The sequence below is a fragment of the Octopus sinensis genome, unplaced genomic scaffold, assembly GCF_006345805.1.
Source record: "Octopus sinensis unplaced genomic scaffold, ASM634580v1 Contig14830, whole genome shotgun sequence".
NCBI classification, from domain to species: Eukaryota; Metazoa; Mollusca; class Cephalopoda; order Octopoda; family Octopodidae; genus Octopus; species Octopus sinensis.
In genome coordinates, this window is record NW_021833417.1 from 42441 (window position 1) to 114529 (window position 72089).

Sequence of the window (72089 nt, forward strand, 5' to 3'; positions counted from 1 at the left end):
ATTAGCGACTACATCGACTTGGGGACGATGGGTCTTGACTTTGAGTGCATTGACGGGGGCAGTAATCTTAGGTCTTCACGTTGCTAATATAATGCAGTGGTGGATCAAAACAACTGATCGCCCTTGCCAGAGCGCTGCTGAGAAAACCCAGAGTTCTCCTTTTAGATGAGGCCACTGCATCAATCGACGTGCAGACTGATAAAATAATACAACGCACAATTCGCCAGTACTTCAAGGAATGCACGATAATCACAATCGCACATCGAATCAACACTATTCTCGACTATGATAGGTCATTTGGTCTGCTAATTTGTAGGGTCATGGTATTTGACAAGGGAAAGTTGGTAGAATTCGGTGACATTAAAGATCTGTTGGCCAAGCCTAGTTCTCTGTTCTACGGATTTGCTAACCAATGATAATTAGGTCAAAAAACTTTTTAATTAAGGGTTTTTAAATAAGAATTGCTTACTTAAAAATAATTTTCGATTTTCGGTTGTTCAATCAACTCAAACTCGCTAACCTGCTCAGCGGAATAAGCGACTGAGCTTACTTGGATAATTTTATACTTTCCTAAAATGTAGCAAACTAATTATAGGATTTTGTAATCGGTAGTATTTTGTTACGTCAACCACATCCTCTCCGACCCCACGTTAAGTGCACGGATGGGCAGATCCATGTTCAGGGGCTACTCCTTCAACAATAACCCATGCCTTTTCTCAGCTCACATCCTCTCTAAAGTCTTTCGCAACACGAGTGTCTGGATATACTTCACCCTGTCCTCCACTCCGAGGGCCTTCAGATGGTTCTTGAAAAATTAATTATTTTTTTTGTATTAAAAAAAATCTTGTATCCGATTCCAAGATGAAAAGTAACATTTAGATTTATTAAATTGTCACAATCATCAAGAAATATCGAGTATAATGCAAAATACGAGAAAAGGAACCAGACATTTGGCAATCCGCTTTTCAATAGCAATTTAAGAAATTATCACAATCTATTTCCATTAATTGACGTTTGATTTTTTCTAAAATCCCTTCGAGCAAGTATGTTACAAGCAATAAGAGAAACTACACTAGGTGCAAAAAAAAACCGTTTTTTCGAAATATCAAAAATTTACTATGCAACTATATTGTTTTTATTAAAGAATTGAATAATTTATCATTTTTTAACACTAGTTTTATTTTTATATTTGAACTTGTAATCATTTTTACTTAACAAATTATAACTAACAAAAAATCAAACGCAATAAAAACCGTTTTATTTTTGATTATTTAAAGTTAGTATTCAATATGGTCCCCTTTTGCCTTAAAAAGCTTTGTGCTCTATTCGGCATGCTTTCGATTATTTTTTTTATAAAACTAATCGGTATTTCGTTCCAAATATTTTCGATTTTTTCTTTCAATCTGAAACATTCTTTGGATGAAAGGTGTTTAATTCCCTCTTCATATGAGCCCATATATGTTCGATCGGATTTAAATCCGGTGATTGAGGTGCCCATGGTAAAAGGTTTACTTTCTTTTCTTGAAAAAATCGCATAGTCATCTTGGAAGTATGACATGGTGCCATGTCTTGTTGGAAAATAAAGTCACTAAGCTCCATTTTTTTGCAGATTCCCATAAATGGTTACATAGTGTGTTGATATAAAGTGCGGAATTCATATTCCCGTGTATAAAAGCAAGCGAGCCCATTCCATAATAGGAAAAACAGCCCCAGACCATAACTTTCCCCCCACCAAATTTTACAGTAGGCGAAAGGTTGCTTTTTTGAAGGCCTGTATTGTTTTTCCGATAACAATATTGCAGTTTTTTAATATTAAAAACTTCGAAACTGCATTCGTCACTGAAAATTGTCCTCATCCATTCAGTGTTTGGCACAGTAATGAAATGCTTTGCCATGTCATAGCGTTTTTCACTATTTATTTTGTTCAATAATGGTTTTTTTTATACATACACGAGCATATATTTGCTCCCTTCTTAAATAATTTGCAATGAATCTTTTACCGACTGTTTTTCCGGTTATTTTACGGAGATCATTTCTTAAGCAATCAGCTTTTTTGGGTTTCCTCTTTAACCAGGTTGAGTAAAATAAGGATATCGTCCTTATTAAGAATTTTTGGTCTCCCCGAACCTTTCATTCTTTCAGTCGTACCATATTTAATGAATTTTCGGATGAAGTCAGCGATAGTTGATCGCGAGATATTAAGCTCGTCAGATATTTTTTTAGTGGTCCAATTTAACGCATTCAAGCTTAGAATCTTTCCTTTTGTTATTACATCAAGCATTCGTAATTTTATCGAGGGTTAAAATTCTAAAAAAAGTAAAAAATGTTACACTCACCAGAATAAACGGTTTTTTATTGCGCTCGTGTAATTAAAATTTTTAATTTAGACATATAACACAATACAAAAAAAATATAACAAAATTGATTTAGGGTTAATTTAATGATCCCTTTCGATATCGACAAAGAAAAATCACGGTTATCTCTGCAAAATATGCCGTATTTAAAAAAACGGTTTTTTTTTGCACCTAGTGTATATTATCTAATTTTATTTGTGCTTTTGAAGTTTTTTCGATAAACGATGACTATCCACAGCAAATTTTTGTCACAATTAACAATAATGGAACATCTAGAACAATTAATAACTTATTAGACATTATATTTTTACTTTTCCATTTTCTTTATATGTGGATTCAAATCTGTGTAGCTTCAATGACGGATTCGTCCCACAATCTTTTAAGATTCGAATCTAAACTGTTATTATTTAATTATATTTCATTCCCTATTTCAAAATCATATTTTGGCCTGTGTAGTCCCAGCTTTTTATTCATTCTTTTAAAATACGCTGAATTCATGTCTGGAGGAGTGAAATTAAAAATTTTATTATTCGTTTCTAAAAATAAATACATCGTAAATTTACCATTAAGCCTTATTATTTTCATCTAAATTATAAATAAGATTATAACCTGGTATTTCATGAATCACAGTGTTAATTCCAGGAATACCCCTAAACTTTCTCATTGATCGCCGAGTGGTGTGTCGTATTATAGGAAAAAGTTACTTTGTCTAAAAATTGGAAACAATTTTTAGTTCCTTCTTGATCCATCAGTTTTGCCATACCCCGTGTCAATGTTTGGTTAAAGCGCTCAAATACACCCTAATTTATTTCAAATTTATAAACTTGTGACTAGGATGGTTTGTTAGTATTCCCCGATGGCATTCTTGGTGAATAGTGAATGCCAGTGTCTTCATCTCAATTTCATTGTCCAAACAGATAATCAATTTGTGTTTTGGTTATTAACGTCCTTTAGATAGAGACTATGAATTAGGAATATCAAATATACCGATCATCAATTATCATAAATTGATTCGCTTTTTTAATAAGTTTGTATTTTTCGGATTTAGATTTAGTTTGTACGGGTATTTGGAGTAGTGCATTTACAATATTTTGGTATTCACTGTCATTTTTCACGTAACCTAAGGATTGAGAATTGTTGAAAATAGGGACTATTGCTTTGATAGCATTATGGCCTAATCTTTTGAGATGATTTAAATGTTGTCACGCCCAGTTGCAGAGGAGTTTACATTGCGAGACTTCCTCCCTGGTGAAAGTCGTTATATAATCTTTGACGGGAAGTCTTCTAAGAGATTTGGCTACTTTCCGGTCGTTTTGTTAGATGTTTTGTGACTTAATGAAGTGTAATATTTCATTAATGTGTTAGCCGGATTGAGTGGCGTATCTGAACGGAGACGAGAAACAGCAGACCCATGCAATTTTGGCTTTTCGAACATCAGTTCATTCATCCCTTTAAGGGTTGACCAAATTTTGGAGGAATTGGATAGAAGCAATAAATTGACTCCACTGCGAGTCAATATGTCGATTTATGGCAGCAGTGATTTGTTTGTTTAGATTCCTAAGTTCTATAAAGGACACAGCAGATTTTCCATTTTCCCGTTTCAGTTTGTTACGTGTCTTTATAAGGGTGTTTACTTCGTGCTTGTAACTATGGGAGAAATTTTGTATAATTCCTTGAGGAATGAATTTTTTGGAGGCGGAAATGATAAGTGCATAATTGACTGCTGCGTCAGTCGAACGAAAGTTGATAATGTCGAAATCATTCAATGATTTTTCTAGAGCGAGATGGTAGTCGTCCCAGGAAGCTCTTTTGTAATCCGTATAACAACGCCGTTGAATGTCAATGTTGGATTTTAGGGCATTCTCAATAATAGTCGGGTTGTAGTCAGAATTTAGGTCGTAAATGACCTTCCAAGAAGTAGCAGGGGCCAGAATTATAGTACACAGCGAGATGTCAGGAGAAGAAATTGCGTCGCCTTTTCTTGACGGTATTCTGGTGTGGGATGAGTAGAGATTCTCTTGAGTTGAGAGATTGATTTTTTAGCTCATTGCGTTCATATCACTACAAATAATGACATTGCTGAGAGACTGGAGGTTTTGAATAGAAGGGGTCCATCCATGAGGACATGATTCTCCATTTTAGAGTAAATAAATTGAATATAACTAAATTAATCAAATAATAATTGTTTCAAATAAATTAATTATAAGTCAATGCTTAGATCTGTGTTAACGCGGACTCGTTTTAATTTGTTTTTTGCAATTTATGAATTCTGGTTTACGATTCTCGTCTTTGTATCCGAGAAACAGTTTTGCGGGGTCCCCAAGATATATTACCTGACCAACTGGAATCTGGTATACATAGCAAATATAGTCCAGCTACTTCAATGTCTGACTTGCATCCTCTGCTGCCTGAGCTACAAATACCCTCGAATCAGAGATTTCTACAGCGCCCTCTACTTTGCTCTGGCCTTCCCCGTGGGAATGGTTGGTGTTGGATTTTAATGTCCGTAGGGGGTTTGTCTCGCTTATTGGGCACTGTTCTACTACGACAGATATCTCCTCAGTTCCCGACAGTGCCAGCTCCCGCTATGGAAAGATATCACAATGGTAGTCGTAGTTCAATATTCAGCATTTTATTTACATTTTTCCACTTCTAGGAAATTTGAATGCTGATTTGAGGTGTTGGACTCGGAAGACGAGATTTTGTTTTATTTGCCTTTTTTTGGCGAGTTATTCTGCAATGTATGTTTTGGGTCTTAGTGTGTAGGCTTTTTTACTTAAAGACCGTGAGAGGTTTATTTGTGTATCCTTTGGCCGGAATGATGGGCAATGGAATGTTCTGGTTTATCACTGTTTGTGTCATTTTTGTCATTTGTTTCTTTTCTGAGTGCGGAGTCCTACTCAATCGACAAATATGCAAAATTAAAGAACAATAATCTTATTTTTTCAATAAAATATGTAATTGTCTGACAAGAATAGTTGTTCAATACACGTGATCTCGCTGTTCGTGGTTCCTCAAGGCACCTGCTCGAGCAAAGAACAAATGACATGTCCCACACTCGTATTGTTTCCTTGGAAAAGTACTGACATGTCTCCTCCAGTTAGACGCCCTCGCAAACCCCTTTCCACAAAACTGACAGTTATAAGGAAACACCCCTTTCTGTCCTTTTCTGTTGGTCAGTCGGTAGAAACAGGAGGGGTACACCACGGACTGTCCTCCGTTTTCAAATTGGTCACTTTCCTGCAAATTGATTCCTTCTGTCGGGAAGTGGAGCCAGTTTTCCGAATTGGTTTTTTGGTGAGTTTTTTCATGTCGTGCTAAATTTTGGCGAACGTTGAAATTTCTCCCACAAAAACGGCAAGTCAGACTAGGCCGGATCCTCCGAAGCCCGATTCCGTGAATTGACGTTTTGTGGCGACTGAGACTCGACTTGCGTGTGAAAGTCGAATCACAAAACGGGCACTTTAAAGACTCGTCCCTCCCAGAATGGACAGTTCGGTGTTCGACCAGAGCCGATTTGGTCACAAACTTGGCAGGACAGACATCGCAGGAAAAAGGTCTTTCGCCTGTGTGGATCCTCACGTGGACAGCCAGGGAAGACGGACGACTGAAACTACGCCCACAATATCCGCAGGGGTGACGTGTAAGTTGACTGTTCAGACAATAAATCTGGTCGGTCATTGGCGGAGGATTCTGTTCTCTGATTGGTGGCTGTTTTTTACGTTTTTTTAAGGCAAATCCGAAATGTTGTTTCATGTGTTTGCGGAGACTGTTGGTGTATTTGAAGGGTCTTCCGCATATCATGCAAGAAAAGGTCTTTTGGGAGGAATGGGAGAGCATGTGGGTGTTCAGAGTGAATTTACGTGAGAATGACCTGTTGTTTCACCAGGGTGGCTTACCGTCCGCAGATCTGGCAGTTGAAAGGCCTTTCGTTTGTGTGAATTCGTTTATGACGAATTAAATCGATTTTGTTTTTGAAGAATTTGCCGCAAAACGAACAGTTTCTGTCACGAACAAAATAAGTGTAGATTGGGGCAGGCTTAATTATTTGGCATATTCCTTACTTGGTCTCCACATTCCATTATTTTTTAAAAACTCGGCAACGTCAATAAGTTGTGGCAAGTTAAATATTTATTTTTTAATTATTATTTAAATTCTATGTTAATTAAAGAATCTCTATCCAAATTAAACAATAGTGTTTGTTTTTTCCAGCCTTATATTCAATCGAATAGTCGTTGTCTAAAAATAGAGGGCTTTATTAATTCGTCAAATTTGACAACTACTGAATCTACGGTTTCCAATATCAAAAATCCTTGCTTTAACTAACTGCTCTTTAATTTTAAAACAGAAGTGATGTGAAGGGAACAAATAAATGACAAATTTTACAATGAAAGGAACCTGGAAAATAAAAATGAGACTTTCAAACAGCATCTGAATCAATCGGCCGTATATTTAAAAAAGGATATTTAAAAAGATACCTACGTGGTTTTTATTCAAAAAAATAATAAATGTATATAAGGAAGCATTCTTAATTAACAAATATTTAGAATAGTTATACTGTTAGTAAAATTATAGTCAACAAATCCTCGAATTAAGGCTACGAGGAATATAGGAACACAGCACAACAATTAAAATAACCATAATTGCAATTGAGTAGAATCCAATTAATGGTGCAAACACTTTCCCGACACTTGTATCCACTGAAATCGCAGCAGTATAAATACTATTGAACGTTAAAGGAGCCAAAGCTCTAAAATGCCAATTCTATATAAGTAAACCGGAAAATGCAGGATAAGGACAGGCATATTCCGTTTACTGTCCCGGCGTCCTCTATTTTTATGGAATTGTTGAGCAAAAGAGCCACCGTACCACTATTAAAATTTGCCAATATTCTGCTGAAAATAACCAAAATGTAAAGTAAAGCCTTCTCCTCGACATAAAGTCTACATTTTTAAAACAAAACATTAACCCTTTTTCACTGAGGACATAAGTCAACGGAATTACCAACATGATTGGAAGCAAACCCAAATGGCATAATTTAATGGACTAGAAATTATTAGGTTAATGTAAACGTTAATAATTCCGATTTTGTCCAGCATTCGAGTAAATAGAAAAGGATGAATTATAACAGTGGGAAGAGCAGAAAAAATTAAAAATAACCCAATTTCCTTACTGCTATACCCCAACCCCCCTAGAAATATCAAAGACTCCCAAACCGTGGCTTTTGCTAGTAGCCAAAAATAAAATATAAAGCTCGTCTATTCCAATTGTTACAAAAGAGTAGAGGACCGAAATTCCGAGTGAAATTGCCGTTTTCTTGGCTCTACTTTTATGAAAAGATATTGGTCACTTGACTGTCCTTATGAAGACTTTGAAACTCGATTCTACTTGGGGTGTTTCTTGATTAAGGTTCACGTGGTCTGAGCGAAACGCTTTTCTACATTCATTAAATGTTTTTAATACTTTTTAAATGACTTTTGAGTTATAAAAGTAAGAATAATATTAAAGATAATCAAGGCAACCACGCATATTGAAGTAAAAAAATAGGGAAACTTTTCTAAAAATGCACTGCCACCAAAAACAGAGGGATATAAATGGACAGGATTTTGTAAATATCCTTAAATATAACACGAGGATAAAACCCCCAATCAAAGGAGCAATCAAAATTCCCATGCTGACTCCAATCCCATAAAACATCATTCCTTTTCCCTGAGTCTGCTCATCGCATGTGTCGTGAATCAATGCTTTATCAATTATAGAAATTCCTACACTTTACGAATGTTCGAATACCAGAAACCATCCCGATCAATAAACGGAAAATTATCACAAAAGATATATTCAATGTAAAACCAAAAGTAAATACAAAAATGCCAGAAAGACCAAAACAAATAATCAGCAAAGTATATTTGCTAATTTTGTCGGCAATTCTTCCAATCACGAGACTTGGTATTTAAAGACCCAAAGAACCAACCAGCCGAAAATTCGTCCAATATAAAAACAAGACTGAACAATCCCAACATAATAGCCTTTTTGTGGTTCCTGATAACCCAAAAACTAAATTCACATAAATTAAATTTTAGGAATACGATGATCATTTCTGTAATGAATGGTTCAGCATAACCAACAATTGTATTATTGGTAATCTAAAATGAAACGGTGTACCCTAAAACCTCGTTCAGTACAAGTAATGAGAAAAAGAGTGAAAATGTAGACATAATTCAAAATGAATCGAAAATATAACGAACAATTATTTATTTATATAAACTTTTTAAAGTTAAATAATAATATATTTAAAATAATGGAAAATTCCGGAGAATGCTTTTCATTTGAGAAACAATATTTATTTTATAGGTCAAAAGTGTAAATACTTTCTCGTCGGAAACAGTATATTTTAAAGCACTCTAAGCTTAAATTCAAACCTGAGCAATGATATTGATAATCCAACTTTAGTTACAATCTTTTCAAGTCCCATATTAATATATTATTTTATTAAACACAAATGTGAATCAAATGGCTAAGATTCAACTCTTTATTTGAAAGTAAACATTTTTGCATTTGTATTATCGGAAAATCTATAAACCGCAGCCGCGACGAAAAAACAGTCTTGAATCCATATTAACTCTTTATTTGCGGTCAGGGTTTCTATGAAAATGTTAGAAACAGTTTATTCAAATGTATTCGAATACATTTTACGTCAGGATGACGTAAATTAATTCAATTTTATTTGTGTTATATGTCTATGATGTACATAACTTTATTACATTAATAAGATAGCCCCAAAGAATCCAAATGTATGATTTGGGCTGCCTGTTCAACTATTTTTTGTCTGCAATTTTTAATTCAGACACGAAATTGCTGTGATGGCGGAATTAAGACTATAAACTCTTTTTTTACTGAATACTTAATTTGGCATTTAACGTCTTAAAGTCGTTATAAAATCATCCCTGACTACTAATGAGACAAATATAGACCGATTCTTACATTGTATAGTTGTTGATTAGCCACTTTTTAATTCTAGCTTTGCAAAAATTAATGAAATATCCAGACGTTGAAGACGAATTTATCGAGATAATTCAAGATCATCTGACCACCATGTCGTTTCAGATTTCTTTACTCGTTTTCCAATTTTTTAGCATTTTGGATTTTTAGACTTTTATATTTGTAGGACGCGACAAAAACTATGTTTTTCATTTTTATTTTTTAATATTCATGAATTATAGTCTACCTGAAATTGTATTGGTCAAAACTACCAACCCAAATTTTAAATATAAATATATTGAGACGATTGAAGTTTATTCATAATTTTTTTCTTTTTATTATTCCGTTTTGTAGTTCCTTAATATTTCTGAAAATAGTTAAATAAATCCCAAAAATCTCAAGATTCCCTATACATGTTTTTATCGACCTCGAATGAAGTAGAGAGCACTGCACCCACTTTCCTGCAAGAGGAGCGCAGGCAGGGAACACAGACACAAGGCCCTCAATGAAATCGTGAAGGCCGGTCTCGAATCGGCGGGCCATTCGTGCCTTCTCGAACCGGTCGGACTCGATCGGGGAGATGGCAAAAGGCCTGACGGGATGACAATATTCCCGTACTCGTCGGGGAAGGCCCTCGTATGGGATGTTACCGTTGTGGATACCTTTTCAAAATCGAGGATCCATTCTTCCGCCGCAAACCCTTGTTCGGCTGCAAACCACGCCGAAAAGATCAAAATACAAAAATATTCTTCGCTCGCGGACCGCTACCGCGTTACGGCAATCGCCCTGGAGACCGCTGGAGCTGCGGGAAAGGAGAATGACTCGTTCCTCAACGAGGTCGGGCAGTCCATTGGGAGAAGGCTCAAGGACACAAGAGAGGGCCTCTGGTTCCGCCAGCGCATCGGCCTGGCCATTGTTCGGGGCAACGCACACTGCGTCATTGCCGCTGGGACTTAACGATTTTCGTTGTTAATAAAATAATGTTAAATTAAAAAAAAAGTAGAGAGCATATAATTAATTTTCTCCTTAGCCCAGAATTCAAGACAATGTTGACCTTGATTTTCCATCGGGAGTTGTTTTATCTCAAATATTTGGTACAAATCAACAAATATTTTGTGCTCATTAACCCATTGGCAGGTAGAATCCCGTCAATCCTCGAGTCGCCTATTTTAGATTCTACTTTTAAAAAATCCGCCAATCCGTGCTCATTAACCAACACACCAAGCAATTATTAAAAGGATGTTCATTTCTTACAATATTCAATTTCAAAAGTAGCGAATGAGGACTTTGTTGTAATTTTGTTTTCTGTACATTTTATAATCGTTTTTTAGTTGACGGCCAACTTTGACTGCCAAGACTTTAAATCGAGAAAATACGGTACGGTAATTTTTTTAATTATGACTTGCAGGAGAAAACAGGTCAGTTTAGGTTTTAACGTTATTTTTTAATAAGAATACGATCTCAATTCATGAAGTTAGTAAAGACTAAATGAATCAAATTATTCTCGGAAATAACAAATTAGCATAACAAAAATTACTGGTTTTTATTTTTGCAAAAAATTTTTCTACTTGGTTCTGAATAAAATGACCATTAAGACAAAACCGAAGTCACAAACTGTCAGCTCAAATTCTTTAGACATGTTTGGTAGATATCCACCCGTCATCCAGCAAGTCGCATCCATCACTACTGTCTCCTTCCACCTCTCAGGGGATTCAAATAATCCGAATTATTACTGCAATAGTAATCCACCAAAAAAAGAAGCATTTTCCACATGTTTTTATTTTCTCGTAACAAATATCTTTGTGGAAATTTGGTCTTCCTACAATGTAAAAATGGCATTCATTTTCTGTGTATCGACAGTTCCAGAATTCATTTTCTAACCTTGAAATGTTCTTTCTAACCGATTCAGACAATTTATAGTCAAATAATACAATCGACTTACAATTTAGTTATTCTAAGTTGACGGAATTCATAAGGAAATCATTCTTGCAGTTTCCTTCAGTGGCTCCTACGTGTCTAAATCGAAAAGGCAAAACAATTCATATCCATCAAGTTGACTTTTCTTGTTTCGTCTACCAAATTGTCATATTGTTGTTTTAATAACGAATTAGTCACAAAATTAGAGAAAGTCGTAATTATTGGTTAGTTTAAGGAATCGAGGCAACAGAAAATCTTGCAAAAGTCATGTTTCAAAGAAGCCCCGCCCACAAGGAAGCCATCCACGTCATCAAGCTGTGCCAATTCCGTACAATTCTGCACATTAACAGAACCTTTGCTCTCTCAAAAAATAACAACCTCCATAAATTATTTTAACCGATTTGCCAACGGTGTCAATCAAGGCTCTGATGAACCGATGAGCCTCCTGTACTTGCGAAGACGTGGCCACCCTGCCTGTGCCAATCGCCCAAATCGGCTCGTAGGCGATCACAATTTGATTCCAATTTTGGGCATTTTCTACAATTACATTTTTACTCAACTTTTTATATAATTTATTTGGCGAGTCAACACGTCCTCTGTCCGACCACTTTCCCGTTCTTCCAACGACTCTCCGACACAGACGATTACTTTTAGTCCGGATTTAACCGCCGTGACAAGTTTCCGAGCCACGGTCTCGTCACATTCGCGGAATAACGTCCGCCTCTCGGAGTGGCCCAGAATTGTCCAGTCACAGCCAAGGTCTTTGATCATATCTGCCCTGAACGTCATCGTGGAATGCTTACGATATTTCTCCAGTGAACGCTCCGGAGGATTGGTCGCTGATATTTTGAGCTGCAACTCGGTAGGATTGGCTTAGATTGGTTCGTACGTAGTCGAGATAGGCCGAGGGAGGGGATATGACCACTTCTGCGTGAGTGTTAGATATTTATTTATACCCACGTTTTTGGGAATTTGAGTTGAGTTTAGTGTGGTTATAATTTGTAGTGCGGAATTCTTGTTTGTGTTCATTTTCCAGTTTCCTCCGACAAAGAATCCCCGAGCTTTAGCCATTGGTTATTCTGACAACAAAAAATAGGTTTTAATATAATTTATTGGTTTTTATTGTGAACAAATTTATCAGTAAAAATAATATTCATCATAAAATACGCTAGCCCGTTATCAATTGGAACCCTAAACTTTCGAAAACCCACTCTTATGGGAAAAAAACTCTAATAACAAAAATGGAACTACTAAGATAGCAGATTACAAGATTATCATCCTCCCAACGACCTGTAGTCACTGTGGCCTGGAGTTTGTAATTAACCGCAAATTAGACAAGCATGTATCCCGAGTGTAGTCCGCCTTGGACGGGATAACGCTGCTTTAAATCAAATGGGGAACAGTAGTGAACAGTCTACATCAAACGGGCTAAACCGTCGACACTAATTCAACAAGTGTACAGTCACAAGATATAAAAAATTCACTTGGTGTGTGAGATTCTCCTACATTGTTTGGAAAATAAATAGATTATGTCTTAAAGGAAACTTAAACTAATTTTCCCCTGAGAATTGTCAAAAAGAGTTTTAAATTCTTCTTTTCTTCATTCATTTTAGAACAGGAGTAAATTTATTCGGAAGAATAACTTGAGCGCACAGAGCCGAATTTGTTCGAATTTCGTCAGAATTTTCTAAAATTGTTTCGAATAGTTCCAAGATTTCATTTTATACACTCTGAAAATAATAAAACTAAAACCACCAGTTTAGGTTTAGAAGCAACAATTAAATTAAGAAATAAGCAGAATTAAAAAATATTTTGAAATGAAATATATAATTATGTAATCAGCTCTATATTACAAAATGCTCGATTTTTAATCATTTTAAACTTTTCTATTGAAATTTGCTGACATAGACAAAATGAGTATGAACTGTACAGAGTATACCAAACTTCAATACCCGCAAGTGTGGGATTCGATGTATATTCAATTAAAGCTCTGTTTTGTATTTCGATCATATTCTGATTTACATGCTGAGTCGTTCTTGTTTTTTAATTGATTTCTTTTATTGAATTTGATTATTACTTCTGATATGAAAATATTATATTCCATAGTCCGTTCTATTCAGTTCTATAATTATATTTTAGCGAAATATACTTTAGTCAAAAAATACTTTTTTATTTGTTTAAGTAATAGTTATCCAAAATAGAAATTGAGTAACAGTTTTTTAAATTTTGTTGTACAGTTTCAAATCCGGCAACTTTCGATTCGTTTTATTTCAAAAGAAGTTTTAATGATGCACTATTCCCCCTTTTAGTTCTGTTCTTTTTCTAGATCTCACAACATTCTTTAGGAACTCGTTTGGCATAGTTCAAAAATAATTTCCATACTGTTAATGAATTGATTTTGTCATCATTTTTATTTTGCTATTTAATTTCTAACCAATTATATTTACTGTTGACTAGTTAATATGAGAATGGGTGGTTTATTATGATCTAATCAGAGACAATGAAATTAAGTAATACCCAATCAATTTAACTAAACACAAAATTTTAAAAATCAGAAAACTCTGCCAATAAACATTAAAAATGTTATTAAATAAATAAACCTGATTTTGGTATCTAAAATTACTGGCGATGGGTGAAATGGATTGAACATATCCTAAATGTACAATACCTAATTATTAAGTAATAAATATCCATATCGATTGATTACGGCGATTGCATAAGGTAATTACTATAAATTGTGCCACGCCGAATAATATCACAACATTTAAAATTGTTAGTATATTTGGGGTGCAAATACTAGAATGTCTCATAACAAGTATTTCAACCCGGAGGACAAACAGGACGAGGATGACATGCCATATCACAGAATTAAGGAATGGAATAAAGGATTGTTCATTTCGACCAAATCTATCCCCACAATTAACCTTCATGAAGTCTTCGAAACGGAAAATCAAACCAACCCTATCAAACAAGAGTTTTTACAAAGCTTCAATAACGTTGAATGCCACAAAAATTATCGCCTTGGCAATTTTCTAAAGAATAAAGATCAAAATATCTCAGAAAAAGACAACTTGTGTCGTTCATTTGTAATATATAATTTCGCGCCATTTTCAGAACAAAAATGTCGGGTTTGGCGGGAAGGAAAATGTTGAAGCTGATTTGGAAAATGTCCAAAAATTAGCTCGATTGCACAAAATTTCGGCAAGTTTGGAGTTGTAAAACATGTTTACTAGGCCAATCAAAGCCTCACATTTCTTGGACAGGAATGGTCCAGAACGAGAAAAGAAGACTAGACCTGGTCACTAGCAAATTCTCCTCCAAATTTTTCGTTGGCGGACTTCCAGCTGGACTGAATAAAGGTCCGAATTTAAGGGAAATTTACTCCCAGAAACCCTCGAGACTGCTTTCAAAGTATACGGAAACGTGACAATAAATTGGCCGAAAAGACACAAAAAGAGTCCAGAGGGTCCTTTGTCAATCTGATTTGTAGTGCCCACGGGGTACGCCTATGGGATCTTCACTCAAGAAATCTCGGTGGCTTACTTGCTCTGCCAATGCAGACAAAATTGGAATAACGACGAATTCTTTTACAAATTTGCGTACTTCCAGCACGATTTGGAGCAGGAAGCACAAGTCTATTTGTGGGCTATATTTGAAGGTTCAGATCATTCCGTGGCTGCAGGCCGATTCGTTTCACGGCGATGATTTGGAAGACGACGAAAACGGATTCCAAAAAAGTGTATTTGTAGGAGCATTGCACGGAACGCTCAAGGCAGGCGGCCTTTTTCAAATAATGATGGAGTTGTTTGGATCAGTCAAGTCAGTCGAAATAGATTGCGACCGCTATAAATATCCAATCGGTTGTTTTTTGGTGAGAGTGCCAGGTTCGGCCAAAGTCACGTTCAGAAGTAAGGCGAGTTATTTGAGGGCGATCGAGACTGCCTTTGTGGAGTTGAAATGTGAAAAGTTTACAAAAAAGGCTTTATTTTTAATTATTGGCAGATTCAAATTGATCCCTTTTTTGAGGATTCAATCTGCGACCGATGCAACATTGCTCGTGGCTCATATTTCTGCCGAAATTTGAAATGTCTGATGTATTACTGCACTCGTTGTTGGAGAATTGTCCATCAAAATACCCCAGATGTTCATTTGCCGGTAACGAGGGACTTTTATTGATTTATTTAATTCTCATTTTTTATTTTGGAATTTGTTATTTTGATATTTTGAGGCATCTGGCCAATTCGAATGCAATTTCGCCTGTTTAGTCATTCCTTCAACATGTCGTGGCTTTATTTAACATGGAGACATTTATTTAGGAGACCTAATTAGAAAACTGTGGCTTTCTACTCAATGAAGTATCTCCTATGGAAGATTCAGTCAGCTCACTAAATAGACATTCTCTTATTTAGTCATTTCTTTTACTAACAATGAGGACAATAAATAAAACGTAAATATTATCCTTAATACTACATTCTTTGTCGTTTTAGGCAAATATTTTGATTTTAAGTTTTTTACAAATTCTGATTATATATAATTCAAATTTTAATCCTAGTGTGGAATAGATAATAAATGGACGTATGCTTTTCATGTGGGGCAACAGAGAGTGCCGAATCAGTGATTGACGGTAAAGTATGTGACAAGTGCGGGACCGTGCTCGAAAACAGAGTATATGACTCGACATACTTCCAATGTGGCTACACTCATTTCAAATCCAACACAAATAATCTGTACGAACAACGCTCTTCACTAAACAGACCTCCCCGAGAGACCTGTGTGTTCCTCCTTACATTTTGTAGTCAAAGACATCACCATGGACGCCCTCGATAAACTGGGGACCACATTCGGTGTCTCTGGCCTTATTGTCGATAAAGCCCGCCATTTGGTTGATCGAATATACAAATATTGCCCGCGCTTGAAGAATTGCAAGCGTCCCATCAAGCAGGCTGTGGCCGCCTATTCCTTTTACTGTTCTTTATCCTCAGACACCCGCCTTTCATATTCACAGGTTAGTCAGGGAATTAGTCATGTTAGATTTTCCCGCCAATTGGACTGAAGGAGTGGAAACACCCTTTGTCTTCCGTCCTCAAATTGGTGAGGAATATTCCCGCTTCTACTCCTCAGTCTCTCTCCACAGCCTCCGACCTCATTTCTACTTTTTCTGACCAATTCAGGTCGGCGACCCTAATTATGCGCGCGAAAAGACTGGCGGATTTGTACGACACAGTATTTGCGGGGAACCCCAAATCTAATTCTTCGGCGACCTGTTGCGTGGCCCTGTACATGTCGTGGATGGCAGAGAGTGAAGGGAGGGAGACACTGAGGGAGTTTTGTGGGCGGAGTGGGTTGGTGTATAACCGGGGGACTGTGGCCAGGTGTGCGAGTATGAGGGGAGTCCTCAAGTCGATGGGCAGTCGACTCCCCACTGCGGAGTATTTGGATATGAGGGGGCACAGACTGTACTCCTGCATTGACGATGTCCTCTCCTCCAAATCCATTCTACTTGACACTTTTTTATAGACAAGTCAGAATTGTACATTTATTATTCTGTTTTCTAATACAGTCCCGTCCAAATGTTAGAGGCACCCTATTTTTTCCCTAAAAAAGGCACTTATTTGTCATTTTTTGAAAAAAGTTTTTTGTTAATAACAAACTATTGAATAAAAAATCTTAACCTAAAATTTTTGAGCACATTTAGTTTATAATGTGTATTTACTAAGAAACTCAAAATAATACATCGTTCATATGTTAGAAGCACATTTCAATAACGAAAGACAAAATTATCCAAAAATTTAATATTTAGTCATTCCTCCATTATTTATGACTACCGAAGATGTTCTTCTTGGAATTGGCTCAAAAAGCTTAATAACCACACCTGTATCAATGTTTTCCCAGGCCTTCTTTGTTTCATTCCATAATTCTTGAATCGTTGATGCTCCACATTTTTTAACTTCTTTTTTTAAAATTGCCCATAGATTTTCAATTATATTTAAGTCAGGAGATTGACTTGGCCATTTTTCCATGAGTTTTATGTTGTTTTCGGCCATAAACGCTCTAGTGGATTTTGATGTATGACATGTTGCTCCATCTTGTTGAAGAAAATAATTTTCTTCATAAAAATTTTCAATTCCTTCTTTTATAACGCGTTGATATTCGGCGGAGTCGACTGTTTTTCGGCAAAGGACAATTTATCTTTGCCTATTGCTTTTAATTGCTCCCCATATCGTAATTGATAAAGGGAATTTCACAGTTTCAATTGAATATTCTTTCTGTAATTTTGATCCAGAGGGTTTTCTTATGTATTGCCTAGACATCTGATTTAACTGAATCCGGCATTCATCAGAAAATATCACTAAATTCCAGTCGTCTTGATTCCACGGAATTTTACCAAGACACCATGTATATCTTTTATCAACCTGAGATGCAGTCAATTTTGGTTTTTTCACTGCAATGCGTCCGAATAAATTGTTGCGTCTCAAAATTCGTTTAATTGTCGAAAGACTCACTTTTCCGGAAAAGTTACAGCATATAAGAAAATCGTTGGCGGTCATTTTTGGGTGTAATCTTGACATTCTGATAAGATAGCGTTCATCATTTTTGGTTAAATTTTGTTCCTTCCCTTTTTTGGCATATCGTTATATAAATATCCGTGTAAAAATCGCTTTTTAATTTTTTGAATGGCACAACGAGAGATTCCCAAATCTTTGGATATTTTCACGTGAGATTCGCCACATTTTAATTTTTCGATGACGAGAAACCTGTAATAAGCTGATACACGATGCATTTGAATTTTTTATTATTATTAATAATAAATGTCGCAGTAAATAGGGATTCCAGGAAATAGCGATCCGTAGTAAATAGAGCGCATAGTATTCAAATATAAATAAATTAAGCAATTTATATGTCTATTAGTAATAATCATTTTTATTTTTGAAAATGTTTTTATTTTTTGCAAAAAAAATTAAATTTTTATTTGAGCATGGGATATCTATCGATGTGCAATTATGAAAGGGATCAGATTATTGTTATCTAGTCCAGGCATTCTCAACCTTTTTTTGTTCATCGCCCCCTTAGATATTTTATCGCCCCCCTTTGAAATTTTATCGCCCCCTTGTCCACATACAATTTAAAAATTTTGGGCATTGTCCCTTAATTGGTTGTTTTTTGTATATAACTCAAAAATCAAAATATAAAATAATAATCAAATGTAAAAAATTGAATTTTTATTAAAAATATTAGTGAGACTCTTGGTATTGATGTTTACTCGCTAAGTATTCTATGTCGGGTTAAATCCCATTAAAACAGCTTTACTATCTACAATGACGCTCTCATCAATTTGTAATGAAAACTTACTTCGCTTCAGTCTTTCAATAAGGATTTCCTTTACAGTCACCCATTCACCAATTCTTCGACGAATCACCTGAACGTGTTAGTTAATGGTTAAGACGGTGATTTTGTTTGGCTTAAATAATAATAATAATCGAATCATTGCTAAGAGGTAGACTTTTAATAATTTTAGAAGGCATTGATGCATTACATCCGATATTATTACTTTCAGTGATGGAATTATTGCATTTTCTGCAATAGTATGAGAACTGGAAGTTTTCGTAATAATTTCAGCAATTTTATAAGAAGCGATGTGCGCACCCACAACTGCATATAAATAAATGTTAAATAACCATCATGTACTGGCTTTGTGAATAACGATTTAATTTATCCAGGTGCTTGCGTTTTAGATGATCCTGTAATCGTGATGGCTTCATCGCCTCATTTGAGAAAGAACATTGACAAATAAGACAATAAGGCTGTTATGTATCTTCAGTACTTTGAATAAACCCATATTTTAAATATTCGTTTTGATAATGACGACTTTTCTTATTTGAGCGAGAAGACATTTTAGATACCAAATAAGAATGTAAAACAGCGTGCTATTTTAAAATCGCCCCCTTGTAAAAAATTATCGCCCCCCTGTACAAAATTTTCGCCCCTAGGGGGGCGATTCGCCCCCGGTTGAGAACACCTGATCTAGTCAATGCGAATTTACCGTCAACACTCAGTACCGCCAATGAAATTCGTTCCTTCAGGCTCCGGGCGAGTAAGTTTATTCACTTTCCGCCGAATCTTATGTTTAAACGTGGAGTTGATCATTTTGTCCGATTTTTTACTGTTGAAGAACAAGAACAACTTGGTCATCCACACCGACACAGATACGAATACAACAACACGCCGTCGACCATTCCACGAACATTTGGATTGTACTGAATATACTGTCGTTGGGATTTTACAGCACGACAGGGTCCAAATTAGTTCGACGAATATGTTGATCAATCATGAGGCCCCTTACGAGATCGATATTAATAGACTAGCTATCGTTGGAAAACTATAAAAATTTTGTTTCGGAATAAACTTCTTTATATCTTAAATTTTGTTCTTTTATGATTGCAATCGAAAATAGACAACTATTTGCTATTTCAAAAAAAAAGAATTTGAATTACTTTCCATATTTTCATTTTTGTTTAAATAAAATGAATCGAAACTAAAATACACTCCATAAAGATTTAAACGCGAAATTGACTAAATTGTTAACAAAAAGCGTCATTTAAACATTTAAAAAAATTAACATTCAAACAATAAACGAATCTATTCTTAAGCAAATATTTTCATTATTCCTGTACGATTTTAAAGCAGATTTTGTAGTAAGCTATTTATTAATTTATAAAATTATCAAATTAACGAAAAAATCGTCCTGCACAGTATTTGTCTTTATAGATTTCTCTATTTGGACAATATAAAATTTTATAATTATTTTACTTCGGATCGCTATTTCCTGGTATCTCTATTTACTGTAACAATAAATTATAGAATTATTGCTTTTTACATAGGTGCCTCTAACATATGAGCGACCAATTATTTTTTGTTTTAAGTTTGAGAATACTATCGGTCGAATATTTATAAAAACTTTGGAAATGTTTAATTTCCTTTAAAAACTTAATTTATTCTTTAAAATCTTTCGAAAATAATAAATAAGTGCCTTTTTAGGAAAAAATATGGTGGCTCTAACATTTGGACGGGACTGTATATGACACAAACTAATTAATCAGCAGCTGGCGGGTGACACATGTCGCATATTAGATTTGTCCTGAAGGCAGTCCTTTGGAGAGTTTTCTTTATGAAAACTATGCAACAAGTATTTTTTCACTGAAAACTTGTATCACCAAAATGATTTTTTTATTTTAAATTTAATTAAATTTATAGCAATAGATAATTTAATTTTGTGAACAATAAAATCACAAACATTATAATTTAATTGTTTAAATTATATGCCAAGTTAGCGGTTATTGGTCTAAATATTAGTTTTCTTCATATTTTTCTTTCTACGGTTTCAAAGCCAAGAGAACAGCAATGGTTTAAACTCGAATATATTATCCACAGCTGCATCTACAAATACCACCTCATCAACCACCCCAATGACTACTCCCAACTCAACCTCTTCCTCGTCGACTACTCCGAGGACGACTCCCAACTCGACTTCTTCCTCATCGACCACCCCGAGGACGACTTCCAACTCAACCTCTTCCTCATCGACTACCCCGAGGACGACAACCACCACAATCGGACCGATAACTACTCCTCCAAAACCATCAAAAATTCCAACGTGGATGTTTCGTGTGAATGGGACCATAAGAGCGTTAATAAGTGCGAATATAAATATCACTTATTCCCTTGGAAATAAAGTATTCTCCCGGAAAGTCTACTTTTAGTCAAAAACTATCATCTTTGATCAGAAGGCAATGCTGAATGGAAGTATGCACACCAAAAACTCAACTGAGCTGACTCTCTCCTATGAAAACGTGTCTTTGGTGTTCAATTCCTACTTGCTCAACTATAATTGTTACGAAATAAGCGACACTGACCTTATCATTGGTATTCGGCTGTGTTCTCCCATTCTTAGGTGGAAAAGTGTTGAAATATACCAATATTTATGCACACACTGACCTGGGGGACTACTACACGTGCAACACTCAGGTCCTCAACTTCTCCGGGAATGCTTTCGTCCATTTCTCCCCACTGATGGTTCAATTTTTCCGGAATGACACTTCTCCGAAATTTATTGGGAATGGTCATTAAAGACGGGCTATTTTAGGCATTGACTGTATTCCGCGGAAGCAGCGTCAAAGCCTCGTTCCGATCATTGTGGGGTCCGTGATGGTCGGCTTCCTTGTTTTGGCAGTTATTGGGTTTTTCTCGGTGCGGACTTATCGACGAGGGCATTATCAACAAATTTAATCTTATTTTATTTTTGGTTTTTTAATCAATTATTTGTTGGGAATGTGGTTAATTTAATTTTTCTTTTTTGGTTAAAAATTTAGAGAATTTCATTGTCTATAAGTTTTAGAAACAATTAAAATTCTTCTAAATATATTATTTCTCCCCACATCTTTTTCATGTTTTTGTAAAAATTCAAGATGTTAGATTCTAAGATGTTAGTCACATGGGGAGTATGCGGAAAGTCCGACCTTGCAAGAAAAAAGTGGACTTTAACGTGGAGTCCACCAGACTCTTGATGACGGAGTCTCACCGGATAGTATCCCATGTTGGCTGTGCATTGGTATTACTTATTCAATATCAAAAGTGCCCTGTTCAGCGTCTCCGACATATTATTGTTCGATAACCTGCATGCCCACCTTATAAAAGTTAATGACTAAGTTGTTGTCTGATAAGGTCAAAAGATTTGTTGAGGTTAATAATATTCTATCCGAGAATCAGCTCGGAACAGCCAGGAATTTTAATGCTTACGGAAACTCACTTATATTTATGTGGGTGTATGTTAAGAAGGATTTTGATTCCGTAGAACACGCGTACTTCATCTAATATAACAAACACACAATTGGTAAAATAAAAAAGGATAGTGAGATTTTACAAGGAGATGTCGCCGCTGCTTTTTGTGTTTGTCTCCCCATTGAGTAGGTTTCTCAATGGCAGACACAAACAACTGTCAATGTCTCATGGGGGACATACACGTGGGCGCAAAAAAAATCCGGTTTTCTTATTTTTCGAATTTTTCAATATAAATTTTTATATTATTTTTTTTTAATTTAGTATCATTTTGAATGTAAATCGAGTATGTTTTTAATTTTAAGTATTTTTTTTATTTTTCATAGAGATATCTTGAATTTAATTTTAAAATGCGCAACAAAAAACTCGGTTTTTTTAATTATTGAGTCTTTTATTCTCAAAAATTTGAAATTGTTGTCATTTTGTGTGTTGTTGGATGTCGTGTATTTCAGAAATTGTGAAAGGACAAATTATTCAACTTTATTTCCTTAATTGGACATATAAACAAATTTCAGAAGAAGTAGAAATTCCCAGATCAACAGTGGAGATTACATACGTAAATACAAAAAATATGGAACAACACAGAGACTGTCCGGTTCTGGAAGACCTAGGACATTAAATAATGATGATATAAATACTTTATTGACGCTTGTTTCTGACAATCCGAAAAAATCTTCCGTTGCCTGTCAAAGGATCTTCATTCTTTGACAGGAAAATCGTCTCAAAACGAACAATTGGGAATTATCTGAACAAAAGGAAATATATTCACGTGTGTGTCAAAAAAAACCGTATCTGTCAAAATTAATATCGAAAAACGATATTCCTTGTCAAAAAAATTTATCGCACTGAATATGACGTCATGGAAATCAACTATTTTTAGTGATGAATGCTGTTTCGAAATTTTTAATCACACAAAAAAAAGGAATTTTGTTATAGGAAAAACAACAACACAACGTCTAGAAAAATCGCACTTATCTCCAACTGTTAAATTTGGAGGGGGAAAATAATGGTGTGGGGATGTTTCGGGTATTATGGAGTAGGCAATCTAGTATTTATAATGGAACTATGAACTCAGCACTTATGTGAACATATTATCAAATAATCTGTGGGAGTCCGCTGCGAAAATGTGCTTGAATGAATTCATATTCCAACAAGACATGGCTCCTCCACACACATCAAAGATCACGAAAGATTTCTTTGCCGAAAGAAGCGTCAAACTATTGGATTGGGCACCGCAATCGCCAGATTTAAATCCAATAGAACATCTTTGGTCATATATTCAAAGTAAATTGTACGAAAATCCTCCAAAAAATATGCATGAGCTGAAAGATAAAATTATCGAAATTTGGGAAATATGCCGAAAGATCTAATACAGAAACTCATAAACAGCATGCCGAGAAGGGTGTACGATGTTTTTTGGCTAAAGGACGGCATATTAAATATTAATTTACATTTTTTTTAAAAACCGGGTTTTTTTTGCGCATTGTAAATTTAAATTGGAAAATCTCTTGAAAAAAATAATGAAAATAATCAAAATAAAAATAAGAGTTACTTTTCACTAAAATTTAAGATTAAAAAAAATATTATATCGCACAATATAAAAAAATAGAGAAATTAGAAAACCGGATTTTTTTTGCGCCCACTGTATGTTTAATGATGAATGATTTAGTTTATTGTAATTAACCGAGAAAGAGAAAGTGACAGGAATTAAGGACGGTGATAGGACGGGACTGATGCCAAGGCAACTGAACTCTTCTGAGCTTGCGTCCAATTCATCTGTCGTAAGCCAGAGTTAATAGTGGCTATGTTGCTGAATTGCTCCATTCTAGCAGGAGCTCTTGCAGCATATTCATGTCCACTCCAAGTTTGGTCAGGGCTCCTACATACCAGCGGAAGACTTCCAGTTGGGAATCTCTGTTGAGTAGGTCCTGATCGAGTGGGCTCCTCTTTGTGACAAAGCTTTGTCACGGTGGGTTTTTCTCCTCTTATGAGGGACAGCCGAGCGGACCACTTCTGAGTTATGGCACTCATTAGTGTTTGACTCCGCGCTTGTGAGTGTGTTGTGGGCCGGCGACGTCTGAGTAGAGACATCGACTTTGGACGGACTTGGGGGAGACCCTTTTGTCCAGACTGATTCTATCGGTTTGGCTTTTACCCAGCGTACTGGGCTTTTAGTCTGTGAGCTCTTCGCAACCCTTGAGACTGCTGTTGCTGCTTTGGCAGACGGACATCCACCGTAGCACGCCAAGTGCCCAGTGTTCTTGCAGTTAATGCAAGTTTTTGCAGCTGGGACACTCTGTTTCGGCTTGGAACTCTGGCAGTTTTGGTGCCTGTGTTCATTACCGCAGAGGAGACAACGGAGTTTTTCGGAGCATCTGTAGGACGTATGTCCAAACTGATTGCAACGGAAGCATCTCGTTGCTGAAGGCTTGTGCCATTCGCAGCGGATATGGCTGAAGCCCGCAGTTATTCCAAAGCGGATGAGGGTGTTGGCCTCTGCTCTGGAATCCAGCGTGAGTCTGCCGACAGGCATGTCGGTTCCATTGCGAGAAAATCTTTCGAACTTGAGGTCCGATTCTAGACTTTCTCTCAAGTGGAGGTTAAGATCCTCTGTCGAGATCCAATGAGGGATTCCTTTAAGGACCAAGACTGAGGCCTTCTCAGCTACTGAGGCAAGTTTATGGCTGCCTTCGCCAAACATATTCGATTGAGACAGCTCTGCTTTGAAAGCAGCAGCATCCTCGGGCGATCTGAATTTTAGAATGAAAGTGCCGGACTTCTGTAAAGTTATCCGGGCTTTGGAAGCAGTTGGAGACTTGGATGGGAGGTTAAACCTCTTGATCTTTCCAAGTGCCGGGTTTTCGATACTCAGAGAATATGTGAGGTTTGAGCTGTTAGGCTCAGTTGTCGTCTGATGGCATTGGGTCTCACTGTGTTTTTGACCCACAGTAGGGTTCGGATGTTCGGTGGGATATTCAGCCTTGATGGGTTCGCAAAAGGGCTGTGGCTTTGCCGGTGTTCGTCTTTTAGCTTTGGAGCAAGCTTTGATTGATGAGAGATTTTGATTATTCTTGACCATTTTTTCTTTCTTCTCCTTGACCATGCAACTGGATTCTCACAGCGATTTTATTTTAAACAACTTTGCAAGTTCTGAAGGGAAAAATATGTTTAACACAAACCACCTCGTGTTTATTGACGACATTGCTGCTCAGAGCAACTTCACTCTATTGGAAAGTGTGTAAAGGAATTATTGGGGCAAATAGGATTTGAACTAAATTTTTCCAAGTCGGCAACTAATTCGCAATTTTTTAACAATTTGGTCAAAGTCTTGAAAGTCCACGAAGGATATAAGTACCTCTGCATCACAGAAAGCCACAAATTGCTCATACTCCCTGAAACCAAGATCCAACTAATAGAGGGAGTACGGAAGAGAGCAGCAATGTTGTGTGCAACTCGTTTAAATGCTAGGAATTTATTCCATGCAGTAAATGGGTATGCCATTTCATTGCTTAATTATTATGTTGGTATATGGAGTTTGAGCCACATAAGTACGATGATATGGATTGTATGATTCGCTAGTCACTTTGGAACTATGAAGCCATATTTATTGGCTAAATACGGTTTCACACGTTAAAAAGTGATAGATGTGAAGGGGTTGATTAAAGTACAAAAAAGTCTTTGATAAAAAAGATTAAATTGAAAATTATTCACAAAACCCTCTTCAAAGCTTTGGACAATCCTCATGTTGACGTAAAGTTGTCAACGACTTTGCTAAAATAAGTATGACTTTTTTTGCAGAAAAACTTGGTTTGATGCACAGTTGGAAGGTCCTGGTCGTTCCTTGTTTAATGACATGAGAAGGAATATTAAAGTAACACAAGAGCTATCTTAGGCAGTTAGGAATCTATAGGTACATTCAGTCTATATGCAGTCTACTGCCTTGAAGAGAGCTCTAGAGGGTGTATCTGTTGATTTACGCAGATGGGCCGGTCGGTAATGTCTAATGTCTTATGGAAAGATTGGAAAATACTCTCACTGAGGTTTTTTAACCAGAAGCACAAGAGGCTGTTCTCCAGACTTCGCAAGCGGAAAGGTCGTCGGATTAACTTAGTTAACTTTTAATTAAAGGTTAGATAATCAAAGAGAAATTAGATTGTTTAAATGTCTGATTAGTATTAATGATCATTTAACATGTAAGCGACTACAATTCCAGAAAACTATAATATTTTAGGTAAAAATAATACTGCAATGAAACTGTAGATTACTACTCCGACAATCATATATATTTTATATTTTTCTATCAAATTTTCATATTTTGTGATACAGCCCTAAAAATATACTTCCCAAGCTACTTCAGAGTAGTAGCTTTTGCAATTTTCTGAAGCGCAGCAACTTGAAGGAGTATTTCCAGAATAGTCTGATTTCGAAAGTGCACCGCAGCATTTCAATGAACTTTGCCAAAAGTCAATATCGGCTTTATTTGTATCATAATTATTGACTCCTTCATTGAATTGTTTAGTCAATGATTTAAACATCTAAACAAATATTTAAAGTCGGGTACTTTATCTTTATTTATAGAATATTCGACAGTTACCCCCAAAACAAGTGTCATTATAAGTAAAAGACATATCGTGAACTAAGGAAATACACATATCAATATACATACAAATAGTTTACTGCAACAGCCGGGAAATGTAGAAATTAAAATCAATCCAGAAATGAATCCAAAAAAGCAAACAATTCCAATAGTTATCAAGATAAATCCAGTGATTTTAAAATTCTGGAGAGTAAATAATTTCTGATTGACATAGTCTCTAGTAATCACTCCTCCGCCATACAAAGCTAATCCAGAAATTGTCTATTAAAATTTACTATAATAATTGTTTTACTCCTAGAACAATGATGTTGATAAATATCACAAGCTTAGCAAGCATTCGAACGTTCAAAACCGCGTTCAAATTTATATTCGACATGAGAGTAATTAAATACGTTTTAAATTCCGGATTTGTTTACTTGAAATGCTATTAATTTGATTAATGATCTTAAGTGCTAAATAGATAAACCTGGTCTACTTTTCATAATAAAAAGTAATCTCCGACTTTTTGACTTTATCAAAAATTTTTTATAATAGAAAATTCTAAAAGTATTACAAATTATTGCTTTTTTGATTAGTTTTAACCTGTGATTTTTGTCATTGTAATCTAAATGTAATTAGAAGCTGAAAAAAAAGTACTAGAAAAAAGAAACACTATTTTTACTTAAATTTAATCCGGACCCTGTTTAATTTTTTTAAATTCCCCAAAAACAAAAAAACCAAATTATTCATTAATTTATTTAAAAAATACTCATTTCTTTTTAACTCTAGAGACAAATTTTTATGCAAACTACAGTATTCTATAAGTAATTGCAAAACTTTCAAATTAGAAAGTTAGTGGAATGATTGGCAAGTTTTCCATCAATTAAACAAATTGACCTCTGTCTAGGCAGAAATCCAGAAAGAGGACATATAGTATTTTTAATAACTTCAAAAAAATAATTCCATATAGACGGGACTTGGCATATCAAAAAAAAGTTTGTGAACTCAGGACTTCTAACTTTTCCGTGATTTAATAGACGGTTATTAATATCTTAAAGCTGCGGTTTTCAATCGTGGTCCCCAGAAATTTTAGAAAATTAAAAAAATAAAGCTAATTAAAAAACGGATGAACAATGTGCTTTTCTAGTTATGCTCAATAAAAATCCTTGTTTGCAGAAATATGAAAAAAAGCAAAAAATCCTTTAAAATATCAAACATTAAAATTAGAATTTGTTGTATTATCTATCCGTAGTAAAACCTTGTAAGAAAAGACCTAAAATATTCACTTTATCTCCTGAAAAACCCCGTTTTTTAAAAATTTAGAGCTGAGTGTTAAATATAGATTAAAAAGTTTAAATTTAATTTTAAAACTTTATTGAACTAACAATCGTAAAATTCGCTAAATAATAAACAATACCGGTTTTTTTCCCAATAAAATGTCAATGTTTTTAAAGGGATTCTGTGATCTCCCACGATCGGTCATAAATCTGTTAATCAGATTCCACGTGGAAGATTCTTGAACGCTAGAAAAATTCATGAAAGTCAAAAGAATAAAAGATTTGAATAAAAGTCAGCTTTTTGCATTCCAGTTTGAGAGCCTTCCCACCTGCAAAAAATTGATCTATTTATGATTTTTGGACCTTTAAATCTTGAGGTTTATTTAGCACTATATTACTCAAAATTGTAAAACAATTCTCAACGAATATTCGCAGCTTCCCTTTGATTATTTTATGTGAAAAAACTTGAGAGGAGTGAAAAGAAGTAGACACCGAGACCAACAACAGAGCAAGTCAATAATAATTTTTCCTAACACAGTAAAATTTTATTGTACTCATTTTTCTACTAAAAATATTATATATAAGCTTATTTTAGTTTTAGTCTATTTACAAAACTAAATAAAATATAAATTAATTAAATGCCGATGACCTCTTTTCTATGTTCCTTAATCTTATTATTTTTAGTTTTTTGTCTTTTCTTCTGTACATTCAGCACACAAAAAACAGACACCACCAAAAAAACAGCCACCACCAACAAAACAGCCACCACCAACAAAACAGCCACCACCAAAAAAACAGCCACCACCAAAAAAACAGCTACCACCAGTAAAAATAAGGGTCAATTTTAATGAAATTTAAACATTTAGTCACAGAAACTTCGAAACCTAAACCAAGATATCCCGGACTTTGGGCTTTAGATGATGAATTTGATCACGACCTCCACGCTTTGCTAAGTAGTTTTATCGAAGTGAAATATGTCTCCGGAAATAAAGTACAACAATATTTCTAGAGAGTTAGTTACTTTCAATTTCGTACAAAAACACTTCTCATTTTCAAGGTTACGTCTCTAGATACCAAACAGTCGCTTCTCTTAGAGAAGAACATGTCACAATCGTTTTTTTTGGACTTTCCAACGACGTAGGAGAATATTATATCAACAGAACTATACTTTTAATTGGTAACAGAATTATAAATATATTCTTAGGAAACAAACCATATTTCAACAACGAGAAATATAGTTATGCATATAAAGGAGGTTATCATATTTGTAGAAGCATATTTCTTAATTTTCCTGGAATTGCAAATGTAACAATGAAACAATTCAGGTATCTGCTTTACGGAGATGACAGAGTTATAGACTTTGTTGGAACTGGTAATCAATTCATAGCTAATATTTAGCTACCGAATGCGATCCGAATCCACATCCTCTAAATTTGGCACCCCTTATTACACTTTTTGTATGTTTTGTCATCGCTATGATCGCATTGGCTATCTTCTTAATTGTGAAATTGTACAAAAACACTTATCAACAAGCAAACTAACATTATGAATATCTTCTAACATTTAATTCAGGCTTAATAATTCTAATTATTTTAACTGTAATTAGTTCCAAAGCCTCTCAATAAGACAAGACCGTTAAAAATAAATTGTAAAACCTCATTTTAGCGAAATCACTTATTCTATTAATAAATAGGTTCTCAGCAATAATTTTTTCGAGAAATTATTTCTAAATCGAAGTGAAAATTGGAAGAATTAAATCAAAAGTATTAAAAATCGAGAGCATTCGAGATCAAATGTTTAAGTAGAAAACAAACGCAAAATGCACAACTTATAATTAGACTGCTATTAAAGAATAGTGAACGTCAAATCTTGTGTGAACACAAAAAATATTAAATTTAATATTTTTACATGTGTTTATTTGAAATTCTTAAAAATGAATAAATCACACGATCTACAGTTGTTAGCATGATGGAAAGTCGAAAACGCTCATGGTTTTTTCAAAAGAAGGAAATAATCGAATTTTATCATAAAAATAGACATTACACACACCGCGATTTATCCATTTATTTCAATGTTTCTCTGGACTGTATAAACAAAATTCTGAAAAATACTGAACGAATACCTACTTTTAAAGATGATCAAAAAATAAAAAATTACTTTCCCAAGTCTCAATCATTCGACAAAGATCTATTTGAATTGTTCGTTTAAAAACGATCATTTGGATTTACAATCAATGAATATCTTTTGAAGTCTATATCTTTAAAAATGGCGAAAGTTTGTAATATTCAAGGATTTCAAGCAGCAAATGAATGGCTTGAGAAATGTAAAAATCGATATTGAATTGCTTGCAGTGCTTTATGTGGGGAAAATCAATTTGTTGAAACCTCTGTGATTGAAAATTTTACAGAAGGCCACAATAGAAAATTAGAACAATATTTAGGGAATTTACATTCCTAATCCAAAGGATCCTGTTGGCCGTTGTGCGTGGGAACAGCTGTTCCATCCGGCTTGCTGGCCGATTAATTTCTGATTAATTTAACTTTCAATTGGAGATATTTCTTAAAAAAAATATGTAGTGTAAAATGTAGAATATTGTTCAAAAAATATTTTTAATTTGGACAAAACTGGATTGTTTTTACACTTTTGTCCAACAGAACATTAACTCTTATTCGGACAAAAATCTGTCTAATAAATCAATAAAAGAAGGAGTAACTGTTATGTTTTGGGTTAGTATGATTGGAGAAAAACTTGACCTATTTGTTATTGGAAAACCCAAAAATCCACGCTGCTTTAAAGGAAGAAGAAATTTAATTAATAATTTACAAATGGAATACACGTCAAATAAAGAGCATTGATGTCATATGGTTATTTCTCAGAATAGCTTATAGAATTGAGCAAAGAAATGATTTTGCCAAAAAATTCTAATTTTATTTGGTACACTCACATGATTTAGAGTTCAGTAACATCGAACTCTTTTTCCCCTCTAAATACAACATCGAAGTTAAAACCCCTTGATCAAGGAATAATGAAATCATTCAAAGACAGGTATAGACAACTCCTATGTGCACACTGATTGAATTTTATACTAATGATGGCAATGTAGATCACGAAAAAGTTACGGAAAAGTTAAAGAAATTCACTCTATTGAATTGCTTGATATTCATAAATGAAGCTTGGTTAGAAGTATCGGAATTGACAATTAAAAATGTTTCGTAAAGCTTATAATTAGATTGTTATTTTGATATAAAAATAAGAAAATTAAAAAATTTTCCATAATTAATATGTTTTTCCTAAACAAGTAAATCGTAACTAATCCTTCCGATCTTTTGAACGAGCGATCATTTTGCGCATTTTCATTCTTCTGTTTTGGAACCAAATTTTGATTTGTTTTTCACTGAGTCTAAGCTGCTGTGAAATATTCCACCTCCGTTCTCTTGTTAGATATCGGTTTGTTTCAAATTCTAGTTCCAGTAATGATATTTGAGGCCTTGAATATGGTTTTCTTCTAGCATGTTCTTGTCTCATGTTTTCTAAAATATGAATGTTTGTATAAACCATTAAAACTGGAAATTACTTTGGGAAGTTTCTCGTGTCTTGGAAACTCAGTTAGTTGATTCTGACAGTAGTCACTTGGTCCCTCACAATAAGCAAGTTCTGAAGGCTCGTTACATTGTGATGACATTTTATTCAGTTCAAAGTAAAGATTATCTTCATTGTAGGTTTGAATCGACGAATAATTATTGTTCTCAATATTTTGATTAAAAATCAAATTGTTATTCCAACAGTCGTAGCAGTTATGGTTTTCAGTAGTGTACAAATCATTATTTGAATGGAAGTATGTAAAATTTTCTGGGCACAACTCATTATTGTTGTTCAAATTGATGAAATATAAATAATCTGAAGGTTGGTTGTTCATTAGTCAAAATATCGGAAACGTTGCAAAACCAACCTATTTGACTATAAATAAAGATTTTCCATAGAATGGCAATAAAATACCTCTTGAAATCTGATAACAAAGTCACATGTTATTGCGTCTTTCTGAATCTTTTAAATATATATTTTCAAATGCACAGTTGTGTCTTTAGTAAAATACAAATATTAATAGACTAAAAACAATACAAGGACAGGAATTATCTTCAACCAAACCTAAAAGATGTGATATTTATCACAATAAGGAAACGGAAGTGTAAGCAATTAATAATTACGCTTTGAACTTTACTGACCAAAACATTTAAAGTAATAGATTGTCATAGAAACCACATAATATTGTGATAGTGAGGCAATTATACTATCATGTGAGAAAATCTAATTCGGAAACAGATCATCCAATTAAACATTTTATCAAATTATTCTCCTTTCTATGAAAGAAAAATCACATCCAACTTATTGTTACTTTTTCAGAAACAGAAATAATAAAGCAACGTCATCCCAACTAATAAAAACTACCAAGAGAGATATTGAATTGTACAAAAATGCAACTCAATCAACAAGATGCTTGACTACGCTCATGTCAATATTCGATGGTAAACTGCCTAACCCGACTTTAAAAAACTAAAAGGGAGATTACTATTGAGAACAATAAACAATTAATTTACTAAATGAAATCAAGAAGTAGTTTTACGCCTCTTTTTGGCCAGTCTAAAACAATCCCCAAAAGCCTTTACTTGTACATTTTCTTAACCTTCTCCTCGCCCAACGACAGCAAATATTTGACCTCCCTCGAATTCTGGTCCATCTTCTTCAATTTCCTCTACAAATGACCCCCGTCAGTACATATTTCCCCTTTATCTGCTCGAGCACACTCGAAGGCACTTGTTTCTTCACATCAGATATGGCCGCCTTCAACGCATCCTTCAACGGCTCGCACGGCACTGGATTGGCCGGTTCCATCGTCAAATTCACACGGTACAATTCACAGACACTGTCCGTGCTGATGTGTCCCCATTTGTGACATTTTATACACCGGACATTCCTCACTTCTATTCCGAATGGACGGTCCAACAATTCCGTGTTGTTTTTGGCGAATCTAACAAGGTCGGGGAGATTATTACATTTCTCGGGGAGCGTTGTACTTCCTCTGCCATTCGAATTTTACTTCCACTGCGGGTTCCTTGGGATTAGTCACGAATTACTGACTTCTTTCTCGACAAGACCTGAGGGAGGCTCGTACAGAAAACTGATTCCGTAAATTGCTTTCTTATCGCCTAACAGAGCTTTGTTTTCCAAGTAATCTTGTTCTCGCTTGTACTGTTCGATTAGATTCTCTTGCTTCTTTTTATCGAATGCAGCTTGTTGTTGCGCCATCCAGATCTGGGTTGTTTTAATATAATTTTTAATACTTTTTCAATGTTTTCTGGATTCTGAGGATGAAAGAACTTTTTACACATGTAGTTGTGATAACCTTTCCCCATTTGTACAACACGACAACAACGACCACAGGAATGATTTTATTAATAATTTATTAAAAAAATTAATATTATTAAAAATCATTAATATTAGTTAGTTATTAACAAAATATATTCCTTAAGTTGAAGACAGCAAGAAATTCTGAACATGTTGTAAAGTGCAATGTCTTCATCGGATCTAATACATAAGGAGTTAATCCTATTAGAGAAAGAGATAATTCATCTCCAGGTCACCGTCAAATAGAATTGTTGGTTCAAAGAGCATGAGAGGGGATCACCTAGAAAAGATTAATCACAGACTTATTTGGTTATCCAAATGATCTGGTTAAGAAAATGTATTTCTATCAAACAGAAAAAGCAAATTGCTTTTAGTTACTCGTTTAAGTGTGATATATTTGTGCCATATACACTGAACAAAAATAAAAACTGAGTATATGGAAAATATTAACAGAGGAATTTTTGTTCAATTATTCCTTATTTGTAAACATAAAAAGCTTCTGATATTTTCGATGCAGTTAATCGTTTTTTTAAACAGAAGGTACACTTTACTTATGATAGATCTATTGTGGCAAAATCTTAGTGCACGCACCACAAATGGAGCATCAGCTATGTTGGTTGTAACTAGTTTTTAGAGTACAATCTGTCAATCCAAATGAATGAAAGAAATTGAAAAATATATACCTTAAATTAATGAAGTAGATCTTGAGCTTTTTTCAATACTTTTTCCGTAAAAGTTTATGACTTAGCTTCAAATATTCAAGAAGAATTTATTGAATTAATAAATTCTTGCGAGTCAAAAACCTTATTTGCACAATTAATTGAATTTTGGTGTAAAAAGATATCAAAACATTATATAATCAATTTTTGCTTTTGTGTCCGACTACTTCAGGCTGAATGTTGTTCATGATATTCGGGTGTGTCTTTCGTCAAAGGATCCAGAAATCGATAGATTAGTGGTTGATAAACAACGCATCGCATTGATTAAATATTTTTTCCCCTAACTTGTTCTCTTTAAAGAGTGCTGACTAGTCAAAAAAATATATCAGCCAAAGTTGATTTTAATGTCATTATTTAGACTAAAGTGGTAATAGTGATCAATCAAAAGTGTTATAAAATGTAGAAATATGTTAATGTGTTAATTACTACATTGCCTTGAGATTCCTATTCAGATAATCCCTAATAGCAAATAAAGTAATCAAATTACCAATTGACGACCATCATCTTTTGGACAGTAGTCAATGCTTGCTGATAAACAGATTCGTCCGTACTCTTCAAAAACTCCAATATCAACGCCTTTCCCCCCAGTCTATCAACCGCCCTACCCAAATGGAGAAAATAGAGACAACGATTTCCCCAACGGATAGACGGAGATGTAATTCCCAATGTCATGTATTGCCACTGCAGTCGTCAGGGAGTCCTCATTCGCTCGGATCAAATCAATCAAATCCCCGCCTTCAAAACTCCCCAAAATAACACCTGAGAGTCCCATATTCATTCTCGTTGAATTTGGTCGCATTTTCCACCCAGAATTTATCACTGGTGTGCACAGGCGTCCACTCCAGTCGTCCTGATCGAATTTCCGTCAAGTATTCGTCGAATGAACTGGAGTGCCTGTGGAGTGCCAACCTTATTTGCTGAATGAACTCCTTCAATGTCCCAATGAGGAATTCGAGGTCCTGCATCAACTCCTCGTCGTCGAATGACTTTTCTTCCATCACCTCCAACGTCCTGATCACTCGCGGCTGGAATATCCCCAACAGAAGGTTCCTCCGTTGCCCCGACTCGACAGACTCCACGGCAATCATATTCTGTCATAGCAAAGCACAACAACTCTGAACAACGAGAGAATCACCCGCACTACTTTTTCCTTCACAGCCAATGCCAGAATTCCCCCAATCGCCGACACAAGTCCATTCTTACTGCAAATGAGGCACACCAACCAAACTTGAAGGCAATTTCCAACGCGATTTCCCTCGTGAATGACAGCAACCACAGACAGTGGATCAGTTGGTACTGAACTTGGAAACTGCACTTACACGCCAGCATTTGTCGGACTCTGCCAAATACGCACAGCAATAAACGTGGTAATAAAATTGACTTGGACCACCACATTCCGGAATTCCTCCACTTTTAAAAGATTTTGGAAGCATTCGATGAGAGGGGAAAGAAAGTGGACCTGAAATCGACTCAAATCATAAATTACGGAATTTCTGAGCCGATTGTTGAGAGATTGGAAGAAAATGTTGATATCCGGGCATTCACGCAGGTTCGGTCGTAAATTATTATTTTCTGGAGGATTTTCGCACTCTGTGATTAAAACGTGAATTTGGTTGGAATTGTGGGTTATTTGGCAATACTTGGATGTATATGAACTGGTCGTCCCTGTTCAGAAGGTCTGAAAAGAAATTCAGGATGGTTTCTGGGTTCACTCGGCAAAAGGCCGTGAAAAAGTCGCATCGTTTTGGATTTTCCTTTGATTAGTCCACTTTGGCGAACAACCTCGATTAAGTCGTCGAGAAATGTCAAAATGTACTTTAAAGTCTCCTGGATTCCAATTTTGTGTAGAATGGTGAGGAATGTCACCGCAAACTTGCCAAATTGGACACAAAATGAACCTGGTTTGCATTTTGAGTCAGGAAGCACTCCCTTTCGTTCGGATCTGTCAGTTCTTCGAGTTCGACAATGAAGCAGTAGTCCCTTTGGTCAATAGAATTGATTCTATATAGTTAGATCCCGGAGATTGCACTCGTAGTAAGACTTCCAGTCTATTTTCAAGGATCTTATTCTGTCTACATTATCCTGGTATAACATTATATCGGCCATGTCTGCGTATTACAAATATTCTTACTTTCGAATGTTTCATATCGATTATTTGTAGTCATTGTGGTACAACAAGAAAAGCCACAAAATTTTGTTAATTTATTTAATTTTAAAACTACTGATAATGTGAAATAGCAAATTTATATAATAATAAATGTATGAAATATGATATTAAATGTACTTAATTATGAAACAATGTCTATTAAGCATTCGAAACAATTAATGAACTAACAATCCTACCTTCAATGTCAGAGTCTGAAAAGTGGCTAAGAGGCACCTTCTATGTACTGATCTCGAAAAATACCAGGGCTCTATATGCTGTCTACAGGAGGACTAAAGTAAAACCGGACTGACGAATACACGGAATTATCGCCTAATACTGCTTCCCTCAGAATCTATACATTATGGACAAGGATTCGCAATACACAAGAACCACACCTCCAGACTATATCGATATTGGAAAGTCAGCGATAGGATCAGCGTCTTACAACTACGTACAATCTCAAGCAGCAAGTCGAGGAGACTCACGTCAATTGTCAATGTCTACGCGCCACACAGTGGACGTATTCAAAAAAAATCCAGAAGAACTTGATATCTTCTATGAGGATTAGGAAGGACATTAACAGACCTCGGTTCTTCGTACTTTCTGTTTGTTGCCGGGGACTGGAATGCGAAAGTTGGAACCCGTAAGGGAAACGAAAGTTTTATTGGCCATCACGGAAGAGGAATCAGAAACTATCCAGGAACTGTTCTAGCTGAATTCTGTCGGGTCTTTGACCTATTCCTATGCAACACGGTTTCCAGCATCCCGCGCGTCACAAAACGACGTGGACTGGCCAACGACCCTCACCGACCGCAGGGTCCGTCAACATTTTCAACCAAATTGACTACATCGTCTGTCGAGCCGGGGAAAAATCGCTTCTCCGAGACTCAAGGTCTTATGGAGGTGCAGCTACTTACAGTGATCATAAAATTGTCTCTGCCAAGTTGCTATGAAGACATCAATTGACCTACGACGAAGAGGGCCCAACGCTGATGTAAGGATAAGGCATAAAATCGACAACTGTGCTCATCTACGCTGGTCAGAGACAACTACCAACTGTCAATCATGAAATCTCTTGGAAACATAAATGCCGAACTTTCTCCAGGAGGTGCCTGGGCGGAGACAATGAAAGGGATCCTCTGGCAGCCGACGAGGCAATTGGCTCCGGTCGCAAGTACAATGGAAGATTCATCACAAATCCCAAAGAGCAGGCTGAATATATAGCCTCGTATTTCGAGAGTATATTAACCGCTCACGGAGAAATATCCGATTACACCAGCGGATACACCACTCATCTCAGCCTACCTATCACCACCGGTGAAGTATCAACTGCAATAGCCAAACTTAAAAATGGCGCTCCTCTGGACCGGATGGAATAATTCAGAACTGTTTAAATACGGACCGCCTGCACTAACAGACAAACTGGCGGAGCTACTCCATGGTATGTTTATGAAAAGGAATTCCCGGTCTTGATTCCGGATTATTAATACCGATCCAAAAGCCTAACAAGCAGGCTGGGCCTGTCGAAAATCTACGCCCTATAATCTTGCTAAACACCTTACGGAAAACTTTGGGATTAGTTACACTGAAACCGATAAGGAACAGTGGACAACTATCTATCCCCGAGTCAGAGTGGATTTAGGACAGGAAGACCACCGCCGATGCTGTTTGGGCCACAATGGTACTGCGCTACACAGAGATACAAAGTGCAACAACAGTAATGGGAATACAGTACCGGTCATATGTTTTTAGACATTCTGAAAAAATCCCAGTGTTTGATTTTTCTAAAGAAAAATCCAATAAAATAAAATTTTTTAGTAAGTATTATCTATATTATTATATATTTATCATTTTCATATCTTATCTTCGCTTTATCTTCGACTTCTTCATATGTTTAAGGATTTTGTCGAAATTGGCCCAGTCATATGTTTTTAGACATTTTATTTAAATTCATTATATTTCAATAAAATTTATACTTTTTTTCTATTTTTCGTATCGGAAACGTGTTTTAAATTAATTTGAAAGCAGTATGCCACGACTTTCTGTTGAACAGCGTCATAGAATTGTTTTTATGCGAGAAAATGGTCATACCGTACAGGAAATATCGATTTTACTTGGAATATCCAGATGCGCCGTAAATCACACTTACCAACGGTATTTGGATGGAAATGGGTTTTACGACAGACCAAAATCTGGAAGAAATTGTATTCTTTCGGCACGTGCTCAAAGGAATCTTGTACGTGAGTCTCGACGTTTTCCCAAAAAAACAGCGAATGAAATCAGAAAAGACCTAAATATTACGGAAACCGTCAGTGTCGAAACTGTACGAAGAATCTTACGCAAAAATGAACTTTTCGTAAGAATAGCAGCCAAAAAACCTAGACTTTCAACTAATAATATCAAGAAGAGAAAAATATTCTGCACTAGAAACATTTCATTCGATTGGAATAAGGTCATTTTTACTGACGAGTGCCGCATCGAATTAATTTCGAAAGCACGAGAATTCGTAAGGAGACCTCCTGGAAATAGATTCAATTCGAACTACACAACGAAAACTCAGAAATTCGCACCTTCAATCATGGTTTGGGGCGGTATCAGACACGATGGAAAAAGTGCCTTGATATTGTGCGAAGGAAATGTAGATTCCGTAGAATATCAACGAATCTTGGAACAAGGGCTTTCTGAGATATATGATAACTTTATTTTCCAACAAGATGGTGCATCATGTCATACTTCACGGTCTACAAAAAATTATTTGCTTGAAAAAGGAGTGAATATTTTAAACAATTGGCCTGCACAATCGCCAGATCTTAACATAATAGAAAATTGCTGGCATTATTTAAAGAGCAAAATCAGAAATAGAAACCCTCAGAACGTTAAGCAACTATGGGAGATGGCAAAAGATGAATGGAACAAGATGGGAGATGATTATATTCAAAACTTGTATTTGTCGATCCCAAATAGAATACATGATGTAATATCGAAAAAAGGAGATGTAACTAAATACTAACTTGTGTTTTAATTAATAAAAACTCGTTTTAACTTTTAAAATTCCAGATTATGGATGTGCATCGTAAATGTCTAAAACATATGACTGGGCCAGTTTCGACAAAATCTATAAAAAGATCAAGATGTCGAAAATACATTGACGATGAGATTGGGAAAAAATAAATAACTAAAAAAAATGGATAATGCTTAATGAAAAGCATTTTTTTAATAAGATTTTTCTTTAGAAAAATCAAACACTGGGATTTTTTCAGAATGTCTAAAACATATGACCGGTACTGTAGACCTTGTCTAGGGCCTTGACACGGTACGCCGTTGGTCTACTCCTCAAATTACTGGAACCAATTCATGGACCTGACTCTGTCAATTATGATAAGAGTACTACGATCGCAACACACAGCTCAAGGTGCGGTCGGACGGCGTTTTCCGTGAATTCACGTGCAACGTCGGACCCTCAGGGAGACGCCTCTCGCGTTGCTATTCGTGATCTATCTGGAGACGGCACTACGAGACCTTCGAAAATTCTATGCTGGCAATATCGTCGAAATTGTATATGCAGATGACGTCGACTTCGTGTCAGACGACAAATCGGCCTTACTTCGACTCCTTGAAGTGGCACCTGCTGAGCTGAACAGATGGTTCCTTAAAATGAACGTTGGAAAAACCGACCATCGTTGAAATCATGAGGATGGAGAGCAGCTCAAGTGAAGCCTGGCGCAAAAACGAACAAACTTGGTTCTCTACTTGGGGACGGCCATGATATTGTCAGAAGGAAGGCTCTCGCTTGGGCCACGATGAACAAGATAAAGAAAAGAGTGGATCGGCAAACGACGACTCTGTACGTCACTTCGTCTGAGGATGTATGAAGCCTTTGTCAAACCAATCCTGACATATATTCGGCGACCTGGGGAATGTCTAGTACTGAACAACGTGGACTCGATTCTTTTCACCGCAGGCAACTTAGATCCCTACTGGGATTGAACTGGCCTATAAGAATCAACCAGGAATCGCTATACAATAGATGCAGAACTGGCCCTCTGAGTGTGGAAATCGTCAATATGCGGTGGAGGTTATTTGGCCATATTCTACGAATGGACATGCTTGCCCAGCTAACATAGCAATGGAGGGCTACTTCCTGAAAGAGGGATCGAGCTTCCGTGGACGTCCACGTGTTACGCTGCCGGAAACACTTGACGGAGACCTGAAATGTGTGAAGAAAAGGCTAAGGAGTGGTGAGGATCTGGACGAGCTGAGGAAACTCGCTCACGACAGAGGAGGTTGGAGGAGGCTGGTTCAAAGGATTGCTTTTAATGCTGCACGAGTAAAATTATAACTAATATGATTCTACGTATGTTGCAAATAATAATAATACACTTTGACCGAGAGACATTTAGCAGTCTAGGAATTATATGTGACTACAGTCCGACCCCAAAATGGGGCAGCCCAGGGTGGGGCACCCTCGGATTTTGGGGCACCCGCAATTGGGGCACTTTATTCCAAAAGTACATTTTGGCAGAAAAAAAATAAAAATCGATAAAAAATTATGGAATTTTTGGGGCACCATAAAATCATTTATAAGGAATTAAAAAAAATAAAATTATAATAAATTAATTATTTTTTGTTTTATTTTCAATTTATATTTGTATTGTTGTGGTTAGGATTACGAAACTAAATGAAGATTGCTAAAGAAATTTTGAAGAAAAAATTTATCTGAGAGGCAACTAATGAAAAAGTACAACACAAGTAAAGGAACAATATCAAGAATAAACGAAATATTGTACCTTTCTTGCAACACGGCAATACTATTTCTGAGGAATATGACAAATTTAAAGCCGATAAAGATAAATTTGATGATCAAGTCTTTGAAATATTTCAAGACTACGCGTAGATAAATTCGATTTCAGGCCCTATTTTGAAAAAAATTGCCTTAGTTACAGCTTCAAAAATTGGATTATTACTTTTTAAGCCTTCCAATGGGTGGCTTGATAGATTTAAATTGCGGATGAACTTCAATTCAAGTCAATATGTGGTGAAAAAGCTTCATGTGATTTATCTTATTGAAAAAATTATTTTGAAAATATGACCAGAAAGTATTAAAATATGGACCTGAGAATATATTTAATTGTGATGAAACTGCGCTTTTTATAAAAAGAACTCCTCAAAAATCATTTGTTGAACAAGGCGAACCGTGTTTTGGTTATAAACAAGGGAAAGAAAGACTCACTGTTCTTCTATGCTGCAGTTTAATCGGGGAAAACTTAATCCATTGATTATTGGAAAATATAAAAAACCTCGGTGTCTAAAAAAATTTGATGTTCAAGATTTTGGGTTATTGTAATCATCTTCTCAAAATGCATGGATGACTGGAAAGACTTTTATGAGTTGGCTTACACTTATAAATGAATCGTTTTGCAAAAACAACAGAAAAATATTATTAATACTTGACAATGCGGGATGCCATAAAACTGCCGAATGTTCGAACATCGAATTTTTATTTTTGCCGAAAAATACAACGCCCTATTTACAACCTTTGGATATGGGCATAATCAAGATTTTAAAGATTATTATTCCTCTTTCTTAATGGAATTTTTATGTTTTCAAGATTTCGAAAACGATTTTACACATTCTATTGGTAAATTAAATTTGCGTCAGGTTATGATGCTAATTTCAAAAGGATGGGGAAAAATAGATGCTAAAAGTATTGTTAATTTTGGAAGAAAATCGACAGGAACCGTGATTCTTATGCAACAAAAACTGTCTAACAGATGAACATTTACACCCCTCGACATTAAAATCCGGACAGTTAATAAATCGTCTTTTATTAGCAATTTATTAAATTAAAAACTTAAGCATGCTAATATCATCTATATTTTTAATTTTATAATATTTATTTATAAATCTTTTTAAATATTGAGAATAAAGCAAAAACCGATTTTTTTAAGACAAAAATTCCGGACAAATTTCAAAATAAAATATCAATAAGGAATATGCTTTCCTCTTGATTTATTAACTCAAACTCCGAGTTTTCATCGAATTTATTAATTTTCGAATAAAATCAATTGGACTTTATTCCAAATTTTCTAATTTTCTCCTTTTGTTGATGTTTATTTTTTGGTCGATTTTCTGTATCATCCCTCGATAATTCATATTTAATTTTGACCAAATATGTTCAATGGGATTCATATCGGGGGATTGAGCCGGCCAATCGAGTAAATTAATTTTGTTTGCAGAAAAATACTCCTTTGTTGCTTTCGAAGAGTATGACATGGGGCATTATCTTGTGAATATGAAGCTGTTTAATCCCATTTTAATGGCTGATTTTTCCAGATTGTTAGCAAGATGTTTATATATTGTCCTGAGTTTATTTTTCATCAATGAAACATAACGAACCCATTCCAAAATATGAAAGCATCCCCAGACCATAATTTTGCCACCACCACACTTAACAGTTGGCTGATAATTTGAATTTTTGAATTCATTTCCCCTTTTTCGGTATATAATTTTTCTTTTACGTGCATAATAAACTTCAAAAGTACACTCGTCTAAAAAAAGACTGATCTCCATCCTTCATCACACATACCAACGAATATTTTCGATATTTCATATCTTTTGAGTATGTTTTTTTTACTCAACAATGGTTTTTTCTTTGCTACTCTTCAAATAAACCGTTCTTATTCAAATTGCGGTAATTGTTCGCGGGGAGGAAATTACTTTGAGTGATGGTTTTCATTTCTAGAGCGAGGTCTTTAGCAGATTTTCACTATTGGCTTCAGAAAGTTCCACTAATATTTTGATTTCGTTTGTATTGAGTAATGTTGGTCTTCCAGACCCACGTTTTCTATAATGGTTCCTGAGTTTATGTATTTTCGAATAACATCGAAAACGGTCGATTTTCGGAACTCCGAGGATATCAGAAATTCTCCTATAAGAAAAATTTTGCTGGTAATAAGAAATAATTTGTCCTTTACAAAAAGAATCCATTAATTTGTTCTAAAATATTTAAAAAATTAGCTCTTTTAACTATAATAGCAAAAGTGTCCGGAATTTACGCCACTGAAAACACGTTTTATGCTTTTAAATATCGTTTTATAAAACTTTTGTAAATATATTTTTTTAATATAAAATATAGAAAAAAATATTATGCTCAAAGGTTTTTTTTTCTAAATTTGATAATAAAATGACGATTATTAACTGTCGGATTTTAAGTCGAGGGGTGTAGATCAAGTTGTTAACGAAACAATGATGGGAATGCGAAGACATGAACAATAATTTTTATGATACATATTCAGAAACCGAAAAATGTGAAAATGTCGTAGCAAAAACAAAAGATCTGCTTAACAATTTAGAAGAAAAATTTCTAATGTTGCACCAAGTATGCTCCGAGAATTTTTTTGATTTTCGGCTGAAATTGACGAACAATATCAGACAAACTCTACAAATAAAAAGAAAATAACTGAATATTTTAGTAAAAATGTTTTTTGATGTTTATTAATGGTTTAATTTTTAAAAAAAATAAAAAACCCTGTTTTTGGGGCACCCCCGCATTTTGGGGCACTTGGTGCCCCATTTGGGGGTCGGACTGTATACTGATTTAAGAAAGTTTAAACATATGGACTAATCGGAGACCAGAATATTGAAGTTGGATTAAGTGAATGAGTGTTGTTATATGAACAGCCTTCTCCACATACTAAAAATAACAGCTGACATTTTCAGTTATCTTAGACCAGGTGTTCTCAACCGGGGCGAATCGCTTCCCTACGGCAAAAATTTTGTAGAGGGGGCGATAATATATTTAATTAAATATTCGAATTTAAATATTATACAAGTATTTATACATGTTAATTTTAATAATGTTTCAGATTTAAAACGCAAGTACCCAAATAAAATGTCAAAGCCTATTGAATACTTTCAAACTTTAAAATACAATTTTGAAAATAAGAAAACGATTAAATCGTTATTCACAAAGCCAGTACATGATGGTTATTTAAGATTTATTTATATGTAGTTGTGGGTGTGTAGATCGCTTCTTATAAAATTGCTGAAATTATTGAGAAAACTTCCAGTTCTCATACTATCTAGCAATAATTCGATTCGTCGAAGAATTGATGAAATGGGTGATAATGTAAAAGAAATTCTTATTGAAAGACTGAAGCAAAGTAAGTTTTCTTTACAAATTGATGAAAACGTATTGTGGATAGTAGAGCTGTTTTAATGGGATTTGTGAGGTTATTTTCAAATCTGTAATAAAATTTAGGTATTTTGATAATGAATTTGTATTAAATGAGGATTTATTGTTTGTCGAATTATTGGAAACCTGTACGACTGGAATGTCACTATATTCCGTAGTAAAAGTGTTTTTTGAAACAAATGGAATAATATTTGAAAATTTGGCTTCCTGTGCGACGGATGGTCCTATGTCAATGGTTTGAAAATATAAGGGATTTGTTTCTCTTCTTAAAAAAGATTATCCATGGGTCATTACGGTTCATTATATTTTGCATCGGCATCAATTGTATCAAAGATTTTATGTCATGATTTACATAAATCTTTAAACATTGTAATCAAAACAATTAACAAAATAAAAACACGAAGCAAATGTGATCGTCTTTTTAGATGCTGGTGAAGATTTTATTTGACTTTTATTACACACGGAAGTAAAATGGCTTTCAAAAGGAAATGCTTTAGAAAGATTTGTTAATTTTTTCGATGCAATAGTCGCATTTTTCTAGACTGAAGAAGACTTGGTTTTGGCTGAAGAAATCATTTCACGAAAAAATGATATATTCTATTTGAATTGAATTTTTACAAAATTTAATGAAATTACTATTTTTCTTCAAGGAAATTTTGTCAACATGATTGATTGCAAAAAAATAATGAAAACATTTGCAAGAAAATTATTGCTTTATCGACATAATTTTTCTATAAATCAGTTTAAAAACATTTCACAACTATCTGAGATAAGTAAAATACTACTAAAGTTGAGCAGAATTAACAATATCATGGGTCTAACTAATAATTTTTAATAAAAATTTAATGTTTAATTTGATTTATTGTTTTATATTTTGACTTTTGAGTTATATACAAAAAACAACCAATTAAAGGATAATGCACAAAAATTTTTAAATTGTATGTGGACAAAATATCTAAGGGGGCGATGAACAAAAAAAGGTTGCGAATGCCCGTCTTAGTGAAAAGATAATAATAGTCGTAATTTTTATCGAAAAAGTGGTCGGATGGACTTGGAGAGTTTATGTTCTTGGCTATTTTATTAAGATTAAAACGTAAATTCTTTGAATTACATTTGTCTGGTGATATGAATGCATGATTCTTTTTAGTTTTGTCGAGAAAAAAGTGAAATTTATTTATTTATAACCCCCAAGCTTGCACAACATGGCAAGCCCAGCACAAACAGTCACAACTAACTAATCAAATGAAGGAGCAAGGAACGAAGGGATTGCTTGTGCCGATCACGATCAAAAAAAAAGTGAAATAGAAACATTAAAAGTATTTTTTGTTAAAAAAAACTTTTTAGAATTAGAGCTGAATAGTTAAAAAATTGACCACAATAATTCCATTAATAATGTTTAATTGGTTCCATTAATTTATATTGTTATATTCATCGATTACTCTCAGCTTTTTGACTAAAGTAGCTAGTTATTCAAATTTTATTACGAAGGCTTAATTTTTATTGTACTCGAATTAATCTTACATATAAAGTGTTTTATTAAAACTAATCTTTGAATAACACACAATGGAGGCTGAAATATCTAAATATAAAAAACTCTGCAAAAAATATAATGCATCCGAGCTTACAATTTCCAAGAGCCAGCTTGGATCTGAAGAAGTTAACCTGAATGGATACAGTCTTACTGAAACTGATCTCAAATGTTTTTTCCTATCTTGGGATGTCGAATTTGTGATTTAACAAGTTAGAATTCTTTGATAAAACTTCAAAAACTCAATTTAAATGGGACTAAGATAGCCGACGATTTGGTTCAATTTTTGTCAAATTTCATCCAAAAGGCGACTTGCTTAACTTCACTGGTTTATAATATTTTCAAATTCTTTAGAGTCTTGAAAATTGTTTGATTGGAAATAAATTGCGTCTTGTTTTAGACTCGCTGAAAAATAAAAAACTTGAAGATTTAAATCTTTCAGGTTTATTGTCAAATCTTATTTATAGGGAATGTAATTAAGGAATCGACCATGACTAGTTTAATTGAGAATTTGCAGGTTTAAAATACACCAATCATTTCAAGCACCAGGAAACTCTTTTGAAACTTACATTGTCAAAATGTTCGATAGAAAACAGTTCTGTTCAATTATTGGCATCTTATTTACGTACTTCTAAGTGTAAATAATAAATAGTCAAGAATCGCTCGATTAAATCCGTTGACCTTAGCTGGAATAAAATTTCGAAAAATGGTTCCGTTTCAATATCAGAAATTTTTATGGTCTCTTTTATGTTTTTTTTTAATTGAAAGAAAAATCAATGTATTAAATTTTGAATGTTTCAATGAATGGGTTTGGATTGGAAGCTTGTCAGAAATTTTGCTTTTCACTGAGAAATACAAATTCATTAAACGTTTTAGATCTTTCCTATAATCATTTGGATTCCAAAAGTCTAAATTTTTTACTAAATGGTCTTAACTACAACAGTTCTGTTGAAACTTTAATTGTAAAGCCGAGTAATTTTATTTAAAGCTTACGGGGAATTCCTTTGATACCAACGGTCCGATCATGATCTTGAAAATGTTGAAATTTTCAACAATGTCAGTTTTATCCAAAGTTGAAATTGATGTATATAAATTTATTGAAATCTTTCAGAATAGTGCAGTCAATTCAGAGTTCGAAAAATTGTACTCAGAGCTCGATCTAAAAAGGAAAATCGAGATTTTCTATGTAAAAAAACTTTTTAACTCAATAATTTTGAAAAACAATAAGCAAATAATATTTTAAAAATTCCTTAATTGAACAAAGAACTGGATGTATGTTTTATTAAAATAAAATTTAATTTGAAAAAGTTCGTCTTTGTATTGTATCATTAATATCAATTTCGAGAATTTTTTTATTTAATGCATTAAAACAATTCCTGATCATTCCTTTAGATAAGACAGTATTCCGTATTGTAAAAAGATCGTATCCTCTAAATTCTATTTTTACAATTAATTATGAACAAAATTTCTCCTTTTTGTTGTAAAAATATAAAGCTTTGTTCGAACAAATATCAATATCGTAAGAAGTAGTCAATTACTGTACTAAAAGCAGCAAATCCAATTGCCCCGAAGAGACCAGGCTTAAATCCGGCTAATTTATTAATACTTGGCAAACCTCTAAAACCCAGCAATCCCCCAGTAATTCCCCCTGCGGCAGTTCCATTGATAAGTTCGCTCTTGCCACGATACTGCGAGAATAGAATGACATGTCTAACGCTCTCAATCGAACATTCAATTCCCGAAAATAGAAATCCAACCACGGAAAAATTCCTGGCATACGACCAAGAACGAGATTTCATGTCGTTCAGTACAGATCGGAAGGTCTGTGTCTGTGAAGTCGACGGGGGTTCCAATCCGACAGAAAAAACGCCAAAAAGTGACCCGAGTCCAAGACCAAAGAATCTCAGTTAATTTCATTACCAGCAAAATAGCTCAAAACAGCACGAAATGGACATGATTCAGTCAGCTGCATGATTACTTGCTGTTCGTTTGGTATTGGTGGTTTCCTTAAATACGGTTTACTTAGAACATGGTCTATGTTTTCACGTTGATTTCCAAAATAATTTTTAATGAGGTGGTTATATAATTTTGGAACATCGGCATGTGAATCCATATAACGTGCAACACTTTTCACCTCGTTATTTAAATGTGAATCATATTTATTACCATAATTATCATCAGAATATAACTTTTTTATTAACGGAAATTAAACCCTTATGCTGAGTGAATTTTCAAGCAATTCTCGCGATTGATAACTAGGCAGATACGCTAGAAAAGCCAGCTAGTCTCTCTAGGCCTGCGAGTTCCTTCAAATGCTTTTATGGGCCTTCACTTTGAAAACTTGGCTGGTTTCAACAGCAATGAGCAAAAAGATTTAACGATTTTCAGTATGCTGACTCAGAAGAACAGGCAGAGTTAATCAAATTATATTTGTCGAAAAGTTCAACCTGGATGACATCTCAGACGAGGCATTTGCCCTCAGCCAATTTAAATATTTCGAAACGTAATTTTAAATGCAGTATTCATTTTTGACATTATTCAAAAATTAAAGATTATTCTATCTTTGATGCATTTTTCAGAGTTACCGCAGGTCCATTCGACAACACGCAATCAATAAAGTCATCTCACGTACTCAGAGTCGGCGGCATCACTTACTCAGCTGGAACCCATCGACTAAGAAAACAAAGATAGAAATTTTTTCTTATCAAGTTTTGTAAGATTTTAATTTTTAAAAAGACATGTTCCATTTTATTATTGAAATGAAAATCTTATATTAAAATAAAAAATCATTAAAATTTACTTTCTGTTTAAATCATCAATGATTTATCCACTTAAGTTTTTGAAGGTTTAAATATGCTTGAAATTGATTATTTATCATTTTTGAGTTTTAATAAATTAACATTACGAACAAAATTAACAATATCAATGTATGAATCCCACTGATGAGACGGTAAATTTATTTGTAGATAGAGCTATCAAACATAATAAAGTCTAGTAAAAGTAAGAAAATTCAGATGAGCACAAATTTGAACCAAGTACGTATTTCTTTCATATTTAACAGCCTTTTAATAGTTTTTTCTTTATGACTCTTTCCCGATGTAATGACTAGTTTTCTTGTTATAATAAATAAAAATTAGTTATTGGCCATATGTTATCAACTTATATTTTGTCTCAAGTATTATGACAAATGCGACAAACATATCGTTTTTATTGAGTTAATTTATTAAAATTGCGTATTCACAAGTATAGTGACTGTTACCTCCAACAATATTTGGTAATTATCATTATTCATTGATTATAAGAATCACATTAATTAGATTATTCATGTTTATTAATATCTTTGTATTTAAATATATTTGGCCTCGCAATAGTTTAGTTTTGTGCAATACTAGTTTAGAAAATTATGTATTAGTAAAATAATTCTATAGGTGCCAATAAATATAGATTTTTTTTCACAGCTGATAAGTATTCAATTTTGATAATGGCATTAGTTGACGTTTATTTATAATTATTAATTTTTTGCTTATTTTAGAAATGAAAATAACAATTTTCCTGGTTTTCTACTCAAGCATGGGATTCAAAAATTATTTATATTTTCAAATTCCTGAAGAATCTAAACCGGCAACATTCGTTGGAGCCATTTCCAGCCAATCTAACAAACAATCAGGAAACGTCATGAAATTTTATAAACTGACAAATAATATTGAGAGCAGTTATTTTATTATAAACAAAACAACTGGAATTATTACAACAGCTTCAATCATTTTACGTGAAAGTATAATTCGGTGCCGTGGACAAAAAAAATGTGTTGTAGAATTTAAAGCAAGTTCTATTTCAAAACAGGAGTTCAGAGTCTATGTGATACAAATCAATATATGTGATGTTAATAACAATGCTCCAACTTTTTACCCAAATTACATTTCGCATGAAATTGAAGACTTAGTGAATGACGTTTTGATACAACTCCCTTCTCCTTATGACTACGACAGTCCTAAATTTGGCATTAGAACATGTTTTCTGGAAAATTCAGAAAATTGGACATCAATTTTGGTAACTAAAATGAATTCGGGACAATATAACCTTAAACTTAAGGTTTATGTTAATTTAACATACTCTAATTCGAAACTTGTAACTATTCAGTGTTTGGATTGGGGATATCCCCCTTTAAAGGGACGACTTTTTGTACATCTCATTTTTAAAAAAACAGTTATTTGCTCGAAGCCAATTTTTGAATACAAAAAATTAAGAATTTCAGTAAAAAACAAAACAGATTCTAATCCATTTATAATTACAAAACTGGCTGCAGTCAGAAATTCAAGTTTCCGTGGGAAAGAAGAATACAAATCACAGATTTTGGCTTACAAGATCATTGGAAATACGGTTTTTAAAATTGATCCAGTAAACGGAACAGTTTATGGTTATATTGATGAAATGGGACACTTTTTTAATTCTGGAAAACTTTTGATGCTTAATGCAAGTGTTTGTTGTGGAATTATGTGTGACTATTGTGAAATATATATTAAATTCGAGCGAATTACAAGGAAAACAGAAAATTCCTTTGGTTTTGAAAATTATATAAACATCTTTCTCGAAAAGGAAAAGTTTAGTGTTTCCAGAAAATCAGCAAATGGAACTATTCTTGGCTATGTAGTAATTGATAGCAATTCTCATGCTTCTGCCCGATGTAGAATTTTTTCTTCAAGTCAAATTGTTATTCAAAAATTGACAAATACCACATTCGTAATTCTCAATATCTTAGATAATGAGAATACTATATTTAATATGACCAAATGTTTTGAATTAGAGTGCAAAATTACAAACAAATTATTTCGCTCAAAAATTATTTGTGTTAATATTACAGAAAATGCAGTCTCGCCCGGGATTATAAAATTTCTAAAAAACAAGTTTTCAAGTTATGTATTTATTCTTGTTACAACATCACTTGGAATATTTTTTTCAATTTTTTTTCTTTTTATTTTCATTCGATATAGTCGTTACCATTTCAAAGTAAATTTCATGTTACCAATTTAGAATGACCGAAAACACAACTTTGTTAATTCGAATAATTCAAATAAATATCCCGACTGTATTAAACAATTAAATTTTCCTTACTGCGATAGTAGGGGATATAATTACGGGAAATAAAAATAAAGCTAACACCAATTATATATATGATGATATATACAATTTTTATGTTTGTTCCTTCGAAAATACTAAAATAGGTCAACCGAGTCACTGGGATTTTTCACATCCACATAAATCGTTGTCAGTGAATTTCGATAGGGTCTCGATCAGTATTTGTTAACCAATACCTGATTCTTAACTCTCTGACAATTCCTTCAAATTCCTAACTAGTTTTTGTAAACAGAATCGCATTCACTTACAAAAAAGTCATCAACAGATAAGACGATAATCATTCGAGCAGACTGGTTATCTAATTGAAAGATTAAATAAGCGCCCCAGTACATAACCACTCTGAAATCGAGAGAGAATCAAGATATGGGTTATTGCTTCATCAAACATATTTCAGAGCCAAAAGGAAGTATTCTAAACATGAGATAGTCTTCGGTAACTCAGATGGTCAGTAATTTGCAATTACAAGTACATATTCATGTATCATTTGCAGTCTTGGGTGGCGTGTGGGGACAATACCGAGTGAAGATAAGGTCGCTTGTGAAGTGCGTCAGGATAACGTGATTAATTTGTTTTGTTTTTACCGTGTCTTTGTTAAATAAAACTTAAAACGAGTGAGTTAATTTATTAATTTGTTTGATTAATGTATAAAAATTAATTCTAGCAAAATCAATGTGGTATTCCTCATGGGGGTTTGACGACATTGAATTATTAGAAGATAAAATAATTTTTTCGAGTCATTTTATAATTGATAAATTATTCAGAACTAAAATCTCCTTCTCGACGATTTTTTATAGAACTCAAGAACGGCAATAAAATTTGGACTGTCTCCTTCAACGAAACAAATCCGAACATTCCCCTCGTACTTGTACATGGCTATGCCGGTTCAATCGGAATTTGGGCCTCAAACTTTGACAATTTATCATTCGACCGTCCGGTGTATGCTTTTGATCTGATCGGCTTCGGATCGAGCAGTAGATGTGATTTCCCAGCTGACCCACATGAGATTGAGAGTTTTTTTATCTCCACAATTCATGAATGGACATGTGCCCTCAAATTGGAAAGATTTCATTTGCTTGGTCACAGCTTTGGTGGCTATCTTGTTTATTTCGAAAGTAATAGTCTAGGCTACTCTGTATTGGGTCAAATATCCGAATAGAGTGGCCGAACTGATCTTGGCTGATCCGTGGGGATTTGATTCCAGACCAAGCGACGACGAAATCAAGCCTCGGCCTTCTCTGGTCACCAGATTTATGTACAATTACGTCAACTCGATGTCACTTTTAAGAATTTTTGGTATTTTCGGTTGCTCATGAAAAATACTTACGAAACAATTTAGGAAATTACATATTGAATTACTCTCGGCCAAGATTAATTACAAATTTTGAGCAAGCGGGTTATCCTCGAATGGGAGAATATATATGCATGTCTAACGGGCATTCCAACCCATGGTTTCCTTCCGTGGCTTTATTTTAGTGGGGAATATGCATTTCATGGACTGACGACGCTCTATAACTATGCTCTCAATCCATTAGCGGGGAGAATCGAGGCATATAAAGATAAATTTAGTGCAGCCTTTATCTATGGGGATATGTCTGGGATTAGTCGAGTTTCAGTTAAAATTATGGCTCAATCGCCGGATTATAATATTACATTATACGTGAGTGGTTTTCTGGAATTTGCAGACATTGAATGGGGCAGATCACCATTTGTATTTACATCCGGACTTTGATGGCATTGTTAATAATATCTGCCGGGGGAAGTGCTATTCCGTTTAATTATAGTCCTGCCATTCGATTATTAATGTAATGGACTGGTGCAAGCAATTGCTTTCATATGCAGTTTTATTTCTTAATTTGTCCGATATTTTAATGGTCTGAAATCAAGAAATTAGTAAATTTTATAAAAAACTTGTTGGGAAAAAAGAGGAATGAAATAGAAAGCATGAAATGTTTTTTGGAAGATTCATACTTTTACCCACTGCAAAGATGTAAGAATTTTGGGTGGTTTTCGTCGTCCTTTGAGTAGAGGGTTTTTAGAAACCTTGAGAAATTGAATTTAGCTAAAGAGAACAGTAGAAGTAGGTGTGTTTTCTGACTGAAACAAATCTATTGCAACGTCTGAGGAATACTGTGGCAGGACAAGGCACATTTTGAAAAGTTTGGTCATGAAATTGTTGTGATGTAATTTATTTATGGGTAGGAAAAACGTCAAGACAGGAAAAATTATTTCATTTATCCCATTAAAAGTTAAACATGTCAAATATCAAGTTGAACAAAAAGAAGAGCATTTCGAAAATGATTTTTCCCTAATCTTTAAATAAAGCTTTTCTTATAAAACACAAAAATAAACAAGAAACGCCAATTTACTGAAACTCGAATAGTTTTAATTATTAAAGGATCCATAATCGTCGCCAATCAAATTTAGCGAGTCTGCAGACACAACGAAGGGTCCCTCTTGTCTGGACACACCCGGAGTGACCACAGTCAAGTAATACTACACTAAACAGTGCACACCAACCTTGGGGACATAGAGAGAACATCGTGCACTCAATGCTTTGTAGCACGTCTCGATTGCCTTCTTCACATCCTCCTCCGATCCATTCGGGAAATTGGGAACTTGGCGCAAAATGGATTCGGACATTTGGCGGGCAAAAGCAGTGTCGACCACGTCATTTTCAAAGGAGACTCCTCGTTCGTTGACCATCCCCAAAAACCTTGTCATGTCGAGGAAACATACTTTGAGCCATCAGGGGAGAACCCGGCGACAGCGAAGGCACACAAAATAGGCTTGAGTTTACTTCTGCGCATATAAAGGAATCTTTCCAGATATGAAAAGAGCATTTTCACGTCGACCGAATGCCCGTCCTTCAAAACGGAGTATTCCGAACTAATTTTATTTATTTATTACTCACATCATTCTTTCCATCAGAGAAATGACGTGCTGAGAATCGGCCAAATCTCCGGAGTACCCAACGACACTGCTGGGGTTTAGTTGGGAGAATCGAGGCACATCCGAGATTTGAATGAGTGAACCGTGGTATATATTTCCACAGTCGGCAGCCAATATTATTCCGTCTTTGAACTTGCAGCCAATCACTCCCGTTTGATAAATTCCGATACTAGTTTATGTTTTATTTGTTGCGGGTATTTTAATTACAATATTACCCACCTCATATGTATAGTGTGTTTCTCTGTCTATTTAAAAATATTTTAATGTTGATTTACTAAGTTTAAAATAACAAAATACACTAAGTTATAAATCAAGGGAACTACACAACGAGTATCGAATCATCCCCTTTCCATCAGAATCTCATCATTATGGCCAGAAGTTCGGTATTCATTAGACTTTGAATTTGATTCACAAATATTATCACGTAGAGGTTATCCGATTAAGTCGTGTCCGACTATTGGAGATCGAATAAGCCAATATTTAAAAGTCAGAATATATGACGAAATCGTCAGAACGATAAAACCACTGCCAATCCAGTGAAACTCCTTTACTCAAAGCAGGTTAAGACGCCCGCATATGTGTATACAACTCATACACAACCTCAAAGAACTCGGATAAAATTATTAGCATCAACAATGCGGAAGAATGCAGAAAAACGTGGATAGACTAGACTCCTTTTACCATAATGATCTACACGAGTATAAAAACATTCTTCTTTATACTAATTGCTGGCGAATGGAATGCAAAAGCAGGAAAAGACCACGACAAGAAATGTTTATGGGAGACATGAACGAAAAAACACACCAGGTGACAGCATACTACTACATGCGGTACGTCATAAAACCGGGACTAGAAAAAACAAAAAGTGAATACACTAACATTTATAACCAAATTGATTAATTTGCAGACAATAAGAAAAACTGGGCACTTGTACTGGAGAGCGAAAACACCAGCGACTAGGAAACAAAGGAACAAGTACAAACAGAAATTAGGAAAGTATCGACAACAATCAAGTATGTAAAAACTTATTGAACTCTCGAATGTCAGAAGATGATCTGGAAAATGGTGGACAGATGTACAGAACACACGAAAACAGCCAAACTCAACAAAATTGGAACACTACTATAGAGAAGACATCATAAGGAGAATAATGCTGTCGACTGTCGGACTACATGGCTAGGAAAGTTTTATGTGCCAAGTTATACACTGCTTTTGTTAAACCTATACTTTTGTACAACAGAAAAGGGGCATCTGAGTCTGAACTAAAATACCGCACAAGACAGTTAAGATTTTTTATCACATAAACTGGTCGAAGAAAATCAAAACTCTTCTCTATCCCCCATCAGTAGACCCTTCACCTTGGACATTACTCGTTGGGGTCTATTCAGCCTTCAGAGGACGTCCACGGACAACATACACATCTGGTAGCCAATCAATACCTTTTAATTTATTGTTGGGGATAAACTATAGAAAAAACAAATTATAGTAACGTCTAAACCACAGTTTGGTTTCACTGAGGTGGAAAGGAAGTTGGAGTATAATGTTTATTATTATTATTATTTGCAACATACGTAGAATCATATTAGTTAATTTTACTCGTGCAGCATTAAAAACAATCCTTTGAACCAGCCTCCTCCAACTCTCTGTCGTGAGCGAGTTTCCTCAGCTCGTCCAGATCCTCACCACTCCTTAGCTTTTCTTCACACATTTCAGGTCTCCGTCAAGTTTTCCGGCAGCGTAACACGTGGACTCCACGGAAGCTCGATCCCTCTTTCAGGAAGTAGCCCTCCATTGCTATGTTAGCTGGGGCAAGCATGTCCATTCGTAAATATGGCCAAATAACCTCCACCGCATATTAACGATTCCACACTCGAGGGCCATTTCTGCATCTATTGTATAGCGATCCTGGTTGATTCTTATAGGCCAGTTCAATCCCAGTAGGGATCTAAGTTGCCTGCGGTGAAAAGAATCGAGTCCACGTTGTGTTCAGTACTAGACATTCCCCAGGTCGCCGAATTATATGTTGGATTGGTTTGACAAAGGCTTCATACATCCTCAGACAAGTGACGTACAGATCGTCGTTTGCCGATCCACTCTTTCTTTATCTTGTTCATCGTGGCCCAAGCGAGAGCCTTTCTTCTGACAATATCATGGCCGTCCCAAGTAGAGAACCAAGTTTGTTCGTTTTGGCGCCAGGCTTCACTTGAGCTGCTCTCCATCCTCATGATTTTCAACGAGTATAATGTTTCTTGTCGCAAAAATTGAAATTACATACTGAAATATACTTGTTTAAATTAATTTTTATCATTTTTTGGATAAAAGTTCAAATAAAATTAAATTTTCAAAACTTGTTGTATGGAGTGCTTTGGTGTAAGAAGGATTTCTGATAGGTAAATATTGTCTAGCATATCATTTATAGTTTAATTGATAAAAATGGACAAACAAATTCGGACTGGATGATAGATAAAATTCCAATTCCTGATTCACTAAAGAAACCTTTAGAGATTGAACGCCGACTGATAATCCCCGTAGTGTTGGTGATTCCCATATTTTAAGTCTCTACGATTCCCGCTTCTGAAGAGTTCAAATCTCGCCATTTCAGTTCTCGATGGGTCAATTGATGAACTAAATATCTCCGTTCCTGAAGAAAGATTGACGTTGACGGAAGACGCCGTCGACGAGTTCTGTTCTCGGGGATTTAATTATTTCCTTCATTAATTCATTTTGATTCCTATTTTTGTCACTTGTTACATTTATTTTATAATTTAATGGTCCAGCGTGTTCTGGCATACTTTGAATACTGGCTATTTGGGAAGAACTATAAACCTGCCGATATATCACGCCCAACTACCTTAGTAGTTTTTGTTGTATTAATTATTTCATCAGACTTGCTCGATCTGTCCTCAGTCAAGTTTCTGTCTTTCAAATATGAGAATAACCTTTTTGATTAGGGATATTTATTCTTGTATTTTAGTCACGTCGATATCTGGTGGAAATTTTGTGAGACTTATCCTTTTAAGTAATGATTTCGGCAGAAGCATGATCCCTAATTGTTTTCCACCTGCTTTTTCTGTAGGAATAGCAAAATATTTCTCAACAATATTCCCCCCATCCTAAAAAAGTGGATAGCTAATTCTCACTGGGCAATCAATACGAAAAGCACGAAATCAAGCTCGAAGTATTTTCCAAATGGAGTACCTCAAAACTTGCCTTTATCACCAGCTCTTTTCAGCTTATACTTATCAGATCTCCCGTGATTAAAAGTTGAAGATTTAATTGTTTTATCATATGGGGAGGATATTGTGGTTGCCTCTCACAACCAAGAGGTCATAATAGCTGCGGAAAAGCTGCAAAACTACCTCTACAGTCTTGAAGGGTGGTTGCTAATATAGGGTTTTCCACACTTTTTCGCCACTTTTTCATTCAATTTCGTGTAAAGTAGATTATCGGCTTTTCGTTTCAAGCAATTCTGCCACTTTATCAAGCAATTTCGTGCATAAGAAGATTATCGGTTTACTGTCTTGAAGGGTGGTTGCTAATAAACCGACTGTCAATGTCAGGGAAAAATGAGGACCCTCCTTAGAGAAGCCGGGATCAGTTATTGGAGATCGGAAAACTTTTCCGTTTTGTCCCAATCTCGATAGAGACGTCTGGTGTAGTGGGATCCAAAACCGCGGAATTTCTCAAGGAAATTGGGGCGATGCTGGCTAAACGAAGGAGGGACAGTCGCGAGGGGTATTGGCTTCGCCAACGTATCGGAATTGCAGTTCTTCGTGGCAACACGCACGCGATACTGGCTGCCGGAGCAATCAATTCATGAAATAGAACTTTATTGTTGGGTTGTGGGGAGGAGCAAACCACCTCCTCAATTCGATAATGAAGTCCTGAAAATGTTTTACAGTTCCATTTTTACTTTTCTTAATAAAAAATGATTTATTAAAAAAAAAAAAAAAGATACCAACGTCTATTTTATTTAATAAATTTTACAAATAAATTCGATTTTATAACTATTAAAAAGTATTATTTTAAAATGGTAAACCTCGAAATATAATAAACATTATGAATTTTAATCAATAATCCTAGAAAAAACGGTGTGGTTGGTTTTGTTAGCTCTCCTATTTTCTCAAAAGTCACCAAATTCATCGAAAATAGGCTTAAAATGGGATTTGGAAAAAATTAATGTATGTTTTATAGGAGCAAAATTGAAATAAATGAGATTTTGAAAGTGTCCAACGAACGGCGCCGTCCAGCCTACGGCCGGTGACAAATAGTAATATCAAATTTCTAAAATAAAAATTAAAGCCAGTTGGTCGGCAATCTAAACATTTATCTTTAAGCAAGATAAGAAACGTTTTAAGGAAATGTGGTATTAACAATGAACTTGTTATATGTTAGATTAATAGCCTATTTCTGACGCTTGTAAATGACACCGAGACATGCATAGAATATATCGAGAGGTAATTGGAGGGCTCCACTCTTCAGTTCACACAATCGTGAGACCTCCTTTGAGATCAACGCGAATGATTCACTCTCGAATGTGCGGTAGAGATCGCAAAGACCGAGATCCGAATATATTTTCCTAACACATTCGTTAGAGTTAGGAGTTCCATATTTCTGAACTAATAAATTCATTTCTTGAGGGGAGGCTTTCTTCAAGGCCTGGACAATCAACCAAGAACATTTATAATCCTCAATGTCAGTCCCCACCTTCCCCAACACTTCGGGGGACGCGAAACAATCCAGGTAATCATCTTGAGCCTGAAATAATTCTCCTACCTTCATTAACACCTCTTCGAACTACAAAATGATATTAATATAGTCGACCAGGACTTTATAGTCCTCGTTGAGTGTTATGCCGTTCTGTCCCGACTCGGTGTAGTGCAGTTCAGCCACATAAATTGCCAAGTGAATGGGGAGAACGAAGGTGTAGAAGGCAGTCTTCCAGCGGACTATAGTCCTGTAGTGTTCTGGAGTGTATATTTCGCGGACATCCAGGCCATTCGCAACCGCGTTCTTCCACCTGATAGGACTCATCAAATCAAGCTGCTGACCCACCACAGTGCGGAGAATGGTCTGTCACAATAAACAACTCAGTTCTACATCATGAAATAACTGGAATAGTCTCTGATAGTTATGTTCGTGTGAAAAATACTCCTCCAGTAGAACAAACACTGCCGATTCCAAAAAGAAGGAATCATTAATCGCAATATTCCCAACCTCTGTCTACTTTAATTGAAACAAGGAAATGCCACCCGTTTGTACCAGCAAGGTTTCCCACGTCGGGTAGAGGAATTGTCCATAATGTCATCGGCCACAAGAAAGAATGACTGGAGGAGTTCAACTGCCCAACCGAGAATGACGGCCTGGTTGAGACGTGTTGGAGAGGACGGGAGATTGTTGGCCTCTCGGATGAGTTCGTAGGCAACGACGACTGTAAGTCCTCTCACTTTCTTACCGTCAAATGCGTTGTACTTGAGACTCTGCGGCTGTGATTGCAATAACTGTACATTTATGAACCACTCCACTGATGGCCTGATTTCTGGGTATGACGAGAGCTTTGTTTCAATTTTTTGGAGGACTGTTGAGAATCCTTCGTTGAATAACTCTGAATATTTTTTAAACATTTCATTGTATTTGTCGATTTTTTCTAGGAAAAAATTGTAATAAGTTACACCTGGAATTATCATATGGTGACTATTGGATTCAAATGTGATTTTTAAATTAATTTAGCTTAGCTACTTTTTATGCTTTACAAATATTTATTAAATTTTAATAGATGATTATTCACAAAATACTGTAAAAGTCATGTTTTAACGTTTTCTGATTTTGTTGAATTTTTCTTTAAAAAGACTTTAGATTCACTTCCGATTGTCATTGCAGAAAAATAAGAAAAGTAGAAAGGAATTATTTGACGAGACTCAGGACTGAAAGAATCGGAAGTATTAAAAATAATCCACTAAAGGACATTAAACTGACACAAATTCAATATCCATTAACCAATCGACATAAAGGAAATAATAAAAATAGTTTAATTCAAAAAGGAAGTATATAGATTGTCATTATTTTGAGAAATTGTGTCTAATTCTATTCCTCAACCGCAGTAGAAAGCCACAACACCTGTCTGAATCGCCGCTGCCCATCTCTTTATAAGAATTCCGGAACTTGCCATTGACGGAACTCTAAAAACAAACAAAATAAGAGGAAACCTTAACGGAAGATACGACAGGAACAACCGTTTTCTGCCTAGGCTGAACAAATGAGCAGAACAAACTGACCACAGCGGGGTGTCTGCCGATCCAATCGAAGGCCCAGTCACACTGCAAGTTCTTACGAGCCAACAGCTTGTGAAACAGTCCTCTGAGATGACTATAGTCTGGTTTATCAACAAAGCCTAATCCACGACAGTACGACAAAAATGTGCTGAACTCGACTAAAATAGGGACTAGCCAACTGACCTGGATATCCCTGACATAATTCAGACACGGGAACTGTTTTCTTAGTCTCTCCTATCTTTTTATATCGATCAGTTATATTCTCAGCCTTCAGTCCCTGCCACGGCAAACTTCCCCGGAGAAAATAGAGGAGCATGTGCCCCAATGACTCCAAATCATCCCTCCTGCTCTGTTCTAACAATATGGCAGAAGGTGACCTCTCCCCAGGTGACTGTTGATGCTCATATAACGGGCTGTCCCCGTCAGACTTTTCTGTTCGCGGTAGGGAATGTGGTGGCCACTCTCCCGAATCATGTACTCCTTGGCCAGTCCAAAGTCGACTGAATGGACGAGGTGACATCTGTTGGGAGTAGACTGATGTCCCACCAGAAAGTTCTCAGGCTTTATATCTCTGTAAACAATGCCCTGTCCGTGAATAAACTCCAGTCGATGCAACTATTATAAACTCGGGCAGACAACCAGCTGGATTGCCACCATCGAGACTGTCTTTACTGAAAACTTTCTGTTGCAACTGTCAAACAGATTCTCTAAACTAGGACCCAGTAGTTCCATGACCAGGGCGTTGTATCTCCCAGCTGGACCGAAGAAGAAGACGTGAGGGATCCCCTCTAAACACGTGTTTAAGGACAGTCAACCTCCCCCACAAAGTCGACCATAAAATTTATATTCGAGATGGAGTTGGGGACTCTTGCACTTGATTAGTTCGAGTTTGACAGCCACGTATTCGTTTGTGTATAAATTACGGCCTGGAATGCTCGTATGTGGATTTACCAAGTCTAATTTCTCCGAAGTTTCCAGATCCTATTTTACGCCCAATTCGATAGTTTGACCCGACCATGAGGATTCCTTTGTCTTGGTTGTGTCCGCTAATTGAATTTCTGGTATCTCCCATTCCTCAAATGGCAAAATACGCCACAGTAAAACAAAACTATGTTCAATTATTCATTTTTTAATTATTTCAAACAATCTTGTTTTTAGATAGTAATATAATGTAATTAATTATTTGATCTATTTATATCATTGTATTTAAATGATCTATGTATATTTGTTATTTCCATATTACTTGAATGTTTTCCAAAGACAAACATGTCTAAAGTTAATCCCAAAAATCGTCAAATTAATATATTTTTGTAAGTGCTACTTAAGTTATATTCAAATAAGGAATGTTTTAACATTATACCATTTAAATCACATCTTCTTGTATCAGGAATCTGAAAAGACTGTCTACCAAGTTTGTACTAATGCAGATTTCAAATATTTTGTATTGAGCTAATACCATTGCTCAACTTTGCAATAGTCAAATTGTACATTATGCAGTTTGCATTAGAAATAAGGAAATTAAAAACTTCAAGACCAACTCTGAAGTGGAAGTGCGTAAATTCGACCTGGTTGTTCAATGAACTGGCAATTATCCACAATGGTGGGGTGAACATGATGCGTTTGCTGTAAACTGGTGACGGAATTGTCAGAGTTTTACAAAAACCATAAAAATTGCCTAATGAGGACAATACAATCAATCCACATATTCAGAGTACTCAGATGAGGAACACTCTGGAAACTATGGGAGTTGAATATAAAAATTGGGCAATTGACAAGGATTTGACGATTGGAGGAAGACTGTTTAAAAAAGATTTAAAATAATAATGCAAGTCAGGAAGACTATCAACTCAAAGTAGACGCCAATATTGATCTTTTGACGAGGAAGAGACTGAGGGAGGGTTGGAGGGTGACTAGAAAAGAAACGAACAGATTCTGCCGAATTCGTTCTCATATTTAAAAACTGATTTGGCTAATTAATGGCTAATTAATACTATTGAAGAACCTCGGGGAGAAGATTATGGTAAAAACCAGACCTGACGTAAATGGGGAGTAATTTTTAACGGCCTGCCAATTTCTCTACTTTATGAAACATTATTTTTAATACTGGAGACATCTTAGCATCAATAATTATTATCGCCATGACAACTACTTTATATGGAGAGACCCATATTGCCAGTCATAATTGCAATCGCCCTGATCAGTTGGCTCATTCTTGTTCTTATTATTATTTTTGTGATAAAATATTTCCAGGTCAGCTTAGTTTTTGTAATGCTAGAGAAAACGAGGGTACAATTGCTCATGTAATGATGGAATGTGCTGCAATGTTGAAGAATGCTGTTTTCAAGTATCAAAGAATTGTGACTGTGACTGTGGAGTATTCAATTGTTGTCTCCCGCAATTAGTTTAGTCAGACTAAAGATATTTTAGAACCAAAGAAGAATATTTGACTGCATTGCATGCCATTGCTGTTTCGGAGACGCCTGTATTGTATGTGTTTTAGATATAAACAAACTAGTTTGGAAATACCGCTATTCGAATTACATTTTCCCCCAAACCTCCAAACGTTTCTGGCTTTTGCTGTTGTTATTGGAGTGGACTAGACGAATTAGTCGATAAAGGAAAAAATATTGAATTAGAGGGAAATCGACAATAATAAACGTTATAGACTTCCTCTTTTAAAAATAAACGGATTCAGAAGATATGCAATATTTATAAATTAGCACAATTAATTCCATTTTCCCAAAGAATTTTTGCTTTACTATTTATGTGTCAGGCTTTTGTGGATAAAAGTCAAGTCATTGCCAAGCTGGAGAAGCACATGCTGTGTCTACCCGCGAGTAAGCTTTAAGACATGTCGACATAGATATGGTATCTCTTAGTGACCGGAGGGACTCTATACATTTCTAAGTTGTAGAAAAACCGCATTGTTTGGTATGACAGGATGGTGTTTCGAGGCACTGGCGCTCACTATTGCCGACACTTACTTTTAACAAAGTCTAACTGAAGTCGATTAAAAAAGCATATTATTTACTCAACTCAATTCATTTGCTAAAAAACTGTCCTATTTTTTATGATCACGATAATTCATGTTAAAATAATTTCAACAAAAATATTTGAACTAAAGAAGAATACTACTCTCGTTTAATGTCAGAGGAATCGCTAAATCTTGGAAAAGAACAGCATTGTGCGAAGAACTGAAAAGATACAAAGTCTGTTGGATGTTTACATGAGACAAAACTGCATTAGAAGAGGAACTGTCGGGCTATCACTTCATCTCATTCCGAAGTGAATGCAGACACTTTGGCCAAGGATTTGTAATAAAGAAGAAATTGAAATCAATGGTTCATCGCTTTTGGAGCACAAGGGACTTAACACAACTGGGTGCAGATAAGTCTCTACAGGATTATATGCAGTCACCTTTCTTAAGAGGACTCTGGAGAGTGTCTCGTTTGATGCTCGAGAGTGTTCTCTTTCACTAGAGAACTAAAATATCTGTAAGCGACGTATATAGCTTTTTTACTTGGTCTTTTTATTAAAATCAGTCGTTTTTAAAACTTTCCTTCCATCCTAAAGTTTTTTCGAAAGGTATAATTTGACTTTTTACAGATGTGTTTAACTCCATTACAGTTTCTTTTTTTCGGAGTATGGAAGTGCTATTCTTAAAGTCTTTATTTTTTTTTAACAAACCAATGTTTAATAAAAATTAATTATGTAAATTCTATCTTAAATTATTTAAGAATCCAGATCGTCAGTGATTTCTCTTCTTCGCTTGGAAGAAGAGTTTGCAACAAAATTCTCATCATTTTCCATTTCTGCGTCAAAGTAATTGTTCAACTGAGTGTCCTCACGACATGCCAGCTCCGCAAGTTGATTGGCGGCAGAGGCGTACTCCTCGTTGTCTACCTTCATCCCATGTCTGTGTTCAATAAGCATACTCTCTAGAGTCCTCTTCAGCACAACCGACTGGATGTATGTCCTCGTTCCTTCTTCAATGGATAATTTGTCCATATGACTTTTAAAGAACTTTGAGACAACTCCATCCCATGTCAAGACAATTGGAATAATCTTCACTTTTGCTTCATAGAGAACCGACAGTTCGTTTGCAAGCAGGTCATATTTGTGAAATTTCTCCACTTCAACTTGCTTTAAACGGTCTTGCGAGGTAACTCCCACTTCGATTAAATGAATTTCTCTTTTCCTCTTGTCATAAACGAAGATATCAGGTTTATTGAATTGAACCTTTGTTTCAGTCATAATTGAAGTGTCAACTCTGATTTCGACATTTTGGGTCGACATTGTTGACACGACTGAATGTCCTTTCAATTTCCTGCTTCGTTTTATTCCATACATTCGACACAAGTGGAGATGAATACACTTTACCACTTCGTTGTGTCTTCGGAGATAATCACTGTTTAGCATCCTACCACACCGCGTGGCTAGATGGTCAACAGTCTGCCTGCTTTTTTTGCAGTGGACGCATAGTGATCCCGTGTATGCAAAGAACAAATTCCTATCTTGCAAAAGACAGTACAATGCTTCGCTTCGTGGACCATTGTTCCCTTTCGATAGCCATTGCGAAGAAGTAGATATGTCGACATCTGATTCCTCCATACATTTGAACATCACCGAGTGTAGTGATTTACTGTTAATTCGGTTAAGCAAGAGTTTCCTTTGTGCGTCCTTCAGTAACTCAATGGTCAGATTTTCCCTGCCGACAGCTGCATATTTGGAGACAAGAAATTCTGCGATTGTGGCTAAGTGCCATTTTTTTCCTTTTATTACTCGCAGAATACCCGACCTCCGCAGACAGGTAGTCGACTGTTTTTCCAAACTTTTAAGAAACTGGAAGAGCATTAATTCGCTTTTGAAAGAAATTGAGGCAAGTCCTCTTCCAAGGGTCTTGCGGTCCAAATACAACCTCTCCTTATTTGCAGGCTGGAGGTGTAACTTGAGAGTCGTAAGTAATCGGCGTATTTGTTGGTCAATCTCATCAAATTCGTAAGGTTCAATATTGATTAGCCCAATATAATAATTATATAGGGATAATGCATATTCATTGATTCCACGAAACAAATTTACAGCATTCAGGTTTGTTTTTGACAACATAGTTATCCTCTTCTTGACATTCTCCAATATGGAGTCCATAACTTTATTCTTGAGAACATTACTTCCGCCATCTTCAAGTACACCCAAGTAGCGATATCCGTTGATTCCATCGACAGTCTCACAGCATGATAAAGATTCCACATTAGATGCTGATTTTTCGGAATTCATCTCTAGGCCGACACTTTCAAAAAATCCATTAACAGCCTCCATCATTTTGACTAACACATCTTCTTTGAGGGCAACTATTTTCAGATCGTCAATAAAGAAGAAATGATTGGTGGAGTATGTCAACATATTGGGATCTTCCCGACTAATTTCGAGTTTGGGAAACATGGAGTTAAGCATCCTGCTTAGGGGATCCATCGCCATAACGAATAGCAGCGGGGACAATGAATCTCCTTGGAGTATTCCCCGGCTTAACTTTACTTTCCCAATTCTTTTCCCATCGATATGTAAGTTTACTGTCCACTTCTTGACTATGTTCTTTACAAAGCTGACAATCCAATGTGGTATTCCAGAGCAATCCAATACGTGGAACAAGAACTCGTGATCAACTGAGTCAAATGCCTTCTTCACATCGACCCAAGCAGAATAGAGGCCATTTCCATACTCCTTATTTAAGCATTGGTTAATGAGGGCTTGCTCTTGGCGCCTTGACATTGCTTCCTCGTCCCAAGCTGATTATCTGAGATTAAGCCAAATGCCTCGATGAAATCGGCCAGTTTGGCATTAACACATTTGGTGACAAGTTTATACAAAGTTGGCATACACGTTATAGGGCGTAAGTCCTTCGGGGTCTCACACTCACTTTTTTAGGGATCAAGTAAGTTACGCCAGTGTAAAACCAGCTATCAGGCGTGTACTCTCCATTAATTATTCGGACTATCTCTTTACACAGAACCCATGCAAAGAATCCATCTTCTTTAAGAAAAAGTTATACGTTCCGTCGCATCCGCATGCCTTCCAGTCAGGTGCATATTTGAGCATATCCATAATAAAATCACTTGTGAATTGAGGTCGCATGGTTTCACCGCCAGTACACCTCACACCCACAAAATCATAAACTACGGGCCCCATATTTTTCTTGCTCCAGACATCTTCCCAAAATGATAAGCACTCACCATCACCAAACCCATACAGGGTGGCTTCGTTGCTCGAAGATAAGTTTCGATAAAATCTTCTGCGGTTTAATTCAAAACACGCATTGTCTTTCCGGAAATTTTTCCTCGAGGAATGGATAGATATCTGTTTCTTTTTGATTCTAATTAGATCATTCAATAGAGTCTCAATTCTGGTTAGCTCCCCCTTCTTAGACTTCTTATATCCGTAGCGGCAGAGAACATCCATTGCCTTTTGCTTTTCTGCCTGAGGCAAGGTTTGTTTGGAGAAGGAACGAACTGTGTCAATTTCATCTGCTAATTTAGAGATTTTTCTTTCCGTGTTTTCCAACCATGTGCTCTGTGGTCTGGCTCTCGTAGTTAAGGCCAAATAAGCACACTGTGCAGCATATAGAATATCGGTAATTTGATTAATATCTTGGGGCGGATCATCTTTTGTAATATGATAAATTGCAGAATTTAATCCAGCCAGGATATCAGTTTTTACCATCCTTCGTTGCACCTTTGGAGTTGGCTTTCGAGAGTCTCTCTGAATAGACTGAACTTTCCCAATTTGGAATTTGAGTTCCTCTAGGCAATTTCTGAAACTGGAAATTTCTACGTCCACATCATCTTGCACTCTGGAAGAGTCGCATCTCCCTTGCACATTGTTATTCCGTCTAGCCATGCTCTTTAGTTGGCATAAACTGGAGCACTTTGCCGAGTACTTCTCATTGAACTTCTCCAGGACAAGGTTCCAACCACCTCTTGGCATCCTTCCAAGTCTTTGCTTCACGGCAAGGGCAATCTGAGACACCCATTCGCCTTCAGAGACACCATTGACATTTCCGATGATCGCAGAAAGAGAATGCATCACCAACAAGATCTTCTTTAACACCATTAGCTCTTGTGGCATTGTGAGGTCCCATAGGCGACGGTCCTGTCTTTTTTAAGTTCTTTTTATTTGCAGGAAGGCCCGTAGGTTTCGTTTTCCTTAACTGCTTGGAAACGTACATGCACACACCACAACAACTAAACAAATTTTTCCTTAAAGTCTTTATAAATTAATTTTAAAATAAAACGACAAAAATTTTATTAAATCAGAAAAAACAAAATTAACGAGAACAGAAAATTATTTAATCAGTTAAATGAGAAAAACACCCCTATGCCATCGCCTTAGAATTAAGTCGGCAATCTAGTTTCAAATGATTGTTATTATGCTTGCATCTTTCCTTTAAGTAATTGAACTGATAACAGTAGACAGTCGGCAAATCTATAGACAGGCGGCCTTTAATCACGTCAAATTTCTTGAATCCCAATTGTTTTAGTTTTGAAGAATTATCGCCCAATATAACAACTGAGTAGGGTCCGAACCTAAAATATCTCAGTCGTAACAAATACAGTTTTTCTCCCCCCACATACTCCAAATTTTTAAGAAACTCAAAAGTTTGTAATTCATTAGGAACGGAAAAGATGATGAATCCAGTCAGTGCCTGGATCCAACTTAAATATTTCAAGTTCTCGATTCGAATAATTCTAATTATAGTAATTTGCAATCAGTACTCTTGAGGCCTCAAGTAAAGACTCCCGATTATGACAGAACAACTCTCAAATTGATTGATATTCGAACTGGTGATCACAATGATTTCTTTCACGCCTTCACAAACTATTTTTTGTAAATAAAGACATTTCTAAACTATAAGAGTTGTTGAAAAGGTTCATTTTTATTGCGAGTCCGCCGATTAATACTTCCCGTTGTCCACAGTCCAACTCATTTTCACAATCGTGAATTATTTGTGCTGTTAAAATGTGTGTGATCACAAAACTTTTAACAAGTGTAGCGCCACACGGATATTTTATGAAGGAAATTTGCTCTTCCCCGGAATCCAGCGTTATTCTTTTTGTTTTGTTGCATTCTATGTATAAATAATGAGTAAATTTTCACCTTGTGAAGTCACAAGAAAAACCAGGGAGCTTACAATCGCTAGATAACCGAGCATTTTAACGAACAGCAAACAAATATCCTTTTATATTAATCAGGTTCGTGAGTCTAGAGCAGGGTTTCTCAAGTTTTTTAACGTCGGGGCCAAATCGATAATTAACCATTGTCTTCGGGGCCGCAGAATAAATTAAATTAAAACTTTCATTAACTTTTAACTAATTTTTTTTTAGATTCATTTTTTATTCAGAAACCGAGATAGTTAGTCTTAATTAATTAAAGGAAAATGACTAAAACGAAAAATTGTTAACTAAAACGAAAAATTGTTAGCTATTTTAACTAATTGTTAACTAATTTGTCATAACACGGAATATAGGAGGCACATGTAGATCGCAAAAGCTGGCATAAGTGATTATCAGTCAATTTATTTCGATATTTATTTTTTATGTGAATCATTTTACTGAAAATTGACTCACATAAATAAGTGGATCCGAACATTGAAGCATATTTATAAGCATTTATGAGTATATTCGGATATTTTTCTTTGGGAAGTGAACTATAAAATTCCATTAAATTTTCAATCTTTTGCACTGAGGTAAATTGCACATCTGATTGAAGGTCTATCAATTCTAATTGGAGTGATGGCGGAGCATTCTTAGGATCTATATTGAATGGTGCTGCAAAAATTTTCATTGATGGCAAAATTTCATCAAAATTCTTAAAATAAACTAATTTTAATAAACCTTAGAACGTTTTTCAAATTCAACAATAAGGTGACTGATAATGGTAGTATATTTTTCAAATGAACCGTTAGCTTTATTTTCACTCAAACAAGTAAAATGAATTGTATCTTTGAGCATTATTTGATCCCTCCAAAGTTTTAATTTTGATATAAAAGAAGCAATAGATCCATAGAGTTGATGGCAAAATTTATATTTCCCCTGTAATTCACAATTTAACGACGATAAATGAGAGGTTAGATCTACCCAAAAAGCTAAATCGGCAATCCACTCTTTACTGCTCAACAAATCATGGTATTTGTGGTCTTTAACAAATTCTCTTATTTGAGGGAGTAGTTCATAAAATCTAACTTCTATTCAAGCAAATATACCTTTTGAGGCACGCGGCACGACTCAACCATCGAACAGTGGTATGGTAAAGCACATCATTATGCACTGTGTCAATTTCCACTAACATTTTTTTAATCTCCTGTGATTGAGAGATTTACCGCGTATCCAATTCACAATGGACAACACCGTACTTATTACATTTTGCATTTTAAGTGACTTTGCGATTATATTCTCCTGATGAATGATACAATGTTGCCAAAATATAGGATCAAGATTTTTTTCAAGTCTCCATTCTGAATAAAGTCCATGAAACCCTTTATTACGACCAATCATATTCGCCCCCCCATCAGTACATATGGAAATTATTTTGGAAGGATCAATGTCAAATTCTTTAATACTTTCAAGGAATTCGTTAAGTACATCCATTCCTTTTGTAGTGCCTTTTAATGAACGAAGAGAAAAAAATTCTTCAGAAATTTTAAAATCCGAAGTGACACCTCTAATGCATACGACCATTTGTTCGGTATCAGAGATATCTTTACTCGTGTCGACAGCAAAAGAATGATATAAAAAATCTTTCGATGTTCTATAAAAATTATTTTTAATAGTAAAGAACTTGATTAGCTGACGGGCAAGGTCCTCAAAAAACATTCTATTCTTCTTGTAATATATCTATCATTACTTAATGGTAATCGTTTTGCAATATTTTGTATATTTGACGGACAACATTCATCACAAAAAATGGAAATAGCAGTTTTAATAATTTCTCCGTCAGAATAAGGTTTCATATTTACAGCAAGAAGGTGGCTAATTTTATAAGACGTTAATAACTGATGCTTATTTTCCACTGGTTTAAATATTGAGGACTGATTTTTAAATGACGTCTTTAATATATTGAGTTTTTTTTTCCTTGACTCTCCGAGATATAAATTGTATATTTCGGAGTGCTTCTTATAATGACGTTCAATAGTATAATTTTTCAATGAATTAATGACACAGTTGCATATCAAACAAACAGCTTTACCATTCAGTTCAACGAAAAAAAACTTTTCTTCCCATTCAATTTGAAATTCTCTATTTTCTTGAGATAATGTTCGATATTTCTTTGATGGCATGAAAAAATACTCAACCTGAAATATATTTACAAACACGTGTAGTTAAAATATTATCTTTAATAATATTAATTTACAATTAATTTTATATCCAAAATTTATTTTAAAGTTTGGAAGTCGGGGCCGCAAAAAAGATTCTCGGGGCCGCATGCGGCCCCGAGGGCCGCACTTGAGAACCCCTGGTCTAGAGGGCGACAAATTCAATAATTGTCGCGCGCAATGGATTAAACGTGCGCCTAAAGTGAAACGATGTGGCCTTGAGAAAACCACGAAAAACCTCGAAAATAAAATTAACAATCGAGATTGCGAGAGAAGTTTTTATGGCTGATCGATACATAGTACTTCATAATCTTGTTTGCAAGTTTGAGAGCGGGTTCCGAGGAATTGTGGGCAACGGCCTCAGTTCCTCCGTCCTCCTCGCCGATAAGGCAATTAATCCTTCTTAGCGTTTTCCAGAAGGTGGCGCAGGAATTTCTGTGACATAATCGTCCAACGCGACGACTCCACTTGAGTCCGTTATTAGTCCGGATCAGTTCAGAAATTTTGATATTCAACGAACGTATAGTATGATATGATTCATTGGACTTGTTTTTCTTCAGGGCATCCCGTTCTTTGATAAGTGATAGGATTTGTGATGATAATCTTGGATTGAACTTCTTATATGAAGCGACAGGTATAAATAATTTATCGGCTTGCAAAATGATAGTAGACAGGATCTTGGCCGTCCTTTCCACCGTGCAATTTTCCATAGAGAGATCGAGCAGGCAGTCGTCTACATACAGCCCGAAACCATGCCAGTTAGCCTTCGAGTAATTTTCGAACTTCGTAGGGCGGCGCGTTGGGCAGAAAGGCCTTCTAAGTGTCAGTACAATGGGGTTATGGTCGCTCGAGAAGCCATAACGAACATTCCACGAGATATATCCAGCCAAGGATGGAGTGCAGAGAGACAGGTCCGGGGATGTTGGGCTGTCTCTTCTACGGGTTGGTGTCCTTGTATGAGCATATGGGAATTGTTGTAATTTTTATTTAATTAGTATTGCTTTTTTATTGATTTTTTGTAGAAAGACGGAACTTTCTTAATTTTCTATTTTTACGCATGTTTAAAGTTTTTGACAGTTTTTATCGAAAAACAAATCTTAAATAGACATTAAAATATACATTAAAATACATTTAAATTTTAATCAAAAAACAATTTGATTAAAATTTACCTTTTTTGAAATTTCGTTCGCTCTGTTCTCAATAACTCACTCGAATTACGAGAGCTATCGGAATACAGAGCTGCTGTTCACGAATTCAGATCTCTCGGACCTGACCTCCCAAAAATTCCTTCCATACAGAAGATTTGAGATCCCATCAGGTGTTCTCATTTAGTGGAATGTTCTCGCTCGCAAGCCGACCAGATGCAGTTGGCGTCGTTGAACTGTGCCTGCCAAGCTCATTCTGGGGATTGGTTAAATGCTCTCCAACTGGCGTTTGAGGTAAA

At 35.3% G+C, this 72089-nt stretch overlaps 3 protein-coding genes and 1 pseudogene across 3 annotated transcripts; all 4 read right to left on the reverse strand.

The window, feature by feature from the left end:
• Window positions 1-5336: 5336 nt before the first annotated feature.
• Window positions 5337-6158, reverse strand: LOC115230187 (zinc finger protein 648-like). Its single transcript, XM_029800397.1, has one exon. The coding sequence runs from the start codon at window positions 6156-6158 to the stop codon at window positions 5337-5339; it is 822 nt and encodes a 273-aa protein (XP_029656257.1).
• A 5434-nt stretch (window positions 6159-11592) lies between these two features.
• LOC118761534 (triosephosphate isomerase-like) lies at window positions 11593-12125 on the reverse strand. Its single transcript, XM_036499542.1, is given in 2 exon segments — window positions 11593-11805; window positions 11808-12125. Coding segments are annotated over 2 exon segments (444 nt in total). The 5' UTR covers window positions 12039-12125.
• A 19119-nt stretch (window positions 12126-31244) lies between these two features.
• Window positions 31245-35155, reverse strand: LOC115230188 (homeobox protein engrailed-2-like). Its single transcript, XM_029800398.1, has 3 exons — window positions 34967-35155; window positions 33068-33245; window positions 31245-31465 (listed from the first exon to the last, which is right to left on the reverse strand). The coding sequence occupies exons 1-3, from the start codon at window positions 35153-35155 to the stop codon at window positions 31245-31247; spliced, it is 588 nt and encodes a 195-aa protein (XP_029656258.1).
• Window positions 35156-59238: 24083 nt separating this feature from the next.
• LOC115230190 lies at window positions 59239-61354 on the reverse strand (annotated as a pseudogene).
• Window positions 61355-72089: the final 10735 nt, after the last annotated feature.

Coding starts and splice junctions, on each gene's coding strand:
- LOC115230188 (XM_029800398.1), bottom strand. CDS start 35,155: ATGACAGAATATGATTGCCGTGGAGTCTGTCGAGTCGGGGCAACGGAG. Junction 33,246..34,966: donor GAGTTCATTCAGCAAATAAG/GTTGGCACTCCA, acceptor AAAACAACCCAG/ATCTGGATGGCGCAACAACA. Junction 31,466..33,067: donor TCTTGTCGAGAAAGAAGTCA/GTAATTCGTGAC, acceptor TTCATATTTTAG/AAAACATGAGACAAGAACAT.
- LOC115230187 (XM_029800397.1), bottom strand. CDS start 6,158: ATGATATGCGGAAGACCCTTCAAATACACCAACAGTCTCCGCAAACAC.